Raw genomic sequence first — 69,697 nt, 5'->3', positions numbered from 1 at the left:
CAATTCAGAGCATGCCATCGTATTCGAATTTATCTTCTAGTGCCTCATCTCCAACAATTCTTTGACTCCACCTGGCCCTCTAATTCATCGATCTTACTACCTTTTTATCCTGCTCATAGCTCATTTCCCTCCTCACTCCGCTCAAATGCCGTGACTTCCTCACACACGCCTGTACCAGTCTCCTACTGGTGCTATCACAAATTACCACAGACATAATGGTATTTGTGTACAACACAAACTTATTCTCTTACAGTTCTAGAGGTATGAAATCTGAAGTGGGTCTCATGGGGCTAACGCCAAGCTGTTGGTAGGCCCTAGGGAGCACTCTGTTTCCTTGCCTTTTCTAGCTTCTAGGGGCTTCTAGCCCATATTCTTGGGCTCATTGTCCCTTCTGTCATCTTCAAGTCAGCAATGCTGGGCTGAGTCTTTATACGGCCATTTTTTTAGTTCTTTCTTTTCTGTCTTCCTCTTCCACTTATAAGGACCCCCTGGGATCACATTTGGCCAGTGTGGACTGTACAGGATAATGTTTCCACTTCATGGTCAGCTGATTGCCAATCTTAATTCTATCTGCCACCTCAATATGGGTTTCTTTTTGCCAGGTAATCTAACATATTCAGAGGTTCCAAGGATTAGGATGTGGATATCTTTGGACGGGGGGGGGGGGGGGGGGGGGGGGAGGGGCTTATTCTGCCTCCCACCAGCCCCTCAAGTGCTTTGCCCTTCCCCCAGGTTATGTTACTAACCTGAGCAGAATCCCAAATCTCACTTCATCTGACCGGCCACCTCCTCCGTGTCTGCACCCGTGCCGCTCAGTGTGGCCGGACAAACACAGAAACTGGAGCTCACTCTCCATTCATGACCACTCCTCTCGAGCAAACCTTAGACTGCCAGCCGGTTCTACTATATGTCCCTCGTCCATTCACTCTCCCTCTCTCCGTGATGACTTCACACCTCCTCCTCTCTCTAGACCCCCACGCCTCCTTCCTTGTCCTCACTCTCCGCTGAGGCTCCTTGCTTCCTACTTCCCAAAGAAAATTGGGGCAGTCGGAAGAGAACTTCCTCAGACTCAGCAGCACAGCCACCCACCCACCTGCTCTGTGCTCGCATGCTGGCTTCCCTCTCTCGCTGCTGTGGCGGTGCTGCCTAAATTCAGCCCCCCTGCTGGAGGGAGTGAGCCGACCCCACTCACTTCCTCAGGGTCTTTACTCCCGGAAAGCCCCTGCACTTTCTTCCCAGTGCTCCATTTCCCCCTCTCCTCTCCTTTGGATATTTTTCCATCGGCATGCAAGCATTCTGTCATTTTTCATCTGCTGCAAAACAAAACTAAAATAAAGCCCTCTCTTGATCAGACATCGTCTCTCCATCTTCCCCGCTGTTCTGTGCAGCAAAACTTGAAAACTTGTTTCTTGGGTCCACTTCCTTCCCTCCCACTCTCCGGGATCCGCTCTTATCCGGCCTTGGCTTCCACCACGCTTCTCAAGGTCACCGCTGACTGCCAAGCTGCTAAATCAGTGTCGATTTCCAGTGTTCACCTTACTGAACTCCCGGCTGCATTTGATACATCTGGCCACCGCTTCCTCCGGAACACATGTCTCTACGCCCTCCTTGGTGTCCTGGTCTCTCGACGGCCACTCTCAAGTTGCTTTGCTGAGTCCTCCCCTTCTCCTTGATCTCCGGCGGGGGGTGGTGGTGGTGGAGTGCCTGAATTCCCTGGGTGATCTCATCTGGGCTCTTAGCCCGAAATACCATTTTATAAGCCAGTGACCTCCAAATTCTGTCTGTAGCCTGGACTGCTCTCTGAACTCCAGACTCTTTTCCTATCTTGCATTTGCAGGTCAGATAGATTTCTCAAAATGAAAATGGCCCAAACCAGTGATGGCCAGCCTGCCAGTTGCTCTGGCCAAGAATTTAGCATCAATCTCGACCCCTCTCTTTTCTTCCCGCCTTAAACCAGTCCATCTGCCTCACGTCAGCTCTCCCTCCAAGAACATCTGGGGTCTGACCCCCTCCTCCCTTCCCACCACGCCCATGGCCCCCAATGTGGCCCCGTGTTGTCCCCCCAACACCCCGTTCCTTACTACCCTCTTAACTCTGTCCAGGGTCCTGATCAGTTATTCTCAACACAGGAACCCCTTTAGAAGGTAAATCCAGTCATGTCCCACCCCTACTCAAAGCCCTTTGGGAGTTCCTGTCTCACTTTCTCTGGGTTGCTATAACAAAATGCCACGGACTGGGTGGCTTAGAAACCACAGAAATTTATTTCTCACAGTTCCAGAGGCTGCGAAGTTCAAGATCAAGGCTCGGGAAGATTTAGTGTCTAGTGAGGCCCTGCTTCCTGGTTCACAGAGGACCGCATTCTCATGGTGTCTTCAGTGGTGGAAGAGGAAAGGGAGCTCCCTGGGGTCTCTTTCATGAGGGCACTAATTCCATTCATGAGGGCTCTGGTTTTATGACCTAATCATCTCCCGAAGGCCCCCACCTCCTAACAACATCACACTGGGGATTGAGTTTGAACACGACTTTGGTGGGTAGGGATACAAACATCTAGTCTATAGACTTCCCGTGTTCTACTAAGCCCATGAGCTGCCCCCTCAGCCTGGCTGACCTTACTTCCTATTATTCACTTCTCGATTATTCCCACACTTGCCTCCCTGCTGATCCTCCAGCGGGTCAGGCACACTCCCACCTAGAGGTCTTCCCCCTGGCCATTCCCCTGGCCAGGAATGTTCTTCAGACTCCCCACTCCCTTCATGCTTTCCTCCATGCCTTTGCTCACATGCCACCTTCTCAGAGTGGCTTGTGGACCACCTCATTTGGAACTTCGACCTCCTCCCTTGTACCGGCACTCTCTGCCCTTATTCTCTGCTGTATTTTTCTCCATTGACATGTGTTTCCATCTGTATCAATTTCCTATTGTCACTGTAGCAAGTGGCTACAAACAGGGGTTTAAAACAACACAAATTTATTATCTTATAACTGTGGAGGTCAGACGGCCATGGGGCTGCATTCCTTTTGGAGGCTCTAAGGGATAATCTGTTTCCTTCTCTTTTCCACCTTCTAGAGGCTGCCTAAATCCTGGGCTTGTGACCCCTTCCTCCATCTTCAAAGCCAGCACCACAGCATCTTGTTTACCTTGGGCCCACCTGGATAATCCAGGATAATACCTTCACCTCAAGATTCCTGAATTAATCATATCTGCAAAATCCCTTTTGCCACACAGGGCAAAATATTCACAAATTCACAGGGATGTAGAACATCTTTGGGGCGAGGTGCCTTCGTCAACCTACCCCACCTTCTGATAAACCATATTTTACTTCTGTATTTATCATCTGTCTTCCTGAGGGCAGGATTTAGACCCTTCGAGGAGGGTTTTTGTCTGTATCCTCAGTGCCTAGGACTATCCATGGCTAATCGTAGATGCTCAATAAATATTTCTGTGGCATGAACACTTGCTGTTTTGCCTGTGGCCGTGTTTGCCTGTTCTTGGGATATGTGTCACCAGCAGCAGTGACTGCTGTTTGAAAGCACATGCCACCTGTGGCAGGCAGTGTCCACAGTGCCTCGGGTGGCTTCAAGGAGGGTATTGGGTAGCCCCCCAACCCAGCCAGGTTGATGATGGGAGCTGCATTCCCCTTCCATCAGCCATGTCTTGGCAGGCTGCTTCAGTGCAATTCGATTGAATTCTTTGATGTGTTTTGAGTCCTGAGGTGGAAGGCTCGGTCCCACCCTGCCACACCAGGAGATGTCTAGAAAGAGCCTCTGTCTCCCTCAGATTCAAGCTAGAGAGATTCATCTTCAGTCTTGCACATGGTATTTTGTTACCATGGCAACTGAACTTCTAAAAAAACGGATGTCAAGCAACATGCGGATCTCAGTGCTCATGGCAACCACCGTTCTGCATATTTCAGGGAGAAAATGTGTCCTGCCTTCTTCCTGCCTGTGAGTTGAGGAGGGGGAAGGTGAGCTCAGCAGCACCAGATTTCCTTCCAGAATTGATGAGACACTGAGGTTTTTGGGTTAGAGGCTGGAGCCCTCCCCCAGTGTAAAAGCAGCTCTTTTCTACGAGGTCATATAACCAATGTCTTCCCCTCATCCTTGGAAGGAGCTCTGGCTTCTGTCCCTCCCTTCTTTGATGCTGTTCAAATCCCTGGAGCTTTGCTTGGGTTCTACCAGGGACATACATGGGAACCACTCCCACCCCTATGGGCTGAGGATCTGACAGGTGTAGGCATAACCATTCACCCATTGTTCTATTCATTTGCTCGTTGATTCATTCATGCATTTCCTCAGTAAACATTCCCTAAGACCCTACTATGTGCCAGACTGTGCTGGGGCTGCAGGGGCAAACAGGACACGGTTCAGTGATCTTCATTTTCCAGCCCAGAATCTTACAGAGGAGATAAGTAAACACATAAATTACACAGCAGCTTGAAAGAAAGAGGCGTGCATAAGGCACCAGGAGGAAGGGAGGGCTTAACTCTGGCGTAGATGTAGGTGGGGGTGGAAAGCAAAGAACCCAGCCTTGTGTTAGCTTCTTTTATGGAAAAAATTGGCCAAACCATATTCATTCGAGGAACACTTAAGGAAATACCTCTAACAGCTTTCTCAAAGGCATTTTGGCCACTCCATTATAATGTTTCTGACATCAAGATGTCTTATGATCGATGTATCTATTTAATGAAGTGTTTCTTTCCCTCGTCCCAATAAAATTGACAGTGTGTCTTATAACCAGTAGTGTCTTAGAATCAAGGAAGCACGAGATTTTCACCCTCCCCCCCCTTTTTTTTTGTTTCCAATATTCATTAGTAACCAAGCCTGAGACCTCAGAGAATCTTTCTGGCCTCAGATTCCTGCTCATATTTCCTCCCTGAAGAAATGTAGCCTTTCCCATTAGAAGTAAGGTATGGTTCCGGTTAGAAGGATTTTGAGGGGCTTTCCTGAGTTGGGTGGCAGCTTAGTTAGTGTTTGAGAGCATGGGTTCTGGAGTCAGACTGTGTAAGTTCACGTCACGTCCGGGCTCCATCGCTACCCATCTGGGTGACCCTCTCGAAGCCTCTGCACCCTCATCCGTAAGATCGTTCTATGACATAACTTTATCCTTCTGTTTGCCCAGGCAACACATTTTCATTGAGCGTCCACTATATGTCAGGCACTGCTGAAGAGCTGGGGGTGCAGAAGTGGACAAAACATAAAATCTCTGCCCCTTGTGAGCTTACATTTTGCTGGGACAGACCAATGATAAACATACGCATTATTAAAATATAATTTAGTAGGTGGTGGCAATTATATTTTCCCTGAAGAAAAATAAAGCAGGGAAGTGGGTAGGGACAGCTAATGCCAGGGAGTTAGGATTGGCAGTTGAGATTAGGTTTTGTTGGGAGTAACAAAAAAGCCAAAGCAAAAGTGTCTTAAAAAAGAGAAAAGTTCCCTTCTCTGTGATGCATATAAGAAGTCCAGAGTGGCTTTATAGCCACTGGGGGACCTAGGTCCCACTTGTGTTATTGCTGTGCTGTCCTCAACACCTAGCTTCTCCCTCATGATCCAGTATGGCTGCTGGAGTTCTGGCTCACTTGACTATATTCCAGCCAGCAGGAGCAAAGGAGGGAGTACAGGAGGATGTGCCTCTTTCTAGAATCAGGCTGTGTCTTGTGATCAATGTATATATTTCATGAAGTGTTTCTTTCCCTACTCTTTAAAAAAATTTTTTTTAATGTTTATTAATTTTTTGAGAGAGAGAGAGAGTGAACAGGGGAGGAGCAGTGAGATAGGGGGACAGAATCAGAAGCAGGCTCCAGGCTCTGAGCTATCAGCACAGCACAGAGCCTGACGTGGGGCTTGAACTCACAAGCTGTGAGATCTTGACCTGAGCTGAAGTCGGATGCTCAACCGACTGAGCCACCCAGGCACCCCTCCCTACTGTTGATTAAATTGATGCTGTGTTGTTGAGAACATTCCCTAGAAGTTTGATGTGACACTTCCCTTTCCTCTCCTTTGTCCAGAACTTAGTTGCTTAGATGGTTATACTGCTGCAAGGAGGGCTGGGAAATGTAGTTTTTATATGCCCAGCTAAAACTGAGGGCTTTTATGACAAGGAAAGAAAGGATGGGACAAATATTGGGGTGCAGTTAGCTGTCTCTGCCACACGTTGTCACACAGATTTGATTAGATGATGAATACAAAGGATTTGGCATAGAATAAGCACTCTGTAAATACTAGCTGTATTTCAATACAAAGTTTTCTCAATATATGTGTACCTGGGAGCTATTTGTACATGGTAAACATTGAGTAGAGGGAAAAATGAGTAGAGGTAAAGGGTCAGGTCTCAAGTGACTGACCCATGGCCACAGGACTGAAAGGTGGGCATTGAGTGGGTCTGCCTGGGAAAGAGCAGGGAGTCATATGGGGTAAAGGTGTGTCAGGCATGACTCTCAGGAAGTCCTCTGAGTTCCTGGGGACCATGTGTCCCACAAGATGCCATAGTAGGTGGGCACAGAAGATGTGGCCGGTGAGTGCTGGCCACTGGCTTCTGCGGTCCTCTCCAGCACATGGGCCTTGTTACCTCTTGTCCCGGCCTGAAAGGTGGTGGCCACACAGTTTGGTGGCTTTTCAGAGTGGTTTCTCTCATTCTGACATGCTTCTGCTCTGTCAAAAAGTCCTTGCTATTGACTGATTATAGAGTTCAGACTCCACCAAGCAGTAGGCTTTGATACAAATGTATTAAAGTAATTAATTAAAGGACCTCGCTGATCTGCTCTGATTTATTTTTTCTAGCCTTTTCCCCCACCACCTCTTCCTCCCCGCCCCCCCCCCCCCCCCCCACCGTGGAATCTCTTCTTCTGTAACTCAATCGTTGCATTTTTTGAGAAACCTTGGATTATCAAACTGTTATTTAAAAATAATTGTTTCAATGGAAAAAACAAACAAACAAGAGCTAGAATGTTTCAGACTTTAAATGCTAGGAGTTTGTGGGCTCATCTGATCCTTTTCTGGTCTCAACCTGCATCCCCTGGACCATAGGAATGAATACATGTCCTAGATTAGGCAATCATATTATCCCACCCCTTGGCCACAGTGTTTGGTCCAGGCATGGACATGTGACCCAAGGTAACCAATGTGAGGTCTTCCCTGAGATTTTTCCTGAGTGAAACTATTGGGAAACTCTCCCAGTGCCCCCTCCCATTTTGCTTGCAAGATAAGGGGCTTAACTTGGTGCTGCTTGCAACTATGATGTAATTATAAGGAGAAGGACTAATGGTAGTAGGACAGATGAAACAAAAAGGCAGAGAAAGGCAGAGGAGAGGAGGAAGGAGGAGGTGGAAGAGGGGAAGGGGAGAAGAGAAGAGAATGAATAAATACGGGTGCATTTGATTGAGTCCTAGATCCATGTGCCCTATAGGCGGCCTTCACCACTGTACCTTTCCTAGTTAGAATATTGTTTTGTAAATAATTTTTCCTTTTTGGCTCAAGCTAGTTTGAGTTGAGCCAGAGCTGGGACCAGAGCAAGGCGAGCTTGCTTGTATGAACCTGAGAATGAGTGCCTCCTTAAATTTGTATCCTAGAGTGCTCACTGGCTGCACCTCTGTCTCGGCCCTCAGCTGAGTTTCACTGACTTGTAACTAAGTGAATTTTTGCCCCATATAAACTCTACTTGTATGTTGTAATTGCAGGTTAAAAACGTTATATTAGTTGATCACATTGGCCAAATACGTCTACATATTAATGAGCACATCCTGAAGAACCTCGACGACTGGATCAAAGCCAGCAGGCTTCTAGGCTAAGAAAGCAAACTATAGCCCATTCCACAACCGCCAAGGACTGGCTGGGCTGTAACACAAGCTATTATGCCAAGAATGCAGTTGTGTTGGTTATAACTTGGTCAGCTATCATTTGTAAATTTCTCAGAGCTCTTGTCGCTCTGACTTGTCCTATGGCTGGGAGAGTGGACACTAATTCGTCTCCCCTTCTTTGGGTAACAGTGCCTAGTGCGGTGTTTGTTGCATAGAAGGCACTCAGTAGATATTTCTTGGATGGAACTGAACAGCACTCTGATCTCTGGCCAGTCCTCACGCCACAACACATCTAAGAGTGGCTACGGCATTCCTTCTTCCCTGACCTCAGTGATTAGCTCATGGATGGATGTGTGACCCAGGGAAGTCCACGGGACTTGAATCCCTGGACCTTTGTTGAAACCACTAGGAAAGAGAAGTCCTCTTCCACTGGGACTGCAAAGCTGTGAGGATGTGGGTCTGGGGCAATGAGTGACCATTTTACGACCTGGGGAATGACTGTCTAAGAATAGAACAGAAGAGGGGTGCCTGGGTGGCTCAGTCGGTTAAGCGGCCGGCTTCAGCTCAGGTCATGATCTCGCGGTCCGTGAGTTCGAGCCCCGCGTCGGGCTCTGTGCTGACAGCTCGGAGCCTGGAACCTGCTTCGGATTCTGTGTCTCCCTCTCTCTCTAGCCCTCCCCTGTTTGCACTCCGTCTCTCTCTGTCTTCCAAAAATGAATAAATGTTTAAAAAAATTAAAAACAAAAAGAATGGAACAGAGGAAAGAGAGAAAGGTGAGTCCTGATGACATGACTTGAGTCCTGGATCCAACCAACCCTGAACATTTCAGTTATTTGACCCAATGCATTCTATTTTTTGTGAAAACATGTTAGAGTTGAGCTTCTGCACTTGTCCCTGAAAACGCCCTCATTCCTGTAGTTGTTTTTTTTTTTTTTTTAATCTGTGTATCTGTTAGGATGCTCTTGGTGGTAGTACTTACCAATGGCCAATTCACTGGGATTACACAATAAGCTTTATTATCCCATTGACAAGAAATTCAGGGATGGAACACCTTCAGGCACAGTTTGATCAAAGTTCCGGCTCTGCTTCTCTATGATTTTCTTGGATTTTTCCCTGCTCCACATATTGGTCTTTGTGGCAGCAAGAGGGCTTCAACAGGTGCATCACACCCACATCCGCCCGTCAGAGGCAGAAAAGGGACCAGCTCTTTCAGCTTGTGCTTCTTAAGAGCAACTCTTCTGAGGCCCCTCAACAGACCTTCTCTCCCAGCTCATTGGCTAGGACTGGGTCATGTGCTCCTTCCTAAGCTAATCCCTGGCGAGGGGACCAGGGCCACCGTGATTGGCTGGGGCCAAAGCCAAGGTCCTCCTCTTGCAACACGTGGTTCCACAGAGGGTCCTACATTTATCTCTTCCCCTCCGGTGCTTATGATCTGTTTCCTCTTCAGGGTCTGTCCCTTCTGCTTCACACATAGGCAACTTCCTCCCATCTTGTACTCTTTTTAGCCACCGTAATGTTACTCTGCTTCCCTCCGTTAGAGTTAGGTGTGCTCAGGGGTGGCAGAACTCAAAGGAAGTTTCCGAGGTGTGCAGAGGAGCTCAATGTTCAGCCTCTTCCTCAGGATGGTCACAGCTTCGGGATGGCAGAACCAGGGCCAAGAAGGGGAAGGTGCCAGAGACACAGATGGCTGCCAATAGACTGCCGTGAGGTAGTGAGTTCTCCACCAAAGGAATTATTCAAGTAAAGGCTGGATGACCCTCTCTGAGTCAGTATAGAAGGACTTTTTCTACTGGGAGTGAGCTTGGAATGGGTTTGCTCATTCTTTTATTTATTCAACAAGTATTTATTGAACACCTACTAAATACCAGTTCCTGGGCTAGATGCTGAGAATGCAGCAGGTAACAAGACAGCTACAGCTTCTGGGCTCATTCAGCTTAAAATTTAGCAGGAGAGACGGACCTTAAATGAGTCATTATACATGTATGTATACAATAAAAAAAAATTTAAACGTTTATTCAGTTTTTGAGAGAAAAAGAGAGACAGAGCATGAGCAGGGGAGGGGCAGAGAGAGGGAGACACAGAATCTGAAGCAGGCTCCGGGCTCTGAGCTGTCAGCACAGAGCCCAACACGGGGGTCGAACTCACGAACCATGAGATTATGACCTGAGCTGAAGTTGGATGCTTAACCGACTGAGCCACCCAGGGGCCCCCTATACATGCACATACATAACTGCAGGTATGGTAGGCGGCCCCCAAAGTCCCCCTTTGAATCCAAGGTGGATGACTCTGTGTGCACACTGCTTAGCTGAGTGCCTGGCGCATAGTAGGTATTCAGTGAATGTCACTGCTATTGTTACTGCCTAACCGTAGAAACCCTACGGCAATGTTTTCCTCCTCTGGGCCTCTGTATCATCTGTATCTGTGTGTTACTCATTTGCCATTTGGCCACATTTGATTTTCTTATTAAACTTTTAATGTAAACCGTTTATCTTGTGACCACAGCAAATCTTCCCCCCCAGAAACTGCTTGGGCACTTGGGTGGCTCAGTTGGTTGAGCGTCCGACTCTTGATTTCCACTCGGGTCACGATCCTGTGGTTCCTGAGATTGAGCCCCATGTGGGGCTTTGCGCTGTCAGCGAGGAGCCTGCTTGGGATTCTCCCTCTCTCCTTCTCTCTCTTGCCCCTCCCTCACTTGCGCACACATTCTCTCTCTCTCAAAATCAATATTAAAAAAAGAAACGACAACAGTAACCTAGCAAATGATGACAAACAGATTCAACTAGTTAACAAAACTAGAATTGTTCAAATTTATGAACTCCTTGACTGCATTTGGCAAGCCAAGAACACAAACAGTAATTAAAAGGAGAATGATTCCTAACCTGTCCGTAGCAGTTTCCCACACATCTGCTTATGTGGGCTGACAGCAGTTACCTGCCTTTCTGGCTAAGAAAACACAGGCTCAGAATGGGGAAATGGTTTGTCCTGGGGAGGAGAATGTTTCTTTCTCGAATTTTTAAGTAGCTCGAATAGAATCCCAGCTGGAAGAAAATCTGGGGGATCATCTACTTCTGGGTTCCCATTTTACAGATGAGAAGCAGGTTCAGGAAGGGGCTGGGACTTGCCCTGCTGGTAAATGGCAGAGCCTAGGGCTCAAGCTTGCCTAATCCTCCTTTTCCAATACCCAGGTGCTGGTCCTTCCAACTGGGCAAGGGGTGCCATTAACAACTGAGGCGGCTCCTGAACTTCCCAGGTGAGGCTGGGGGTGAAAGTAACAACAGGTGAGGGTCACAGGACCTGCTGGGAAATAACAAGACTGAGGCATAGTCGAGCGCCTGGATACAGCCCAGCGTGGGGCCACAGTTAGCCTGAGTGCTCCCCTTAAATCTCCAGATCCTCCCTTTTCCTTTTCTCCCCTCCCTACATCCCAGTTCCTTTCATTCTCGAGCTTTTCACCTACTGCTTCTTGTGCTCCTCGCGCCTCCTTGTGGCTAAAAGTATCCACTGCAGCACTGACTGCACCTGTTCCTGGGAAAATGCTGGAAAATCATGGAATGTGGAGGTCGAAGGACGTTTGGATATCGTTTCACAAATAATTTCCATCTTTTTCCGGAGTAATAAAACCAACCTGAGTCAGGATTAGCGCTCAGGAGTCCTGGTTCCTAGACGATTTCCCCAAATGGGCTGTCATTGACTAAATCTTTGAGTGGGAGTAACTTGTGGGATTCAGGGTCGGACATGACCGACCAATCACTAAGTTGTTTTCAGGGCCAACGATATGAATGAAGTGAAAGCCGGTATAGTTTAGTGCTTAAGCACGTAGATCTGGAGAACGATGAAGTTGGATAAACCCTGCCACATCACCTCCCTGAGCCTCAGTGTCCTCATCTGAAAATGGGGAGGAAGATGGTATATAACCACTTTACTAGCATGAGACAGCACACAGAAAGCCCAGCGCCTGGAGCATCATATATGCAGAATAAATTGTAGGCCTACATGTAAACCTGAAAACTATAAAACTCTGGGGAGAAGCCAGGAGAAAATCTTTGTGATCTTAGGTTAGGTAAAGATTTCTTAGATGCGACACAGAAAACATGGTCCGTAGAAGAAAAAAAATTGATACATTGGACTTCATAAAAGTCAGCTGCTACTGCTCCCCAAAAGACAATTTAAGAGAATAAGTCAAGACATGATATTGAAGAAAATATTTATGGGGCACCTGGTTGGCTCAGTCCATGTGACTCTTGATCTCAGGGTTGTGAGTTTGAGCCCCACGATGGGTGTAGAGATTACTTAAAATCATTTTTTTAAAGAAAATATTTACAAATCACATATTTGATAAAGGACTTATATCCAAAATATATAAAGAACTCTCAATAATTAGAAAGTAATACAGCCCAACAGGGGTGCCTGGGTGGCTCAGTTGGTTGGGCGTCTGACTTCAGCTCAGGTCACGATCTCACAGATCATGGGTTCGAGCCCCACGTCAGGCTCTGTGCTGTCAGTGCAGAGCCCGCTTCAGATCCTGTGTGTGTCTCTCTCTCTGCCTCTCTAGCCCTACCCTGCTCGCTCCTGTGCACGCTCCCTCTCTTTCTCTCTCAAAAATAAATTAAAAAGAAAACATTAAAAAGAAAGAAAGCCATACAGCCCAACCAAAAAAAGAAATGGGAGGAAGATTTGAGCAGACACTTCACCCACGAATATAGACACGTGGCATATAAACACATAAAAATCTTCAACATTATTAGTCATTAGAGAAATACAAATTATAACCATGATGAAATGTATTACACACCTATTAGAATGTTTACAATCAAAAGGCTGATCGTTCCAAATGTTGGTGAGGGTGTGGAAGATCTGGAACTCACATACACCGCTGGTGGGAACATAGTGTTTCGAACAAGTGTTTCGAAGTTTCTTAAACAGTTGCATGTTTATTTACCATATGACCTGACATCCCAGTCCCAGAGCGGTGAAAGCTTATGTCCATACAAATGCTTGAGCGTGAATGTTCAAAGCAACCTTATTTGTAATAGTTGAAAACTAGAGACAGCCCAAATGTTATCAACAGGTCAACGGATAAACAAATTGTGGTGTATCTACATAATGGAATACTATCCGGCAAGAAGAAAAGGATGAACTATTATTAATATGTGCAACAACATTGTTGAACCTCAAAATAATGATTCTGAGTGTAGGAAGCCAGAGAAGGGAGAGTATATGCTGCATGAGTCCATTTATATAAGATTTCAGAAAACACAAACTAATTTATAGTGACACAAAGCAGATCAGTGGTTTCCTGGGGATGAAGCAGTGGTGGGGCAGAAGAGAGGGATCGCCAAGAGATATTAGGAAACTTTCTGGGGTGATGGATATGTTTACTCTCTTAATTGTGGTAAGGGTTTCATGGGTCTGTACAGATGTCAAAACTAAGTTTATTGTATGTCAATAAAGCTGTTTAAAAAAAGAAAATTACAGTTCATAACATAGTATGTTGAGGAGTTTCAAAGTGAAGTTGTGACAGATCAGTCCCCATCTAGAGACTGATACTTCTCCTGTGATTTGCGGTGCTGGTGAGGCCAAGCCCTAAGCACTCTATCCTCACAGGCCATTTTGCTTTCCAGAAGATCTCCCATCTTTGTGCTGGAACCTTTGGTCAGTCAATGGTGAGTAGGTGCCCTGGCCCAAAGGAAACTGAGAGAAAGGAAACCCATTGGGCGTCCACTACCCCTCCCACCCCCTACTGTGGGTGCAACCTCTTTTGGGAAATCCTCGAAACCTACATCCTTCCATGAGCTTCTGATGGCAGCATCCTCAGAAATGGACTGCGAACCATCTTGCTGACCTCCAGACAACTTGGTCCCTCCCTCTTCATCAGACTTTTCACGAACTGCCTTGAATTGATCTTTCAGACGCTTGCCCATGTTTTCTTTCCTTTTTCCTTTTTATATTTCAAGTTTTTACTTAAATTCATTAGTTAACATACAGTGTAATATTAGTTTCAGCTATACCATCTAGTGATTCAACACTTCCATACAATACCTGGTCCTCATTGCAACAAATACCCTCCTTAATCCCCATCACCAGTTTATTCATTCCCCCCCCTCCCCACCCCTCTGGTAACCATCAGTTTGTTCTCTATAGTTAAGAGTCTGTTTCTTGGTTTGCCCGCCTCTCCCCCGCCCATGCTTATTTGTTTTGTTTTTTAAATTCCACATACGAGTGAAATCATACGGTATTTCTCTTCCTCTGCTGACTTCTGACCTACTTAGCAAAATACTCTCTAGCTCCATCCATTTTGTTGCGAATGGCAAGATTTCATTCTTTATTTATGGCTGAGTAATATTCCATCGTGTGTGTATATATATATATATACACACATGTATGTATATATGTGTGTGTACATATATGTATATATATGTACGTGTATACACACACTATATCTTCTGTCTTTATCCATTCATCAGTTGATGGACACAGGCTAGTTCCATAGTTTGGCTATTGTAGATAATGCTGCTATAAACATTGGGGTGTCTGTATCCCTTTGAGTTAGGATTTTTGTGGTCTTTGGGTAAATACCTAGTATTGTAATTGCTGGATTGTAGGGTAGTTCTATTTTTAACCTGAAGAAATGTTTAAACCTGAGCATTTTTGCGCTAGGTTTGATGAAGGATGGGCAGTTGTGGAGAAGTGTGATAGGACAAAGGATATGAGGTAAGTGTAGTTAACTGGGGGAAATTTAGCAAGGCTTGTTTGTTATGATTCTTTTCTTTTTAAAAACTTATTAATTAATTTTTTAACTTACATCCAAGTTAGTTAGCATATAGTACAACAATGATTTCAGGAGTAGATTGCTTAATGCCCCTTACCCATTTAGCCCATCCCGCCTCTCACAACCCCTCCAGTAACCCTCAGTTTGTTCTCCATATTCAAGAGTCTCTTACGTTTTGTCCCCCCTCCCTGTTTTTATATACTTTTTGCTTCCCTTCCCTTGTGTTCATCTGTTTTGTATCTTAAATTCCTCATATAAGTGAAGTCATATGATATTGTCTTTCTCTGACTAATTTCGCTTAGCATAATACCCTCTAGTCCCATCCATGTAGTTGCAAATGGCAAGATTTCATTCTTTTTGATTGCTGAGTAATACTCCACAGTGTATATATAATACACACACACACACACACACACACACACACACACGCACACACACAGCACATCTTCTTTATCCATTCATCCATCGATGGACATTTGGGCTCTTTCCATACTTTGGCTATTGTCGATAGTGTTGCTGTAAACATTGGGGTGCATGTGCCCCTTGGAAACAGCATACCTGTATCCCTTGGATAAACACCTAGTAGTGCAATTGCTGGGTCGTAGGGTAGTTCTATTTTTAATTTTTTGAGGAACCTCCATATTGTTTTCCAGAGTGGTTGCACCAATTTGCATTCCTACCAGCAGTGCAAAAGAGATCCTCTTTCTCCATATCCTCGCCAACATCTGTTGTTGCTTAAGTTGTTAATGTTAGCCCTTCTGACAGGTGTGAGGTGGTATCTCATTGTGGTTTTGATTCGTATTTCCCTGATGATGGGTGATGTTGAGCATTTTTTCATGTGTCGATTGGCCATCTGGATGTTTTCTTTGGAGAAGTGTCTATTCATGTCTTTTGCCCATTTCTTCACTGGATTATTTGTTTTTTTGGGTGTTGAGTTTGATAAGTTCTTTATAGATTTTGGATACTAACCCTTTATCTGATATGTCGTTTGCAAATATCTTCTCCCATTCTGTCGGTTGCCTTTTAGTTTTGCTGATTGTTTCCTTCGCTGTGCAGAAGCTTTTTATTTTGATGAGGTCCCAGTAGTTCATTTTTGCTTTTGTTTCCCTTGCCTCCAGAGTCATGTTGAGTAAGAAGTTGCTGCGGCCAAGATCAAAGACGTTTTTGCCTGCTTTCTCCTCGAGGATTTTGATGCCTTCCTGTCTTACGTTTAGGTCTTTCATCCATTTTGAGTTTATTTTTGTGTCTGGTGCAACAAAGTGGTCCAGGTTCATTCTTCTGCATGTCGCTGTCCAGTTTTCCCAGCACCACTTGCTGAAGAGACTGTCTTTATTCCATTGGATATTCTTTCCTGCTTTGTCAAAGATTAGTTGGCCATACGTTTGTGGGTCCATTTCTGGGTTCTCTATTATGTTCCATTGGTCTGAGTGTCTGTTCTTGTGCCAGTACCATACTGTCTTGATGATTACAGCTTTGTAGTATAGCTTGAAGTCCGGGATTTTGATGCCTCCAGTATTTGGTTTTCTTTTTCAAGATTGCTTTAGCTACTCAGGGTCTTGTCTGGTTCCATAGAAATTTTAGGATTGTTTGTCCTAGCTCTGCAAAGAATGCTGGTGTTATTTTGATAGGGATTGCTGCCCCATGCTTTCTACTAGATCAACATATTTCCTTTTTGCCATGGCTGTTGGGAAGCTCACAGTCAAGGATGGTGTCCACTTGTAACGATTAACTCATTCTAGGGGCCTAGTAACAGGTCGTTTCTTGCTTCCTTTAGCTGATTTTTGTTATTGATTGATTGCCTTTTAAAGATTATTTATTTATTTATTTTTGAGACAGAAAAAGAGAGTGAGCGAAGAGGGCAGAGGAAGAGGGAGAATCTCAAGCAGGTTGCGTGCTGTCAGCACAGAGCCCGATGCCGGGCTCGAACCCATGAACTCTGAGATCATGACCTGAGCTAAAACCAAGAGTCAACGCTCAACTGACTGAGCCACCCAGGTGCCCCTAAGTGATTGATTTCTATATTTGTTTTTTATATAACTGTTCTTTGGTATGTTCTATCTTAGGAAGTCATCTCAGATTATTTACCCCAACAGGTGTAGTTTCAATCATCGTGAAAAGAAGAAAAAGTCTCCTGTACTCTGCGAGAGGTTAGGGGGCATGCCCTGTACATTATCCTCGTGACCCACCGTATCTGGGAGAGTACATACATGCGGAAAATGCTCATTAAAAATATGCTAAATACATTATATAATTCCTAATACTTATGATGTTCGTGGCTCTCCCCATGGAAAGTTCTGTAAGGAGACTGAATGACAATGGGATGTGAATCTTTTCTATTTCCTGTCTCCTGTGGCACCTGTCTGGTAACATCAGTGCAGCGGCTAATATGCCAGTTTTCCTTTTATTTGGTGCCTGGACTCTGCTAAATGCCTCACTGGACGGACAGCCTAAGAGGCTCACAGAGAACTGTTGCTCCTCTAAGAGGAAATCAATGACAGAAGTCTGGTGCTCACTGTTTCCAGTGGTGGCAGTGTCCTTGGTAACCCATCTCTCTCAGGTTTGCCCCCCAACTCCCACCTCCCAGAGTCTCCGCCTGGTGCGTTATGAACTTAACTCACTCTCTTGAAATCAGAGGCTCATCTTTACGTCGTGATTCAATGAGGACAGCCATTCTGAGCTGGGAATGGCTCCCTAGGGACATCTGGCTGCAGCCGAAACTGCCCATCTCTCAATCGTTCCTAACAAGATCCACATCATGCACATTTCAAAATGGCCCAATAGGACTGTGCTCAGCATGGCTAATGAAGGATTTTAGCCTTTGGCAAAGAAATGGCAGGGTTGGTTAAGATCAAACTGTTTCATTTAAGACTGATGGTCTTTTAACAAGCTCCCAAGGAACCCATGAAAGGGTCTGTAGAATAAAGCAAATAATCAGAACCCATAAACAAGGACCCTTTAGTGGAGGCGCCACACCTGTTTGCGTTTTTACATTCCCTTTTTTGTTCTTCCCCCTGCTGTGTGCTAAGGGTATAGGGATTTTGATGATGAAAAAGAAAAAAAAACCCAAAACCAGATTAGATCATGTGCTGCTGGTTCTCAGCCAGCTTTACTAGATTGCATCTCCCAAATGAAGAAGTTGAAATTTTTGTTTTGACATTTAGGAGCTTACAGGACCTGACTGCCACCTTCCTTTTTAATTACTTGCTCCCCGTTCTCTGTCATCACGTGTCCTGGGCTCGGGCTGTCCCAGCCAGCTCTTGGTAGCTTTGCACTTTTTGCTTATTTTCCTTCCTCTGCATGAAGGCTTTCCTACTCCCACCTCCCCACTCCACCCTCCGTCATGTTTACAGAACTCAAATTCCTTCCCTAGTGAGGAGAGGAAGCTGCACCTCCCTATGCGGGCGGAGTTTTGCTTGCCCTAATTCCATTGGGCCCGGATAGCAGATAACTGTCCATTTCTGCTTCTCCCCAAGACCCTACACTGCCAGAGGGCAGAGCCTGGGTATATACGGTTGTATCTTCTAGTGCCCAGCCAGAGCCTCGGATGCAGGAGGCTCTCATAATCATGGGTTGTGGAGCGGCGTGTTCTTCTTGTTCTTTTTAAAATCAAGTTTTATTAGTTCAAAACATGCCATACGTTCATGCTCAAAAGGTACAAAAGAGTCAAAAGTCACCCTTTTCTCTAGCCACCAGATTCCTTTCTATGTAAACAACCAATATCATCAGCTTTTTATGAATGTTTCTAGATATATGTAAACATATATATTTCCCCCTCCTTTTTAAAAAAGTTTATTTGAGAGAGAGAGAGAGCACGTGCGCGAGTGGGGGAGGAACAGAGAGAGAGAGAATCCTAAGCAGGCTTCATGCTATCAGTGCAGAGCCCAACATGGGGCTTGAACCCACAAACTGTGAGATCATGACCGAGCTGAGATGAAGAGTAGGATGCTTAACTGACTGAGTCACCCGGGCGCTCCCTCCCTCCTTTTTGAAATAAATGGGATCATACTTAAACAGGTTTGCACTTTGCGTTTTCACATTACTATGCTCATATACACCTACTTAAAAAAATTTTTTTAATGTTTATTTTTTAGAGAGACAGAGACAGAGCATGAGCGGGGCAGGTGCAGAATGAGAGAGGGTGGGACAGAATCCGAAGCAGGCTCCAGGCTCTGAGCTGTCAGCACAGAGCCTGACGCGGGGCTCGAACTCACAAGCTGTGAGATCATGACCTGAGTCGAAGTCGGACACTCCGCTGACTGAGCCACCCAGGTGCCCCCCCGTATACACCTATTTTTAAAACTTACTTAACCAATTAACTATTGATAATGTTGACATTGTTTTTATTCTTATTAAAAACAATGCTGCAATGAATAATCGTGTATATTTGTCATGTTCAGATGTGTAAGAATTTATGTAGGGAGAATTTCTGGAGGTGGAATTTCTAGGCCAATGGGTGTGGGCACTTTTACTCTTGATCATCATTGCCTAATTGTTAATTATAAGGAATGTGCAGTTTCACACCCATCAGCAATATATGACAGCCTCTGTCCCTGCACCTTTGCCAACACAATGTGTTATTAACTTTTGGGCAAGTTCCATTAAAAAAATTAAAGTTAGACTTCATTTTAAGTGTACATGCATGTGACAAATTCACGATCACCTCTTGGATTGAAAATCATCAAAAGTATCTGGGGATGTTAACAATCTGGAGATTCTAACCCCATGTTCTTGGTTAGACTCCAAGTAATTCTTGGTTGACTCCAAGGATAATTAAGGAATGTGGTCGAAAATGTCGTGGATAGCCAATTTCTTTAGTAAAGAGGTTTTATTTTTGTGGCGAAATTTACAGATTTTAGATGCATTTTACATATTAATTTTGACCCGTGGGTACCTTCCTACATTTTCAAGAATTTAAAGCATAACCTGTAGGAGCTAGCTTGATGAACACACGGATGTTTTGGGTAAGATTTTGTGTATCTTCTGATTATTTTATTTTTTTTTAAATTTTTTTTTTCAACGTTTATTTATTTTTGGGACAGAGAGAGACAGAGCATGAACGGGGGAGGGGCAGAGAGAGAGGGAGACACAGAATCGGAAACAGGCTCCAGGCTCTGAGCCATCAGCCCAGAGCCCGACGCGGGGCTCGAACTCACTGGACCGCGAGATCGTGACCTGGCTGAAGTCGGACGCTTAACCGACTGCGCCACCCAGGCGCCCCTCTTCTGATTATTTTAGTTAAGAGATCACTAAAGAGGTCAGAAGATAGTCTGGAAGCTGTTCTATAGTCGTCTTGTGAGGATTAAATGGCATGTCCGTAATACTTCTGTCACAGTACCCGACACATAACAGGCACTCAACAAAATAGCTGTAACTATTAGTTAACAAATATGTTGTTGTAGGAGTGATGCCAGATTAAAGGGCTACTTTGGTGGTATAATCTGCCCTCTTGGAGGTTAAGGGCTCTGGAGTGTGATGAATTCCTCTCTAGCACTCATTAGCAGTGTGACTTTGTGCATATTCCCTAACTTCCCCGGCCTCAGTTTTCGCGTCTGTAAAGTGGAAGAATAAAATCCAAGGCTCAAGGTTTGCCATAAGCTTAAATGTGCAATACTCCTAAGTGCCTGCTAACACTCGTCCTCTTCTTTCTTCTCAATCTACTGACTGGAGCCATCCAAGAACCCATCAAACAACCCAGTAAGCCCAGGAAACCAGAGGGATCGAGACCAGGGCGCCGCGAGCACGTCAACTGTGGCCGGTGCGCCGCGCGTCCAAGCGGAAGAAGGGTCAGGAGCGACAAGCCGTCGCCGAGCTCCCCCAAACCATCCCGCTCCTCCCCTCCGCGAAGTAGACCCCGCCGCCGTGCAGGCTGCCGTGCAGGCCGCCGCAGCCGGACGATCACCCCGGCGACGCCGCCTTCCGGTCTGCTTGGCCCCGCCCACTTCCGGTGCCGGCGCCGCGCGTCATCGCCTGGGGACCGAGAGCCGGTCTCGCGAAGGGCGGTGCGGGGGCGCGGTCCCGGTGGAGGGCGGCGGAGCTCCGGGGGCGCGCGGCCTGACCTCGGCGTCGCCACCGGCACGCGGCCATGGAGAGCGGAGGGCGGCCCTCGCTGGGCCAGTTCATCCTCCTGGGCGCCAGCTCTGTCGTCACCGCCGTCCTGTACTCCGTGTACCGGCAGAAGGCCCAGGTCGCCCAAGAGCTCAAGGTCAGTGCTGGAGCCAGCCTGGCCTCAGCCGGGTCACCCCTGCCCCCGGTCCTGGTGAGCCCACGGTTCGCCTTGGGCCGCTCCAGCGTCGGAAACTTGGCCAGAGGGGAAACCGGCCCTGACAGGTGTCGCTCCGCCAGTCCCTGGAAGGGCTAGGACCGGAATTCGGGTTTCGTAATAACCGTTTCACTGCCCCCTTTCCTCCGAAGCCCCTCTCATTACTCGGAATCTCGATTTCATGACTTTATTCGACAACTATTTGTTGACCACCGACTCTGCTCCAGGCCCTCGGGGACCAAAGTCCCTACCCTCACGGAGATCGCCTTCTGGTACAAGCAGACAGACAGTAACAAGTACATCAGATGGCATGACAGATGGGGAGAAAAATACTACAAAATAATGTGGTGAAGAGAGGAAATGCAGTGCTGGAGAAAGGGAGGTTTGCTATTTTAAATAAGGTGACATTTAGCAGAGCCCAGGAGGAGGTGAGGGAGACCGTGCAGGTGTCTAGGGGAAGAACAATTCAGATGGAGGCGATAGCAAGTGCAGAAACCCTAGACTTTGCCCATTTATGTAACTACTCAGTTCCTTGCATCTACAGACTCTTCCTTTTTAATATTTTAGTTATTTTAAAAATAACTCTTCCTTGGGCTGCCCTTTACAGCTTAGCACCTTCTCATCTTTTTTTTTTTTTTTTTTTTTTCTTCACGATAATTTTTTGAGGTAGAGAAAATGACAGTTCCCTCCAGATTGCAAAGCAGGAAATTGAGAGTCAGAGGAAAGGTCTTACAGCTGGTCTGGTTGGAACTTAACGTGAGGTCTTTTGATTCCAAGTGTGGGATTTTTTTTTTTTTTTTTTCTGATTGACCACATTGCTTTATTGTGAATGTCTGGCCCATGAGAGATGGACCTCTTTAGGTCGGAGGCAGGGTCTCATTTGTGCTTTGTCTTTCTTTCCTTCTAGGTTCTAACTCCGTGCTTGACGAGTGATAGATGCTCAGTAGATGTTTGTCGATTCCTTTTGGCTGAAATGTCCCAATATCGCAGTTAGGGCTTAACTTGACATTTATCTGAAGAAGGCTTCCTAAACCAGACTCAGCTCATTATCATCATATCGTTTTCAGTGGAATCCCTGCTATCGAGGGGAGTGTTGGAATCCATCTGAAATGAACTGGGTTACCACGCAGTTGGATTTGTGGTGCATATGGCCTCCTCGTGAGATTCCAGCTGCCCAGTTGTTTTTCTGATTATAAATAAGTCACTCCTGAAGTGATTGGCTAGGAGTGTAACTGATAACTTCACTTGCTGCCTCTCAAAGTCAGAAATCAGGTTGGCATCAGGCTGGCTGAATGTGGGAGCTTTGAAACCGTGAACTCTCCAGGATCCGTTTTCGAAAAGTCTTGCCAGTTAGTTCCCAAATGAGGATGAAAAAGCCCCTTCCTGGAAAGAGTCGGGATTCCTAACATTTTAGAGTCTGTTCTCTTGATCATACTGCAAAACTTCCAGAGTAGGTTTGAGTCTTATCCTTGTGGATCTCTCATGGCGATGGGAATACATACTGCATGCCTGCTATGTGCCCGTCCCTGGGCTAGGCTCTCCTACACCTTAAGCTTCATTTAGTACACCTAAAACTCCGGTGAGATTTTTCTCCCCAGGTTTTTAAAAAGTCTTTTAATGTTTACTTATATTTTGAGAGAGAGAGAGGGAGACGGAGGGGCAGAGAGATAGAAACAGAGTCTGAAGCAGGCCCCAGGCTCTGAGCTGTCAGCACAGAGCCTGATGCGGGGCTCGAACTCACGAGCTGTGAGACCATGACCTGAGCTGAAGTCGGGCGCTTAACCGGTGGAGCCATCCAGGCGCCCCATTTTCTCTCCAGTTTTTTGAAAGTTTTGGAAAGGGACACTCAGGTAAATTAGGTTGCTCACAAAGTCATAGTAGATACACTGGAGCTTGATTAAACCCCAGGTCTTTCTGACCCTATTCCCACTCATCTTTAAAAAAAATGCTAGGGGCGCCCGGGTGGCTCAGTGGGTTAAGCATCCGACTTCGGTTCAGGTCATGATCTCGCGGTCCGTGAGTTCCAGCCCCGCATCGGGCTCTGTGCTGACAGCTCAGGGCCTGGAGCCGGCTTCGGATTCTGTGTCTCCCTCTTTCTCTCTCCTCCCCCACTCACGCTCGGTCTCTCTCTTCTCAAAAATAAATAAACGTTAACAAAAAAATAAAAAAAAGTCGAACTGGCCATTCTGTGGTGGATACTTTCCCAGTTGTGTGACTTCAAGCAAATCACTTCACCTCTCTGAGCCTCCGTTTCCTTGTCTGTAGTTGGGGATAATAATGTCTACTGTATAGGGATGGTAGGAGCATCACATGAACTTACGCACTTAAAGTGTCTAGCTTAGTGCCTGGTGTATACAGCTGACCTTGGAACAACATGGGTTTGAACTGTCTGGGTCCACTTATCCGCAGGTTTTTTCTGATAAATACAGGACGGCAAATGTATTTTCTCTTAACGATTTTTAAAAAAAATACTTTTTTTTTCCCTCTAGCTTGCTTTAGTACAGGAATAGAGTGTAAAACACGTATACAAAATATGTATTGGTTGATTGCTTATGTTATCAGTAAGGCTTCTCATCAAAGTAGGCTATGAATAGTTAAATTATATACAGATTTTCAAGTGTGGGGGGGCGTCGGTACTGCTAACCCCTGCATTGTTCAAGGGTCAACTGTAGTGGGTCTGAGTGGTTATTCTCTAATGTATTCATCAGACACCTATTGGGCGCCTGCTATGGGTCAAGCACTGTTCTCGCCACTGGGGGGGGGGGGACAGCAGTGAACAAGACAAGCAAGGTCCCATCATCTCCCACAGTTGAATAGTCCGGGGGAGGGAGACAGATAACAAGTCAATAGACTGTAAGCGTGAGTTGCTAGGCTGCTATTTGCATTATCCTCACAGGATAGGTGGTTAATAAGTTTGTATTGACGTGGCTCCTGTCGTTTACTGTATAGCACTAGCCTCACCTCACAGTGACCTCAGGGTGCCAAGTCCCCCCTCACTCCCAGAGGCTTTACTTGCCTGGCATCTTCAGATTTGTTGACGGCGATATGCCGCAAGTAGGGAGTGTCCTTCATCCCTGAATGCCCAGCGCCCAGCACAGTGCCTGGCGCATGGATGCTCAGGACACGGTCATTGATTTTATTAATTTTGTCTTGTTTGTGATGCAGCGGGCGCCAGGCGTGGTGGGTCCCCACGCGCGGTAGGTCGGAGGCTGAATGGAGGGAGGGGTGGCAGGAGTAGGGAGGTGGCAGCGGTGGTCACCGTGCTCGCCTGCTTGTCCAGGGGTAGGACGGCGAATGGGAAAGCGGGAGAATAGCGCCAGCAAACAGAGCCTCACCCTGCAAAGTGAAGGCATCCCTTTCCTGCCATGCGTGATGGGGAGCACGGATGGAGACATGCTCAGAGACCCCGCTGCCTGGGCCACTGCCACGCGTCTGGCACCCGTTTAGGTGCTTTACACGTAAGGCCTTTGGATGCGCAGTTCGGTGTCGTCAGGAAGAGATTAAATCATGGTCAGTCTATGGTATGAAAACTGATAAGTACCTTTGCTGTTTTCACCAAAAGAAGTTAAAACGCAAAGGAGGGTATGTTTCCAATAACAGGAGAAAGAATGTGCACGGCACCCTGGTCTCTAGATGGTACACGCCTGGTTATGTGGTACAACTTCCGGGACACAGCTTGGGGACGTGGTTCTCCACACTCTCCTTCCTGCCTGATTTCCTCATTCTCCCGACGTGAGACAAGCAAACAGTCATTTTCTTGTTTGGCCTTTAGGTTTGATAGAACGCGCAGTACTCATCAGTCAGCGTAATATGTTGTTTGCATTTAGGGAGCGAAAAGAATCCACTTGGGTGAAGACTTGAAGAGCATTCTTTCAGAAGCTCCAGGAAAATGTGTGCCTTATGCAGTTATTGAAGGTATGTTTATTTATTGGTAAAATTAAAAACTTCCTCTTCTAAAAGTTTGATAAAAATCTTGGCTGACATCGAGGGCCTTTTGTAGCCTTGGGGCAGTGGTCCAGAACTTGGGCTTCAGGGTCAGAAAGACCTGGGTTTTTGCTGTGTGATCCTGGGGGCAACCACCGAACCTTTCTGAACCTCCCTTGCCCCATCTGTAAAGGAATTCCTCCCTTACAGGGCTGTCGTAAAGCTGAAATGAGGGATCCTTGTAAAGTGCTTAGCAGAGCGCCCGCAAAACATAACCTGCCGTGATAATCATTTTCATCATTTTGATTAATTAAGCTCAAACCAGACAAAATGTAAATCACCGTAAAAGGAGAGGGCGGAAGAATTCTTCAGAAGGCGAATAATTTGTTTCCGTTTAGGAGCTGTCCGATCGGTTAAAGAAACGCTTAACAGCCAGTTCGTGGAGAATTGCAAGGGAGTGATTCAGCGGCTGACCCTGCAGGAGCACAAGATGGTGTGGAATCGAACCACCCACCTCTGGTACGCATCCCCTCTCGCCTCACCACCCCTCACGGTTGGTCGGCTCGGACGCTGGTGTCGCGCACAGACCAGTTTCTTCATGCTGACAGCGTGCTTGCGTATGGCCTGAGGACCTCTTCCATCAGAGTCCCCGAGGCATCTTGTTCAAATGCAGGTTCCTGGGCTGCGTTCCAGACCTCCCGAGCCAGCATTCGCACCGTGGGGGGTGTGGAACCTGTTGGTATGCCCACTGAGTTTGAGAACCACCGATTTATGGCATGGGTTTGTGAATTCAGCATCTATTGCAACAGTTTTGTGCCATCACACAGACAACCGTTTTTCCAACTGACCTAGTTTTTTGTGTGGTGTTGTTTTGTTCTGTATTTTGTTTTTTATCGTGGTAAGAGCGCGTAACGTGAGACCTACCCTTCTGGCACGTTTGGGAGCGTGGCAGGCAGTGCTGTTACTTCCAGCACATCTCCAGACTTTCTTCGCCTCGTATAACTGAAACTTTATACCCATTGTACAACAACTCCTGTTTTCTTCTTCCCCAGCCCCCGGTGACCACAGTCTGCTGTCTGTTTCTATGAGCGTGACCTTTTCAGATCGTCGTGTACGCGTTTGTCTTTCTGCTGAGTGGCCCAGTTCGCTCAGCACGCCGTGCTCCAGGCTCATCCCTGTTGTCGTCACAGACGGCAGAGTGTCCGTCTTTTCTGTGGCCGAGTGATGTCCCACTGTGTGCGTGTCACGTTTTCTTTAACCACTCAGCCGCTGACGGGCACCCAGGTTTCCGTGTCTTGGCTCCCATGACCAATGCTGCAGGGAACAGGGGAGTGCAGCTACCTCTTTGAGATCCTGATTCCAGTTCTTTGGGATGTAACCCCAGAGGATTGGGATTGCCGGATCATATGGTAGTTTTTGTTTGTTTGTTTGTTTGTTTTTTTAAATTTTTTTTTCAACGTTTTTATTTATTTTTGGGACAGAGAGAGACAGAGCATGAACGGGGGAGGGGCAGAGAGAGAGGGAGACACAGAATCGGAAACAGGCTCCAGGCTCCGAGCCATCAGCCCAGAGCCCGACGCGGGGCTCGAACTCACGGACCGCGAGATCGTGACCTGGCTGAAGTCGGACGCTTAACCGACTGCGCCACCCAGGCGCCCCTGTTTGTTTGTATTTTAATGTTTATTTATCTCGTGAGAGAGAGAGAGAGAGAGAGAGAGTGCATGCAAGCGGGGGAGGGGCAGAGAAGGGGCGACAGAGGATCCCAAGCGGACTCTGTGCTGACAGCAGAGAGCCCGACTCAGGGCTGGAACTCATGAGCCGTGAGATCATAACCTGAGTCAAAGTCAGATGCTTAGCCGACTGAGCCACCTGGGCACCTTTGTCGTAGTTCTGTTTTTAATGTTTTTAAAGAAATCGGATGTTTGTTTGAATGTGGCAAAGAGAAATAAATGGCAGAAGTGACCTGTGACAGTGTTTATTGCCCACTGGTATTGCCCGAGAACCTAAAAAATTGAGCTTCCCTATTGAGGCACTCGGATAGTAGCGATTTGTGTGTATTCTTCTAGGTATTTCAAACTTTATCCTGTCCTGGCATTTCGGCCATCCCGTCTCTGCCTGGGCATGAAGTGTTTGCTGTCCTTCATTTTATCTTGGGCTCTCTTGCTGTCTTAGGAATGACTGCTCAAAGATCATTCACCAGAGGACCAATACGGTGCCCTTTGACCTGGTACCCCACGAGGACAGCGTGGACATGGCCGTGCGAGTGCTGAAGCCCCTGGACTCCCAGGATCTGGGCCTGGAGACTGTGTACGAGAAGTTCCACCCCTCCATCCAGTCCTTCACTGATGTCATCGGCCACTATATCAGCGGCGAGCGGCCCAAAGGCATCCAGGAGACCGAGGAGATGCTGAAGGTTGGGGCCACACTCACGGGGGTCGGCGAGCTGGTCCTGGACAACAACTCCGTCCGCCTGCAGCCCCCCAAGCAGGGCATGCAGTACTATCTAAGCAGCCAGGACTTTGACAGCCTGCTGCAGAGGCAGGAGTCGAGCGTCAGGCTCTGGAAGGTCCTGACGCTGGTCTTTGGCTTTGCCACATGCGCGGCCCTCTTCTTTGTCCTCCGAAAGCACTATCTGCAGCGGCAGGAGCGGCTGCGCCTCAGGCAGATGGAGAAGGAGTTCCAGGAGCACGAGGCCCAGCTGCTGAGCCGCGCCAAGCCTGAGGACAGGGAGAGTCTGAAGAGCGCCTGCGTCGTGTGTCTGAGCAACTTCAAGTCCTGCGTCTTTCTGGAGTGTGGGCACGTTTGTTCCTGTGCCGAGTGCTACCGCGCCTTGCCGGAGCCCAAGAAGTGCCCCATCTGCAGACAGGAGATCACCCGGGTGATTCCCTTGTTCAACAGCTAACAGTCTGGAAGCCCCACAGGTAGACGTGAAGGGACCCCCCCCCCCCCAAACCTTCTCAGGAATTTTCGTCTTGAGGCCTTTAGCAGAGCAGTGATGGGGGCAGCTGTTATCCTAGGTACGACCGAGGGAGGGGACTGGGGGAGTCAGATCTCACGCCTCTAGCACTAGATGATGCCTTTCCACCCTGAGGGGGACCCTTCCAGCACTGCCTCAGAATCCCAGCCCCACCCTGGCTGGGTGTGGTGGCCTTGCATTCCTTCCTGGAACCTGAGGAGTGTGCGTGTGACTGACAACACCTCATCGCTCAAGGGCCCGAGCCAGTGACCTCTAGCTCTTCTGTTCTGGTGTCTTCTGGTCCTTTCTGGGGAATTGCTCGTTCCCGTGGACTTCAGCCTTGAGTGACTCAGCCAGCAGGGAGGCAGAAGTCGGGCTCTGGGTGCGGTGTGTGTCTGGAGGAGCTGCCTCTGAAGAGACTCTCAGTCTTGCTTGTACCCCAGGAGGAAGCCAGGCTGGCCGTGTCACTCGTGTCCCTTTCCCTCACCGGCTTACCTCGTAAATGTGTGCACATGTGTGTCAGGACGGAAGAGAGTGAAGTCTGGCATTTGCCTTCTACCTAAAAGACGGGAACTGCTCGGCAAGCTGAAGAGCGGTCACTTGAAGGGACAGTTGCGCTATCTTGCGGTCCCTGGTGGTGAAGACGGCAGCTTGGCCGCGGCCCTTCCAGTGATCTAAAGGCAGGGCTGTCAGAGCGCTCCTCCGGCCCTGGTTGGGACCTCCCGAGACCTGAGGGGGCCGAGGGCTGGCTCCAGCTCTCCCGGCCTGAGATCAGCTGGAAAGGCATCGCCACCTGAAGGAAGCGGTAAGGCCTCTGCAGCCCCGGCCTCCCGGCCATCTCCGCTTCCCTCCAAGGCTGTCACCGAGGACAAGCAGCCAGCCAGCACCCCGAGCACAGAGCCTTTTCCAGGGTCCCGCCTCCTCACGTGGGAAAGTTAACATCCCGTGGGTGTAGTCACATCGCCCCCTCTGGATTGCCGTTCACCCCCTCACCTGCCAGACGAGGAGGGGAACCTCTCACCCCCTCCGGGGAGTCACAGTCTTATACACAGCTCTTCTCTCCCTTCCCTGGCTCTGAACATCCATCCCCATCCTCCTCTGTGTGGGGGCGGTGGGGGTGCTCTCAGGGGGCTGACTCCAGTTCTATGCAGCGTCCAGTGTGGACAGCACAAATTAAACACGTTACCACCAAGTGTTAGCCTGTTGCTTTGTCAACAAAAGTTCGATGGTTAGGCTGAGGCTTGCCCGAGATGGAATGGAATCCCGCCGCGGTGGGATGATCTAGGGACCTCAAGGCCTCTGTGTATATCTTCTTTCTCTGTAGAGAGGTGGTTGGGGGCTCCCCCAACCACAGGTGGTGTGCAGCTTGGGGAGGCGGAGGCCTGGGGGAGGGCGTTCCGGAGGCCAGCCTGTAGGTGGCGCTGGCCTCACTGAGACAGCCATCTTTGAAGAAGTCCTGACCAGAGGGGCACCGAGACCGTGGGACAGCCGTGGGGGGCTGGAGGATAGCGGGGAGGAAACTGATGTGTAGAGTGTTGTACTCTGTGCTCTTTCAAGCTTTAATTTCAAGGCAGGTTAATCCTCACAAAACCTGCAGGCTCTCATGGCATCTCTCACAGTCAAGGAACTAGCCCAAGAGGGGAAGTTCACTGGGCTAGGGGCTTGCAGCTGATACGTGCTGGCTCTACATTTAAACTCCCAAGATGTTTTCAAAGCCCCCTCCTGCTGTGGCAGTGGGGCTGGCTAATTTCCTCCGTGTGCGGGACTATCCCACAAGGTATCGCTCCCATGTTAGCGGAGGGGCCAGCTGTGCAGGAACAGGCAGACGCGAGAACCCTTGTGCCTGTACCGAGTCCTGTCCGGTGAGGTGGGAAGAGTTTGGGTTTCCATGGAGCTGCCTTGGGGGTCGGGCAGGGTGAGGGGGTGGCCGAGCGTCCTGAAAGCACCTGCCCCCTTTGTCCTGTCCTTCAGGCCTTTGGCAGAGGGTGAATGAGCTGCCTGTGGTGGGTGTGTGTGGCAGTCTACCGAGAGTTCAGCCCTCGGCACAGATTTCATGCGAAAAATCAGACCAGAGTGATCGAAGAGGGAAGGCAACCTGCTCTACCCCAGCTCCTCTCAGATCTGGGCAGATCGCATCTGCCCCAAGTGTTTTTCCAAGCGGAGCTGGGGGAGACCCACAGCAGCACACTGTCCCTGCCCTAGGAAGTGACAGCTGGTTGGGAACATGGGCACACATATCCTCAGGTTCTGGATTTGAGGTCCCTGCTAGGTCCTAGCCCAGCTGGGGCTGGGACTGTCACAGTCTCGTTCACCTGTGGCAGTTCCCACATTCCATCCCGGGAGCCTCGTCTCCAAGAAGGTTGAACAGGACCTATGCTGGACGGAGATGGGCCCAGGCTGGGAGCAGGGCATGACAGGGGGGTGAGGACATAGCGGTTAGTTCTGGACTGGCCTTGGGATAGTTGAGAGTTTTCAATTCTTTGCTGATTCAACCCTTATGCTCACCACTTTAATCCTAGGCAAACAGCTTTAGAAGTCATCTTGAATAACCACGCCTGGCTTTGAACGTGTGCTAGGCACTTCATATGTGTTAATGCGTGTGGTCTACAAAGTGGATATTGTCATCCCCAGTTTACAAGTGAGAAAAGGGAGCGTTATGTTTGTGCTTACAGCCACACATCCTCAGGAGCCAGCCAGTGTTAGCTTCCTTACAGGCCTTGTTTCTTAGACTTAGGGCAAGCAATCAGGGGAGACTGAATCACCCCTTTTTACAGGTTATGTGATGTGCTGAAGGCTACCAAGGTCTGACTATAATGCCTAATGTGATAAAAGGCAGTTCGTCTTTTATCACATGAAGCCTGAGAGGCTAAGAAGGGAAGTTGTCCAACAGACAACCGAGTATTACAGACACATAGTGTTTTCCAAGCCAGTCAGCACATTAACAATCACGAGTCACACCCTGGTTTTACATACCACAGGGTAAGGCTTTGAGGTTCCCTAGCTTATCTTGATGAAACAGGAGCTGGAAGGCAGGTCTTTGGAATCCTAACCCATTCAGAATTATGATAGAATATTCTAGAAGCAACAATATGTGGAACAACTAAACAACAGCACAACAAACTTGGCCAATCTGACACCCTTTATCACCCTGGTCTTAGGCCATGAAACCCCCAATTGGGTGATGGATCCAGTGCTGATCCCACAGGGCCTCTGGAATGCTCAGAGAAAGAGTTTGGTATCATTGACGAGCACTTACTCATCTAACAAACACTTGCTAAATGTATATTCTGTGTCTGGAGATGCAAAAATGAATAAAACAGCCTCTGCCCTCAAAGGGCTCAGAGTTGTCTTAATAAACCCCAACTGTCTGAAAGGCAAGTAAACCCTATTGGACGGGTGTGGTGACTCTCAGTTGTTGGGAATATATGTGGTCCACACAATAGCGTAGCTAGGATGGGCCTTTGAAATTGGCCTGGTTAGAGCAGATTCCCTGACCATTTAAAATAAACCATCCAAGGGCACCACATCATTGCTGAAGGGGAGCCAAGCAGAGAAGATCTACCCCACAGAGCCCAGAATGACCTACTTAAAACACCAAGTTGATCGTGTCCCTTCTCTGCTTAAAGCCCTTCCCCAGGCTCCCTGTCATCTCCAGGCCCAAGCCCTGACTCATCCATGGCGTCTGCAGGCCTGTGTGACCCAGCCCCTGGCCACCTCTCCAAGCCTCTCTGCAGCTCTCTTTCTCACACCTGTGGCTCCGGCAGCAAAGGCACTGAGGTTCCTGAAATGTGCCATGCTGAGTCCTGCCTCTGGAACCCCAGATCTTTCTTCACCTTGCTAACATCTACTCACCCTTGAAAACTCAGCTTTAGGTGGTGTCTCCTCCCTTCCTAGATGCCTAGGCAGAGTTAGAGCCCCCTTCCCCTGAGATTCCCTAATAGAGTCTTCCCTTTCCTGCCCTTAACCGAATTGCCCACGTCTTGGGCAGTTTCCGTATCTTAGTTCTTGCCAGGCACGATGTTTTGGTCGTCACTGTGCGCTAATTAGAGCTAACTTCGGGCTTGCTCTTCGCTAGGTACTCACTAAATGCTGCACGTGACTGATGCCATTTAACCCGCATCGTGAGTTACGTGTTTGCATCATTCTTCCTTTAAAGAAAAGGAAACCAAGGCCCAGAGAGGTCAGGGATCTTGCCAAGCTCACAAGAGAGACAAGATTTAAGCCCAGGTGGTCTGACTCCAAGCCCAAGAGCTTAAGCAATGAGTGTATGTGGAGTGAGTGAGTTGACTAGTGAGGGAAATAGGTGTGGGGAACACGGTTCTGGAAGGCTGCCTGGGGCGGGGGGTGGTTATTGGACCAGAGATCTGGGCCATGACTTGGTTGTAAGGAGTGAGGGAAGAACCCCTCTTAGGGCCTCGAGCCAACGTGGATAAATTGTGTCAGAGAAACATCACGTCCAGCAAGCTGACCAGAACCTTGAGGACTCCACACAAAGTTGGGACAACGTTCCTGTGTGGTGGGAAATAGTCTGGACTGGCAGCACGAAGGCTGGCCTGCTCTCAGGTCCTGGCTGTGTTGCTGTGTGATCTTAACAGAGTGATCTAACCTCTCTGGGCCTCAGCTCTATCTAGAAAAGGAGCAAGTCAGATTACAAGCTTCCAAGTCTCCATCCAGCTCTGACAATTGGCGTCTCAGAGATGGGAATGCATGAGGGAGTGAGGAGGGCGGTTTTGAGGCTCTCTTTGGGGCTGCTGCTCTGACAGATGAGATGTGGGCCCTCTTCAGGCTTAGCTGCCTGCAAACAGCCTCAGGACCACGTTCCCATGAAGCTGGGGAGATCAGCACATTTTCTCTCTAATTAGATAGTGGTAACTTATCAATTTTGAATGGGAGAAGTTTCGATGTATGATGTCCTGAATTGCTCCCTGGAGTGCTCATTAGTCACTTCCCCTGCAGCTGCCTTATTGTTTTCCAGATGCCAGCCGAGGGACCTGGCATTTCCCTTTCCCAAGAGTAGGGCACACGAGGCTGAGCTAGTGACACTGGCTTTGGGCAGAGGGGCTGACTGGGCCTGGGTGAGGGTCTGCCTGGTGAAACTACAAGGCCTTCATTGCTTACCCTTTATCCTCTGTCCCTTCCGGAGCGGCCTCCCATTACGTTCCTCAAATTCAGATCCCTCCAGGGTTGGGCCGTGACTCTGGAGAGCCACAACTGAACTCAATAAGCATTCATTAGGCACCTCGTGTGCCAGGCACCCTGGATCCGTAAACCTGAATGCTCTCTAGGCCGCGGGGAGGGAGTTACAAATGAGGTCATATTAATCTTCATGTCCAAGTCGCCACAATTGCAGGCCTCCCATCCCCTCATCATCTTTCCTAGTATTTAAGGTGCTTCATAGGGTGGAGCTTCATAAATGCTTGCAATAAGTTTGTCCATAGTCTTTATTTCTTCCTACCCTTCCTGACTCAGGACTCTGCCGGCCATCTGTCCTAGTGCTGCAGTGTCTACCATGACCTCCAGGTGGCGCTGTGTCCCCACGGTTGAGGACGGCTCGAGGACTCGGGTGTAAACCAAGGCCGCGTTTCCAAAGGTCAATTTTCTCTTCCGCTCCGGGTGGGGAACAGGCCTCAGAGGCCTGAGAGCCCAGTCAGAGGAGGATCCTGGGCTGCTGATCCCAGGGCCAGCGGGCCACAGCCCGGAAAGGGGGACAATCAGGGATTTTCTCTTGGGTTCCTTCCTATCTCTGCCCGAAGGAAGCTGGGTACAGATGTGAAAGTTTTGAGAAGCCCAGAAAATTCTGGGGGGGGGGGGGGGGGGGGGAAACAATCCCACATTTCTCCCCCGATAATTTTCCAGGCATTCACATCTTTAAATATACTAACCCAGGCTTCTTTCAACAAAAATGAGATATGCATAATGCATCACATGTTCTTAAAATACCCAGATGACTTCATACTGGTAAAGGATGCTGAAAAAAAATTGTATGGCATAGATTCTGATTCTCCCCTCCACCGGAAGCCTTTTTTTCCGCGGAGAAATCCTGCTTCTCTCAGCCTGGCCTGCCGTCCTTGCTCTTGTCTCTTCTGTGCTGTCTTTGCCTTTGGCCCCTCGTCCATGTACCCAGCTCCTCTGGCCCCTTCTCGGCTGCTTGTATGAGACACAGCTGTCAACTGCTTTCCTTGGCGGTCCTGCCTCTTGTCTGCCCTGTTTGCCTCTTGCTTTCCAGTGTGTGTTAGAGTGTCTTCCTCTGCGTGTGGATCTGTCTTCCTCCTCGAGGCTTCCTTTAGGCTCTCTGCTTCTGTGGGTGTATTTCTCACCCATGCCTGGCACCTGCCCTCGCAGACGGGATTTCCTTCTTCCGCAGCCCCTGCTCAGCTCCGGGTCTGGCAGGGCAGGATGGGGAGGGCCTCTGTGACCGTGCGGTGACCGCTTCTCAATTCCACTCTCCCTATTACATAGGAAGTTCCTTTCCTCAGAAGAAAGGGCCCTTCTGTCCACTCCTGGCAGGCTTTGGGTGGTAAGACTCCCAGCATGGAGCTGTCCCCTGCTCTTATCTGAGTGACCCAACAGCCCCTCATCCAATCCACACAATCTCCCTTTGAGGCTGGTCTGGTTACCCCCCCCCCCCCCCCATTTTATAGCTGAGAGGAATTCTGGCTCAGAGAGGGAAGTGACTGCCTCAAAGTCACACAGGTAGGAAGGGGTGTAGCTGGGAGTGACCCCAGGTCTTCTGATTTACTCTCTTTCACTTGCTCTTCACCGGGTCCAGTAGATAGATCTCTGTGCTGGGAGGCCTGGGGTCTTGGTCAGGGCTCTCTCTCCAGCCAGGCAGTTCACCTTCCTTGTTTGGGACTGACTTTTCCCTACCGTATGGTGGAAAGTGTCTCTCCTCTGCCCTGCCAACCTTACCGGTCCTCATGGACATTAAATGGCGTTGCATCCATGGGATGGGAAAGTGCTTGAGTAACAGTCCATGGAGGCAGAAGGGTCCAGAGCCTTGCACAGCCCCCCAGTGGGCTCAGAAGTCAATGGCCACTTTCCTCTGCACAGGCTTGAGCTGCCACAGGTCTGACCCCAGGTTTGGCGGAGGGTCAGGGGTGAGGGCCTCTGGGCTTAAGATGTTAAAAGCCTTTTTATTGTCACAGGAGACTGGTGGGGAATGTCCTTTATAGGACCAGTCCTGCATTCTTCATCTAAGGGGCCGTAAGGGTTCAGAGATCCCCTGGAAACTGGGTCCACAATTTTCTGCTACTGGGAAAGAGAAGCTATCTCTTTTATCAGATTTCCAAGGAGTCCTCAGCCTGCAAGAGGTTTGGACTCTTTAAAATTTTTTATTTTTATTTTTACACTTATTTATTTTTGATAGAGAGAGAGCACAATTGGGGGAGGGGCAGAGAGAGGAGACACAGAATCCGAAGCAGGCTCCAGGCTCTGAGCTGTCAGCACAGAGCCCGATGAGGGGCTGGAACTCACCAGCCTTGAGATCATAACCTGAGCCAAAGTCGGATGCCTAACCGACTGAGCCACCCAGGTGCCCCAGGTTTGGACTCTTTAATCTACAGCGCCTCCATATCTGTGGGTAGTAGTAGGCCTGAGGTGCAGAGACCAGAAGAGGCTTGTCCTGGTTTCTTGATTCTTAGATGTCCTCAGGGAGGCAGTGTTGCCCAACAGTTGGGAACTCAGCCTTGAGTCAGACCTGTTGCCTCTCCTGCGCTGTGCAGCTTTGGGCCTGCTGCTCAACTTTTCTGGCCTCAGGCCCTTACTGATGGTATAAGATAGATGACAGTCACTCCCCAACGTAATCAGGAGCGTAGAGACGTCTGCAGCCATTGGCATGATCCCAGAGCAGGGTAAGCTCTTAGTAGCGATCGGGTAGTAGGAGTTTGGGATCGGGAGGTGGTGGTGACCCTTCCTGAACTTGCTGGAGTCAGCTCCTTCTTAGTCCCCTTTAGCTCAGCTCATTGCTCTGGTGAAGTCAGGGGCTCTTTGGTCAGCAGACTCTGGGGCTCTTGGGAGCTCTGGACAGGAGAAGCCCAGTGGGTGAGGAAATTATTCAGAGCGCAGCCAGACCACAGTTCCCAGCCTCCTGAGCCTCCCCCATTTGTCCACAAGGCTAAAGTTGTACCTGCCCTTGTCTGCTCCCAGGGTCGTGCGTACATGCAAAAGCACTGTGGCACCAGGCCTGTTTGCCGCCCTCTCCTCCTTTCCCAGCTGGAGAGGGACTATTGTTTTCCAGGGTGGCACAGAGCCCCAGCGTCCCCACCCGCTCCTTCTGGGCTGGGGATGGTAGGCAGAGCCTGCTGTCTTAGAGTTCAGGACCCCTCCCTCCATCCCCCATGTGAGGCTGTGGAGTGATGAGGGGAGGGGAGAGCACAGTCAGGACACCGGTCATCCCCTTTCATGTTCTGGTGACATCTGTTTCCTAAACTCCTCCCACCTGTCCTCACTGCTCCTGAAGGGCCCGTGGGACTCTTACTTTGTGGGTTGTTGGTACGATAAAAACTAAATAGGTTACCCTCTGATCCTTTTATTTATTTTATCTTAAAGAAACACAGCAAACTTCCTTGTTGAGAAAGCCCTTTTATTTTCTGACTAGTTGTGCTCGGTGCAGCTCCCCTCCCCCATGCAATCCGGGGTGTGCCGGGTGATGCAGCGAGAAGAGCCAGAGTCCCGGGTTTCAGCAAGCCCCGTGTGGGCCCCAGTCTCCCCGTCCATAATGGGAGGAGGTTGGAAGAGGTGAACTCCAGGAGTGGCTTCACATTGAGCTGTCTAGGGCTCTGGGCATTCTTTGGAGACCCTTTAGGGAGTATGGGGGGGCACCCACAGTGTGGGTCTTGAGCCCCTAGTAACTTGCCTGTTACCTATTTTCTCCTAAGATTTTTCTTTTTTTTTAAAGAAAGGGTCTTGGTGATTAAACAAGTAAAGAAAAGATGCTAAGAGTCTTTTGAGTTGTACCCGGGGAAGGAAGGTAACTGTCGCAAAAGTCCCCAACACACATTTGCTGACCCAGTGGAAGATGAATGAATCCTTGTCTTTGGTTCTAGGCCTACACCATCTCCAGTCAGTTCACATGCTTCTCCCTCACTGCGTGTGTCTGTGCTGTGTGCATGAAAGTGGGGAGGTGCGGGCAGAGGCCATGCCTATCAAGGCCAGTGGGGAACCGGGGGCACTCAGGTTCTGGTGGATGAGTTGAGGGGCTGAGGGCGTGGGGGTGACATGTGATCACATCCAGCCTTGGCTCAGAGTGGTGGTCCCCTGCTGGGAGGCCACTTAGCCTCTCCGGAGGTGACCAGCTGGCCACTGGCATAGCACAGCATCCTGGCCTTCCCTGCTGACCGAAGGCTAGGGTGGGAGCCAGCCCTGGCAAGGCCATGGGACCCTGGGCCTGTGCTGTGGGCAGATGCAAGGCACCTGGGGCCAGGATATCCAACAGCCCCACGCTTCTCCAAGTTTTGCCATCGCTCTCTGATGTGGCCGCTTGTGCCTCAGTTTCCCCATCTGGGTAGGAGAGTGGGGAAGGGAACAAAGGGAACCAACATGTGCCAAGCATCTATTTTGCACCAGGTACTGCTGGGGCTGACTTTCCTTTTCTCTATACCCCAACACTGGGGTAGGGCTCCGTGCTCAACAGGGACTTGTGAAGACCTATTACTTTAACCCTAGAATGTCTGGGCCGAAGGGGCCATGGAGATGGTCCAGTCCTGTGGTCCTCAGTTCTACAGAGTCTTAGAGTCCAGTGAAGGAGCTTTCAGATGAAGTTAGAGCGAGGAGCCCCCCACCTTTGCCTCAAGCAGTTTTTGTCTGTTTTAGATTTGGGAGAACCGGCTGATTTTGCAGCTGGAAAAAAAAAAAAAGCTGTGATTTTCTTCAAGTTTCTCATTTTGTGATGTGGGGGTCAGAGGTGTAGAGGAGAGAATGAGTTTAGTCAAGGCCACAAAGAGTCAATAGCTAAAAATGGTAACTACATTTCTCCAGGACTTACTGTGTACCAGGCATATGACGCATGTATGATTTCCTTCCCTAGAACAAGCCCGACCAAATAGGAAGAATTTTTATTATCCCCATTTGACAGATGAGGAAACTGAGGCACAATGAGGTGAAATAATCAAGGAGTTAGGAAATGCCGGAGCAGAGATTTGAACATGGCGGCCCCAGTGAAGGCTGCCCCCTTCACCCTGGGCTACTGCACTGGACTGTGTATTGCCATTCTTCCTTGCTGGGTAGCAGGGAGGGCAGCTTCCACTCTTACATGGTCCATTCCTCCATCTGGACCTGGCAAACTCAACACAGCCCTGGGCATCTGGCTCAGAGCCAGCCCCTCAGCTTTGGAGGGGAAATGGAATCCCAGGACATGTCTGTATCCCGGTCTACTGCTTTGGGATAAAGGGATGCCCCTCTGAAGAAGGCTGGACAAAAGAGAGGATGGAGTGTGGACTTTGTAAGGGAGACAGTTGGGAAAGGGTAGAGGTGGAGAATGTCCATGCAGTGTGGATTTGGAGACGCGGGTCAACCTTCAGGTCCCTTATCAGCGAAATGGGCTGGTCTGTCCCAGTCCTGCAGCTTCTAAAGGCCAAGGGGAGGCTCTAAGAAGGTTAATAGTCATGGAAATGCTTTTATAACTGTCAAGTGCCTCATGCCTGGGGTGTGTGTGGGGGGGAGGGTGAGGGGGGCGGAGTGTGTAGTTCAGGAAGGGGGTGGGTACTGAATTGGGAAGGTGCAATGTGGCCACCTTTAACCTTATTTGGAACAAGGCAAGGAAAACATAAAAACAGATGGGGTATAAAAGCCGGCTTATCTTCTTACTCTCACTTGCCGGGTGTGCAGGGATTCATCTGCCCTCCCTGTGCAGTTCTGCTTACCTCTGACTGGGGGCGGGGGGCACTGTGGCAGGTGCTCAGTGTGTAAACTGCTTCGGAACACAGCAGCAAGAAAGGAAGCAGGTGAGTGCAAGAGCAGAGTAGTCCCAGCCCTGCATGCTAGCACCGCGGAGTATCCCTTCGAGGACCTGGAACCACAGCTGGAAGAGTGGCTTCTCCTGGCTCCATCACTAGTCTGCGACCTTGGCAAGTCACTTACCTCTTTCTGGAAACATCAGTTAGACAGGGATGCAGCGGGCTCTTCTTTCTACCTCAGAAGGTATTTATTTCGAGAAGCAAGGTCAGTAATGGATGTGAAATGCTTTGGGGGAAAAATAGAAAGCAGGGTACAAACGGTAAGAGCTTCTTGTCGTAACCTAATCATCCTGCTTGTTATGCTTTTGTTTTCTCTTCCAGCAATTGGCCTGGTGCTAACCTCAAAGGGGACACTGTGTAAAGCCTTCATGAATGGAGCCTGGGGACTGTGGAGGGAAGCAAAGGGAAAGCTGACAAGCCGTGGGATTTGGGGACAAGCCCCTGAGCCAGTTTCAGTTTCCCCCTCTGTAAATGAGGGGGTTGAACTACATCATCCCTAAGGATCCTCCCAGCTCTGACAGCTCGGAAGCGGGAATGAATGCAGTAGTGGTGTTCTTTCTCACTCAGGAAGCACCAGGAGCCCGATTTCATTTTGTCTTCCTGACAGTCCTTGAGGCACAAAGGCAGCTGGCCAGCCGCGCGCCCCATTTTACCGCGGAGACTATGGAAGTTCAGAGAGAGGAGGTGGCTTGTCCAAAGTCACACAGCTAGCAAATGACGGGACTGGGATTCAAACCCAGGCCTGAATCTCATTCCACACCATTCGATCTGCCCCACTGTCTCTTTCCCATCGCTCAGCCCTCTTCCTCCCCTCTCTGCAAGGTGCCTGCCTCTGGGGCCCTTCTGCACCGTTGGAGGAGGGGGGCTGGGCTAGCTCCCCTCAGGTAGTCTTTCTATCACATGTTGTGTCGCTAAAAAAAAGCACACCCCTTTCCCTCCAACCTGTCCCCCACCCAGAGTTCTAGAATTAAGGGGAGAGTGTACCTGAGGGTGCTCTTGCACTAAGGATGGGACCAGGTGCAGGGAAGCAAGTTGAGCCAGTTGAGACCTCACGGCAGGGGTGGGAGGAGAACCTAGATGCGTTCCCTAGCCCTGCCTGCAGCAGGTTGCACGACCTTGAGATGGTTGCCCCTCTCGGCGGGCAGGCCGGCTCTGCTGAGTGAAGGCGGTCTCCAGGGGGAGAGCAGGTGCTGTTGGCTCTGGGCGAGGATAAGGAGCCCTCCTCATGCACCTTGCCCCCTCGGAGTTACCATCTGCTTGGCAGCTGCGCCTCCCAGTCCTCTGGGGCTGCCCCAGTCTCCCTCTCGGGACGGGTCCCGGGAGCCCGCTCCTCGGCCCAGAAGCCAGTCTCTCCCCGGGGCTCAAGGCTGTTGCTGGCAGGGAGGTCCCCCCAGGCAGAGGGCTGCAAGGCCCTGGGCGTCCCCGGAGGAGGCAGCGGACGCCGAGAGCCCGGCATCCCGGGCGAGCCCAGCATAATGAGGCGCTCCACTCTCCTCCGGGAGGCGGGGCTGCCCCCTCCCTTCCCCCTCCCCCCTCCGCCTCCACCCCCAGGCCCCGCGGGAGCCCGAGTCCTGAGCCGCGGCCCGGGAGCAGGGCCTTCCAGGACGATCGGGGGTGGGAGGGACGGGAGGGAGAGGGAGGGAGGGAGGGAGGGTGAGAGACCCAAAGCGCCGCGCCCGGAGCGTGTGAAGCGGGGCGCAAACGTGGTGGGGGGAGGGGGCTCCCTGGTTTGAGGCCGGCGGTGGGGAGGCGGGGGGCGGCGTCCTCGCGTCGCCCTGGCGCCCTGCGCCCTTTCGCCCCAGCGTCCGGCCTCCGGGGAGACGGGCGTCCGTCAGTCCTTCCGGGCGTGAGGTCTCGGGTCCGCTCCCCCTCCCGTCGCCGAACCCCCGCCCCCCACCCCTCGGGAGGCCGAGCGGGCGGCGGGTCCGGCGCGCACCCGCTCGGGGCCGGGTAAACACCCCGCGGGAGGGGCGCGGGGGGGGGGGGGCGGGGAGGAGGCGCCCGGAGGCCGCCGGGCCGGGGCGGGGCTCGCGGGGGGCCCCAGGGCGCGGGCGGGCCGGCGGGGGCCGGGGGCGGGGGCAGGAAGCGAGCCGCGGCCCGGGCCGGCCCGCGCGGCCCCGTGACGTCGCGCGGCTTCCAGGGATCTCTCCTCGCGGCCCCGGGTCCCCTCGTCCCCGCCCTCCTCCCGCCCTCCTCCCCGCGCCTCGCCTCCGCGCCGCGGCCGGCATTTCTCGCTCGCAGCTCGCTCGCGGGCTGGCTCCTGCGTCCCAGCCGCCTCCTCCGCGCGCTCCCACTCTCCGCCTTCCCTCTCCGACCCTCTTTCTCTCCCCGCCGGCCCGGTCCCCTCTCCTCTCCGCTCCTCCCTCGGCCGCTGCGAGCCGGACCCATCGCCGCCCCCCTTTCTTCTCTCCCGCTCTCCCTCCCCTCGTCCGCTCCCCTCCGTCTCTCCCTCCCGGTCCCCCGGCCTCCCTCTCTCTTTCTTCTCTGTTTTTCTCGCCGTCTCCCTCCCGGTTTCTCTCTCCCCTCCCTCCCTCCGGGCATCCTCTCCCCTCCACCCCCGTGCCCTCCCTCCTCCCTCGCTCCCCTCCCCCTCCGCCCCTCGCCGCCCCGCCGCTCGCCGCTCCCCAGTCAGCCTCCCCGAAGCCGCGCCGCCGCCGCCGCCGCCCGCACTCGCCGCAGGACCGGCCCGCCCGGCTCCCCGGGGTGCGCCCTCCTCGGCCCCGCGCCCCGCGGGCTCGCCGGGACACCCTCCCCTCCGGCTCGCGGCCCCGCCCGGCCCCCGCCCAGCGCCCGAGCGCGCCGAGGATGTGAGTCCTGCTCGCCTTTGCCGGAGCAGCAGCCACTCGCGCGCCGAGCCGGAGCGCAGCGCAGCGCCGGGCGCTCGCCGGGTCGCTCGGGCGGGCGGCGCGCTCTCGCCCAGCGGTGCCCCCCGGCCGCTCGCCGGCGCCACCGCCGCCGCCGCCGCCGCAGCCCGCGGGCCGTCCCCGGCCGGCCGCCCCCGGCCCCAGCGCCGCTGACCCTGTCCGCCGCGGGCGGGGACGCGGGCGGAGGAGGCGCCGCCGCGGAGCCCCCGGACGCGACCATGTCGGAGGTGCTGCCCTACGGCGACGAGAAGCTGAACCCCTACGGCGACGGCGGCGACGTGGGCCAGATCTTCTCCTGCCGCCTGCAGGACACCAACAACTTCTTTGGCGCCGGGCAGAACAAGCGGCCGCCCAAGCTGGGCCAGATCGGCCGGAGCAAGCGGGGTGAGTTCGCTGCCCCCGCCCCGGACGCCCCCTTTCTCGGGCGCCGAGGCCTGGCCCAGGTTTGTGGGGGCTCTTCCGCACCTGGGAGCCGGTTCCGACCGAATGGAATCCCGTCGCGCGGAACTGGGGGGGATCCCGCACTGCAGGTCGGGCACCGGCTGGCCGCGGAAACCCCTCCCCCTCAGCCTGATTCCCGCTGGGGTCACCTAGGGGGCGTGGCGGCTTCTAGCGGCCGCAGGGGCTGGAAGGTTATTCCCGGGTCCCCACCCGCGCCAAAGTTTGCTTTGCGATTTCCACCCCCTCCCCTTTTGCGCAGTGTAGTCGCAGCTGCACTCGCTCTGCAACCCGGGGCGGGGGGTCCCAGGGCTCCCCAAGGGACGGCGTGGAGAACTGCGGGGCGGGACCCCACTCCCGCCGGGGAAGGCGAGGGGCTTTCGGAGCGCCCGGGCTTCTCATTGTTACTTAGCAGGGGGGGGAGGGGTGGCTGAGCCGGGGCGCTCGGCGCGGGAGCTGGAAAAGCCCCGGGGGGACTGGGACGCAGAGAGGCTGGGAGAGGAGCTCCGGAGGCGCGGGAACGAGGAGGGGGACCGACAGCTGCCGGGAGAGACTGAGACGCATAGATGGGGGTGGGGAGGCGGGTGGTGGCTTGGGGGGGGGGAGACCGAGAGGGGCAGAGACCGAGACAAAGCTCCGGAGAGGGAGCCAGAGCGGGAGAGACCGCGAGCAGGGGACGCCAGTCTGGGGAGGACAGGAAAGCAGCTGAAACAATGAGGGCGACCGACACCCCAGATGGAGAGAGACTCAGAGACCCCGACAGGTGACGGCCACGCCGAGAGACTGATGGCGGGACTGAGGAAGGCGAGGCTAGGTAGAGATGGTGAGCGAGGCGGCGGGGCCGGCGGGAGGCCGGCCTCGCGGGGAGGCTCCGACCTCCGCGGAGGGGGCGCGCAGGAGGGGCCGCCCGCCCTGGCGAGGCCAGACCCCTGACCCGCCGCGCGCTGTGGTCCCCGGAGTCCTCCCTTGCACCCCGCACCCAGAACCTTGGCCGCCCGCGCCGCGCTCGGGGCACTCCCGAGGGTCCTTGAGCCGGAGACCTGGGCTCCTCCTCCCCACCCTCTCCAGCCCCGGAGCCTTTTTTTTCTAAATAAACGCGCCCGGGGAGAGGTGAGGTGGGGTGAGGACGCGCGGCCAGAGCGCGTTTCGGCCGCGGCCCGGCCTGCGGGATTTGCGCCCTCTCTGCTGCCTTTCCTCAGAACGCTGCCGGGACGCAGCGAGCGGCTGGGGGGAGTGGTTCGGAGGGAAGCAGCACAGGGTCCCCGGGCCCAGGCCGAGGAGGATGGGGCTGTGTTAGCGCTGGAGGAGCGCCCCCTCCTTCGCCCTCCCGCATTTCCCCGTCCCCAGGAGCCATGGGAAACGTCGGAGACCACCCCCGCCCCCCATCCCCACCCCCGCCCCCCGCGAGGCCCAAGCGCGCTCACGTCTCCTTTTCTCCCCTTTTTTTGCAGTTGTTATTGAAGATGATAGGATTGATGACGTGCTGAAAAATATGACAGACAAGGCACCTCCTGGTGTCTAACCCCCCCCCCCCCCAAAGACAATGAGTTAAAGGGAGAGAATAAGAACGGCGGTAACAGTCATTGGCAAAACGCATGAAAAGAGAAAGCACTTTGAAATTTATTACTAGCTTGCTACCCACGATGAAATCAGCAACCTGTATCTCGCGTCAGGCCGGGAGACAGATGAGGCGGGAGAAGGAGGAGGAGAAGGCTCTGGGCTCCTCAGCAAAAACAAAAATTAAAAAAAAAAATTAAAAATTTAAAAATCACTCTATACACACATATAAAGAAATAAAAAAGACGTCTCAGTTGCAGCTACTTGTCAAAAGTAATATCTATTTCTTTTTATATACAGTGAATATTGCACAATTATAGATCTGGATTTTGAGCCACTTAAATAATGAAGCGGCAACACCGGGTGTTTTGAATGTTGGCATTGTTCGCTGATTTGGCTGTTCCCAATGTTTACATTATTTAATCTTGCAAAAATGGTTCTGTGCACTTGGATGTGAAATGCTGTCCAGTTTTCTTTTTTTATGTTGTTCTCCTTGGATGTACAAGAAAAAAAAATCAGCAAATGATCTCTATAGATATTGTTTTATTTTTGGTCATCTTTTGAAGTTACCAGGAATGTGTTTAAAACAAGAAGAGAACTTTTCTAAGGAATGATACCTAGACTGAATCCTTGTCTTACTTTAAAATGACTTGTAAAGCTTGTGTTTCTCTGTTGCTGCAAGCTATTTGCCCAAGTTAATGCAAATGGACACATTTTATATGTCAGGAAAAAAAAAAACACACAAAAACAAAGAAAAAAAAATGCTTGAGCTTTTTCTAACCTCTTCCTGCAGTCTGTTGTGTGAGCAGCCTGTTTTTTCTCTCTAATATTGTGTCAGTTTATTCTCTTCGATGGGCTGTAAAAAAAAATGTAATCACAAGAGTGCCAAATATCTTGAAATGCCAAAAGGCATTTTGGTTTCTTTCTTTTTCCCTGTGCTCTGAGTCCACGTTAAGGAATGCTTGGAGAGTCTTTTCTGTTATTTATAGGGGTTCTCTTAAGGCACACCAGCTGCCTGTTTTGCATGGTATTTGCAAAAACGCCTCTTGCGTGAGGAAATCTTTTACCACTTTTTGTTTGCAACTTTGGACCTCAAGAGGTTTCTTCCCTGCCCTGTTCCCTCTTTTCTTAACTCGATATTCTGGATGTTGCACCTTTAACCAGCACACAGGGCTATTTCTCCAATGTACAATAAAAGAACTGTTCCTGTGTCTCACTCCTCTCTTGTCTCTGCTTTGGTCGGGAGGGGTGGGGGAGATTTGCTTTCTGTCTGCCGGCTGCAGACAAGGAGGGAAGGGTAGCTTTGGTCGGCGAGGCGGTGTGGAGGACAGTGTGGGTTGGGCGCAGATGGCAGGAAAGACAGTGCACTGGCAGGGCCGTCCCCCAAGGGAGAGCTTATTCCATTTGGATTTGCATTGGTCTCCCTGCTTCCTGAGGTTTCTGCCATCCCTTGTGGGGTGTGCAGAGAACGAGGTCTTGTGAGTTGGGAGGCCGTCAGTCTTGTTTAAAAGCAATGTTTAGAGGCTGGTGGGCTTGGATTAAAATCCCAATTCCTTCACTTCCCAGCTGTATGGACTTGAGCAAGTCTCCTCGCTTCCTGAAGCCTCAGTTTCCAAGTCTGTGGGGTGGGGATAATGCAGGGCCTGCTTCATAAGGTTGTGGGAGGGACGTTGGTAGCACTCCGGGTCGGGCCACTGTGTGCCCATATAATGCTTCACCAAAGGGCCACTTGTCCTCAGAAGCTGGGTTGAGGAGGGACTACATACCTTTGACTTCACTGCAGAGTTCACAGGTCACCATATGAGGGATGAGCCCCAACTTCAGAGGCCCACAGCCTGGTAGGTCTCCGGCTTCCCCGAGTCACCACTTGAGAAAAAGCTCATGATGAAAAAAAAAATCTCAATCCCTTGTCGGGCTCTGGAGCAGTTAATGGTGGTAGAGGGGGGCCATGTGGGAGGAAGGGTTGGGAGAAGGATTTTGGCTGAAGAAAGGCCTGGAGAGGTTTTTCTCCTGGGCTGTTCTGCATCCAGGAGCCTCAGTGCCGGGAGCTTTTAATGTGTTTGTTGTAAAACTGTCAGCCAGGGAGTCACAACACAGCTCACAGTGACAGGAGCCTGATTGTGACTCAGACATCAGGTAAGACAGGCCCCAGGGTGGTGGCGGTGGGGGGAAAGGGGGGCTCTGGAGGGCCTGTGGGGGAGGGAGTGAGGTCTCATCCCCCTTCCCAGGCAGTGTGGGCCTTGAGCCTCAGGAGGGCCCAACAGAGCTGGACAGCCCATCAGTCACTGGTAGGAACAGTGGGCGAGCCGGGGCTGGTGGCACCAGCAGGATGATCAGGGGCGCTAGCTTGATTTTCCCAGGCGCACAACCCTGGTCCTGAACGTGGCTCTCCCTGTTGCCAACCCCGGAGAGTCCCCGCGTTTTGGAGCTGATGGGCCTTTAGGTACCACAGAGCCCGCCTCTCTTTTCCCCTGTGCTTTTCCCATCAGAAGGTCGAGTGGCGCAGCATCAGGAGTTAGGGGCAGGGCCCACTTTTTCCGTTCTGCCTCCATCTGCCAGGAGGGGCAGGGGCCCTATGAAAAGATTCATCCCGAAGGCACGTCTCTGTCCATACCAGGAGTAAACTGCTGCTTCCCTGATCAAAGCACTGGGCAATTACATTGCTTCCCTTCTATTCTGTCACGGAATCAGCCCAGAAACCCTGGAAACCCACAGCGATGAACTCTCTGGTAGGTGAAGAAATCGATGGCCCAGAGGGCCTAAAAGGACCACAGAACAACTACATTCATTGAGCTTTTACTGCATGCCAGGCTCACAATAGCCCTAGGAAGCAGGTGTTAATCTCACCTTGACTGTACAGGAGAAAAGGGGGCTCAGAGATGTTCACTACCTTGCACAGGGTCACTCAGCTAGTAAGTAGGCTAGGCAGGAGTAGAACCCAGAGCTCATACACTCCGGGACGGGGATGCACAATGGTCTGGCCCCAGACCCAGGCTCCGTCCCAGCTGCAGCCGTGGTCCTTCAGCCTTAAGGATCCTTGTGTTGGTTCACTGTTTTGAGGTTATGTTCTCTGCTATTCTGCACAACAGACGACTGCGGAAGGGGTCAGAAGGGAGGAAGGGCTTGGATGTGTCAGCAAAGGCCTGGAGCTGCCCTCTTCTGGGAAGGGGTGGGGGGAGCCCGGGAGTCCTCGGCCAAGGCTCTGGGTCCATTGTAATAAGTGATGTATTAAAATGTTCTTGCTGGAGGCCACCCCGTCAGCCAAGGCAGGATCCTCTGCCCGGGGAAGACAGAGTCTGTCTTTCCCGAGGACTCCATTCAGTAAAAGGGAATATAAATCTTTTAAATATACTCTAACATGGGGGTAAACATTTGTTGAGAAGGCACTTTGGGGACTGGGCAGCTATCAAACTATACCAAGTGCAGAATATGTTTGAAGTATCCGGTTAGGTGGCAAGAAATACAGAAAAGGCCATTGCAAGTCCAAGGTGGGGAAGGTGTCTCTAAGCCTCCATGCATCGATCCAGCAGCCAGGACTGCATTATTCAAACTTCACTAATTGAATGCTTGTAATAAGTGTCCATCTCCCTGGATTCTGCTTCCGTGGCCAGTCCAGGCTGAGGGCCCAGAGGAATGCCAAAAAGTACCTCTAAGGGGGAAATTGGCAAATTGAGTTTTAAAAAAAAAGAGACTCGAACACTGCTGCCGTCTGGAGGACACAGATGAAGGAATGAGCACAGGGGGCCTCTTCGGACAGCAGGGAGCAGATCCTGGGCCCAGTGGAAGGGGCCAGGTATTATTAAGGTGGCTGGTGTTAGAGCAAAGGGCAAGGATTTGGGTCTTGCCTGGCTTGGATTTGAAACCTCTCCCCTATACTTCCTAGTTGTCATGTGGGGCCAGTTTGTCAAGCTTTTCTGTGAAATGGGGGTGATGGTAATGCCTACCAACAGAGGATTAAATGGGAACCCCTCCCTCTCCCCCACATAGAGCCTGGTGCATAATAAATAGTAGTCGTCAATACGAATGCATATGAAGTGCCTACTGTGTGCCAGGTAACGGACTTTCAAAACCTAGCAAACAGATCTTGTTGCATGAAGTGTCTTTGTAGAAGTGCCCTTTGGGGGTACCGAGGGGGCAGTGGAGGCACCACTGTGGGGTTGGGGAGCGGCGGGATGGGGAGCAGTTTGGAAGAGTCTGCCTGCCTATTATCTATCAGCTCCTCAAAACCCCCAATAAATGCAATCGTAAGTAAATCTAAATGCTTGTTCTCCAAAGGCCGTGTTAAGAGATGTCTCTTACCCACTTCTAACCAGATTGCCTGAAGCCATTCTCGGGATGGGAGCTAGCAGGTGCTGACTTCTTGCCCTGGGAAGGGAAGAACATGGCTCTCTGCTTGGATCTTCTCCTCCGATGAGTCCTCAAGTTTCATTCATTTGACAGATATGAACTGGCACCCGCTATGGACCGGACACTGAGAACACAATAGTGAGGAAATGGGAGTTATCCATGGGCTTGAAAATGACAGCTCCAAGGAAATGAGGTTGGGCCCGGGTACCATCAAAGTCAGCAGCTCAGACCCTTTGTACAGGCAAAAAGAGGGAGCCAAGGAGAACTGGGTCTTGGGGGTTGCCTGAAACCCAAACATGGGGCCCCCTTTTTAAAAAAATAAACTTTAAAAAAATTTTTTTAATCTTTATTTATTTTTGAGAGAGAGACAGCATGTGAGCAGGGGAGGAGCAGAGAGAGAGAGGGAGACACAGAATCGGAAGCAGGCTCCAGGCTCTGAGCTGTCAGCACGGAGCCTGACGTGGGGCTCAAACTCACGAACTGTGAGATCATGACCTGAGCTGAAGTCGGTTGCTTAACCGACTGAGCCACCGAGGTGCCCCTGAAAAATAAACTTTTACTTGAGAATAGTTTTAGATTCACAGAAAAGTGGTGAACATAGCACAGAGTTGTCAATACCCCTGACCCACTTTCTCCTATTGTTAATATCTGACATTACTGTGCTACATTTCTGGAAGCTAAGGAACCAACACTGGTATTTTACTATTAATTAAACTCCATAATTCATTCAGATTTCATTGACTGTGTACCTAACATCCCTTTTGTTTTGCAGGACCCCATCCAGGCCATTACATTTAGTCTTCGTGTCCCCTTAAACTCCGTGATAATTTCTCAGACTCTCCTTGTTTTTGATAGAGTACTGGTTAGGTATTTTGTAGACTGCCCCTCAACTGGGGGTTTTGTCAGATGTTTTTCTCATGGTTCAGCTGGGGTTATGGGGTTGGGGAGGAAGACCTTGGAGATAAAGTGCCCTTCTCATTACATCATATTAAGAGTACATGCTATCAACATGACTTAATCACCGTTGATATTGACCTTGATCACTTGACTGAGCTGGCATTTGTTAGGTTTCTCCACTGCAAAGTTACTCTCCCACCTCCTTTCCATACTGTCCTCTCTGGAAGGAAATCATCATGTGTAGCCCACTCAAGGTGTGGGGAGTAATTTGGTATGGGAGTATCTCCATAAATTACTTGGGATCCTTCTGCCCAGGTCATGTGAATGACCCACTTTTCAGCCGTTCAACGTTGCCCCTGTGTTGGGCAAGCGCACTGTGGTTTAGATGTAATCATGAATTCCAGGCAAACCGGGGAAAAACAAAAATGCCCACAAGGCCCAAGGTGCTGCCTGATGACCGATAGATGGAGCCTTACCAAAAAAACAGATTTAAAAAAAAAAAAAAAAACCCAACAATCTTAATAAAAGCAACTTCCTGTGGAGGGGAACTGTCACCCTGGTTAGAAACTGTGCAGAATTTTCTCTTGGAAGCCTCAGGCAGCTGCTCTGGTTTATAGAATCTGCCTATTGGAGGGAAGCAGAAGGGGAAAAAAATGTTGTCATTATTCCAGCAACAGAGATTCTCTCAAACCATATGCAAAAATAAATCCGAGGACCGGGCTGTATCCGGGGAAACCTGGCAGCTGGGCTGGAGCTTGTGGGGTGGCCCCTAGGGACAGAGAGACTGTGTCTATGGGCCCCAGCCTGTTCTCCAGCAGAACCCAAAGTCCCAGAGAGATAGCCCCACCTCGGTCCCCCCCCACCCCCCACCCCACCATTCTGTGAGGAGGATTTGGTTTTTCTTGTTACCTCTCACATTGGAGGGTTTGTCCTTAACCCGGGGCTGTGCACACCCAGGGGCCTGGAGGAAGGTCCTTGACCCAGAAACAGCTGTTTGAGGACAAAGGGTCACCAGAGGGAAAGGGAGGTCGGGGAGGACGGGCTGAAGGGAGGAGAAGGATCTGGGAAGTGTGCCATGGGAAATCCTAACAGAGTGGCAATGGGGGCTGGGCAGATGGGGGACAGACAGGGATGGCAGGAAGTTGTCAGGGCAAGGGGAGTTCCATAAGGCAGACAGCTGAATGGCTAAGGTCATAAGGGGCTTGGTCTGGGAGGGTGTTTGGGCAGTGGAAATGAACTAATTAATGAACTAAATCTGCATTCGTTTAAGGACTCCTCTGCTAGGGATGGGGGTGGGGTGGGATGGGTACCGTGCTTGGCACGGGGGAGACAGAGCTGGCCAACGTGAGGCTTCCTGTCGCCTTCTGGGACCTCACTCTCTGGCCAACAACCCTTTGATAATAGTGTAGCTTCAGGATGTTGGGAAAGGGGGGGTGGTCCCACAGGAAACTTAGGAAACTCTTGGGGAACCCCAAAAGTATGCTGCCAGCATCGGCGGTAGGTGTCTTAGAAAGGACTGACAATATCATTCCAATCCTGAATGTGCCAATACCGTGCTGGCATGTGTGACCCTGACCCCTGACCGTTCACAGGTATTTTGCTCCTCTGGGGCTCCATTTCCCAATGTGGAAATACTATTTATGAGGCGCTCACCGGTAACTGTTCTACACTCTTTGCATTTATATCGCTTAATTTTCACAACCCAAGGAGGTAGTCACTATTATCCCCATTTTACAGCTAAGGGAAACCGAGGCACAGAGCTGGGAATCTTCTGCCTGTGGTAGCCCAGCTGGAAAGTCTTGAAGCTGCGACTGAAACCTCCAGGCGACAGGTGGACGCTGACCCCCAGAGTCCCTGGTTTCGCCTCCTCCAGAATGAGAAGGGGGTCGGACTAGGCTACTTGCAGCCCTCTGTGGCCCAACCCAGGGCACAGCCCCAACCGCCCATGCTCCCGTGGGGGAGGGGAGGCTGAGGATCCGGTTGGCCGTGAACCCTGGACCAGGCCAGCGGTTGCCATGGGGACGACCCGCGGAGGCGGCGGGGGCTGGGTGCCCCGTGGGGCAGTTCCGGGGAGCCCCAGCCGGTGGCAGGGAGTGGACGGAGCTGGCACCTGGGGCCGCGTTTTCCGCCCCCCCCCCCCCCCCCCCCCGGCAGACGGAGCCACATTGGTGCTCCCCTCTCAGCCGGGGAGACCACAGGTCCCCTGCAGCCGTCTGCGCCTCCTCTGACCTGAACTCAATCCCCCGCGAAGCCGCTCTTATCTCCAGTTCATCTGTGTGAATTATTTACTGTGACTGGCGGCCTCCCCAGCGGCCTCCCGCCTGCCTCCGCCCTCCTGATCCTTGTGGCTTTTTCACATCCTGGTTTGCAGCCGGGCCCTGTCTTCCATATCCAAGAAGTTCCAATGTCAGGCCCCCACGGGAGCTCAGGGCAGGGGCTTCCCACCTTCCCCCACCTTACCCTGGGAATCCTTGTCCTGGAACCAAAGAGAGCACTGGAGGAGGAGTCAGGAGCCCTGAGTTCTCACCGAGATCCTATCAATCAGGGTCACTGTAAATTATCCCCATTTCACCTATGAAGAAAGCGACGCCTCGAGGGTTGGAGTAACCTGTGCTCAGTCAGTCCTCAGAAGCTTACTGACTCCTAAGTGGGATGCCACGTTGTCTCCCTAGGCTGAAGGCCTTTTACCAGCCCCAGGAGTTTGTTTGGGCACCAGTCACATCTGTGACACACCATGTACACAGAGCAGTGAGCCAGCCTGGTGGGCCTGGCCCGGGGCTGGGTGCTGGGGACACGGATGAGTAAGGCACAGCCCCCCCTGCCCTCAAGGTGCTTCTGTCTGGAGTTGAGGGTGGGGGGCGGGGCCAGGAAGCAGGCAGGGCCAGTCCCGGTCATGACTAGTTATAGTTCCAGGCAGAGAGCTGGGCAGGAAATAGTGAGTTCTGGGCTGGGGAGGGGGCATTCAGGGAGCAGGTGGGCTTTGGCAGGGCCTGGGAGATGGGGCTGGGGACGGAAAAGGCAGTCTTGGTGTAGGGAAGACGCAGCAGGATGGGGACTGGCAAGCTGGGGATCTGCTTGAGAAAGGTCCTCTGGGTATTGGTGGAGCGAGGCATTTCTGGTGGTGCCAGGGTTGGAGGAGGGGGCTTTGGGTCAGATCCTGAAAGTCCTCGAATGAGCCCAAGGGTTGATTTAGAAAAGCTTCTCAACGGGGGCAACTCTGCCTTCCAGGCGACATTTGGCTGTGTCTGGAGACGTTTCTGGTTGTCAACACGCAGCGGGGAGGGTATCGCTACTGGCATCTGCTGGGTGGGGGCCAGGGATGCTGGTGAACATCCTCCAAGGCACAGGCCAGCCCCCACGACACAGAACTCCCCAGCCCCAAGTGTGCTGGGGTCGAGAAATCCCGAATTGGCGTGTGTTTAAGACCCCTTTCCGCTAACCAGAATAAAACTGTGGGCAAGCCACCGAGCTCCTCCTGTTTCCGTTCCCTCCTCCGTGGCATGGGCTGGTGATATTGGCTTCCATTTGAGGAAATAGCTGGTATTTTCACACTTGCTGCAAGGCCAGCCTCACCCTAAGTGCTTTACTTATACTATCTCATCTAATCCTTGTGACCTGGTGACAGGTGCCACTGCTACTAATAATCCTGAGTGTTTGTGGGGCACTTGGCAAGCGCCAGGCCCCATACTAAGCTCTTTACATATATGAACTTATTTTATTTTTTAAAGATGTTTATGTTTGAGAGAGAGAGAGGCAGAGACAGAGACAGAGCGTGAGTAGGGGAAGGGGAGAGAGAGAGAGGGAGACACAGCATCCAAAGCAGGCTCCAGGCTCTGAGCTGTCAGCGCAAGTGGGGCTCGAGCCCACGTTACCGTGAGATCATGACCTGAAGTCGGATGCTCAACCGACTGAGCCACCCAGGCGCCCCGCAGATATGAATTTATCTAATCCTTGCAACAACTCCGTGAAGTGGGGACTGTCATCATCTCCGTTTCACAGGGAAGCAGGATAAGAGAGGGTGGAAGCCTCCTGAGGGTAGTGTCTTGTTTTCTGCTGTCTTGCTGGCATCTAGAACAGTGTCAAAATATTTATTGAGAAGGAAACATATAAACCCTCCATGACCTTCGCGACTCCCGAGCCTCCTGCAACTGCGAAGACGTGGGGGCCCCGAAAGGTTGAGGGTCTCGTTTGGAGACACACAGCAGGACCTTCACCCTTTTGCTTTCCGGCTGAGGCCGCAGCAAAGCCCCTGGGTGGTTTCTCTGGGCCACCGGAGCCTCACTAGGTTCCTACCACCTTCAGAAAGGGACCCCGGGACTTTTCTGAGATGTTCTGAGGGCCATGGGTCTCCCTGGAGTGCTGCCTGAGCTGGAAAGGACTGGCATCTTGGACAGTGACCAAACCTGGAAGTCACTTAGCACAAGAGTGTGTCTGGTGCCTGGGATTGGACTTACGTACTCCTCTGATGAATGCGAAACGATTTCAAATTCAATCCGATCCTAGTGGGTGCCTGCGGGACATGTGGGAGCATCAGACGCAGCGTTAGGGAACCAGCACAGCTGCTGTGCAATCTACGCACCACATGCTTTAGGAACACATCTCAGCCAGGCCTCACGGCAGCCCGCAGAGGTAGTGGCACTATCGTCACTGTAGGGACAGGTGTGAAATCGGGATTTAAAGAAGTGGTAATTTGTCCAAGCGTGCCAACGGGGAGGCTGCAGCCCAGCTATTCAAACCTAGCCTCTCCGATGCCTACGTTCCCCCGAACCCCAAGCTCACAGTCCACGAGTGGCTTGGGCCTACGTCACCACTTCTCTGACCCTCATCTGTGAGATGGGACCGTGAATCCAGGCTTCAGAGGATCGCCGGAAAGACCTAAAGGCGATACCCAGCACCTGATCGGTTCTTTCCCTGAGCTTCCTGGGTCTCCATCGAGTCTGAGCTTTGGGGTAGCCCCGGTGAGAGGAAGCTGGGGGAAGCAGGGGCAAGAGTGGGCAAAGGCTTGGTGGGGAGGCCTTTAAAGACTGCCCTGTGCGGGTCTACGGAGCACCCCTCGCCCCCCCCCCCCAAGCCACCATTCCCATGGGGCCCTTCCCATGATGCTGTGCTGCTCTCAGGCTGCAAAGTGGGTGCTGCTGCTCTTAAGCGTGCCTGGTGAGGTTGCCTTGCTGGGGAGTGGGTGTGCAGCACCCTCCCCATTCCCTAACCAGTTATGGGATCCTTGGCAGTTAAAAGAGCAAGGGGGGGGGTGTCTACACTGCAAGCCTCCCCTCCTTCCACTTCTCTATAAATCTGCTATGCCCTGGTCATGCTTTCTTTTCAGAATATCATGCTTTTTTTATGCCTTTTGCATATGCTGTCCTCTCGGTCTCCCAGCCCTTTGTTCTAGCCAAATCCTGCTGGTCCTCCAGGTTTCAGCTGAGATGCCGCCTCTTCCAGGAAGCCTTCCCTGAGTCTCCTCCACCTGAATTAGGTCCCTTGCTGAGGCTCCTGCAGGGCCCATGCTGCCCTTTGTTCAATGGCTTGTCCTACTGTGTGTCATTGCTGGTCTGTCTTCCTCCATCAGACCGTGTTTCCCTCTCCGGTGGCACTGGGGCTCTCTGGCTGGTCTCGGTTTCCCCAGGGCTTCGCACAAATGCCTGGCATGTAGCAGCTCCTCAGGGGATGTTGCTGCATTAATGTTATAATAATAACAACCTCTTGCATATGCAGAGCTCTTTCCCGGGGTTCAAAAGCCTTTTTATGGCAATTTTGTCATCTGATCGTCACAGAGCACTTGTCATTCGAGGTAAGCAGGGATGGTTTGCCATTTTATAAGGAAGAAAGAAAGGCTGGTTGTGATGAGGTGCGTTCCCCAGGTGGCCGGGGGAACAGGTGCACAGCCCACACTGTCTGGCAGGTGTGGGTGTATTTGTGATATATTTGGTCCGGGGGGTGGGGTGGGGGGGCCTCCTCGGAGTTCCGGGGATCCCAGGCTTGCCGTCTGGGGGGCTGGGGTGGGGAGTGGGGGTGGGTGGGTGGGGAATCGGGGGCTAGGAGTCGCCTCTATAGGGTCCTAGCGCGGACTCGGGGCCAGCCTTGTGTGGTGGCCATGGGGCGGGTGCGTGTGAGCCCATGCTGTGGTGAGGAGGCAGCGGCTTTCTTCTGCGAAAGTTCGTTCACCATGGTGCTGCTGATGCCGTAGAACATTCAGGAACATTCAGGAAAAAGACTTCCAAAATAGAAGAATGACTAAGTGAACTGTAGTCCCTCTACTTGGAATATTTTTTTTTTTTTTTAAACGTTTATTTATTTTTGGGACAGAGAGAGACAGAGCATGAACGGGGGAGGGGCACAGAGAGAGGGAGACACAGAATCGGAAGCAGGCTCCAGGCTCTGAGCCATCAGCCCAGAGCCTGACGCGGGGCTCGAACTCCCGGACCGCGAGATCGTGACCTGGCTGAAGTCAGACGCTTAACCGACTGCGCCACCCAGGCGCCCCTCTACTTGGAATATTTAGCAACCATTACAAATGACGTTTCTGCAGTTTGTGCCCTGATGGGGGAAAGCGCCAATGTCATAATGCTCAAGGCCAAAAGGAGGCCGTCAGGTGGGCCCATGATAGAAGGCGTCGCTGAATGGTTTGAACCCAGCTCTGCCCCTTAGTGGCTGTGACCTCAGACAAGCTAGCCTCTCAGTGCCTCAATTTCCTCATCTGCAAATCAGACAGAGAGTGCTACCTCAGAGGGCTGTTAGGAGGATTAAATGAGCTAATACATGTGAGGCACTTAGAACAATGCCTGCCAGATATTAAGATATACTTATTCTCATTAATTATGATCATCTCAGCCATTGTCAACGTATATAAGAAGAAATAAAAAGATGGAAGAAAAGATCAGTGCTGTTTTCCTTATGAGGGTTAACGGATGAGTTTTACTTCCTTTTCCCCCACTTCCCTGAATTCTCTAAATATTTTACAGTGAGGGTACATTGCTTTTATTATCTCGAGAGGATAAGCTATTTCCCCCCAAACCACGGTAGTAGGGAGGCAGACTCAGGAGCACTTTCCTTGTGGACTCAAGAGGGGTGACCGCAGGGGAGTCGCCTCCATAGTTAACACCTGGGATGCCTTGAGAACCCACTCGTGGCTGGTTTTCCTCTGCTGGGGTCAGCAGCTTCCAGTAATCTTTCCCCAAACAGATCAGGCTGTCCCTCTCATCTCGCATCTGCTTGGTTCATAATTTTATATGAGGCCTATCGAAACAAATAGCCGAGCTCTTCGAATACCCACAACCATAAACTGTCACCACTGATGACAATGAGAATTCCCCAGGCAGGGCGCCTCAGAGATGAAACTAAATCATTCTGACCACCCCTGTCATCATCACACTCTCCCTCTATCCAGGGAGACAAGGGCATTTACAGTGAGGGAAACACCAACTGCTGTGTAAGCGGATACGGGCTCTGTGAGTCGGCTGGCCAAGCCCAGGCCGGCAACCGGCCAGAGGGAGGAAGCCAGCCAGCCGGCCAGCTGGTCAGCAGAAGACTGTGCCCAGCACACAGTAGGTGTTCAAGAAATATTCCTTATCATATTCAGTTGGAATTTTGTGGGGTCTGGCCGGTGTACATGACTCTATCCTGGACACTGTCCTGTGTCCTTTGCTAATCGATGGTCTTCACCTTTAGGGAGCAAAGGCCCGTAGATACTTGCAGGCCCTTCCGCTGAGGATGGCATGAGTTCTAGGCTTCGGGGATGGTGGTTGGTCCCTGACCTAGGGGTCTATGCTGAACCTTTATTTAATTTTCTCCTAATCCCTCGTGGGATATGATTTTAAATGATCAGGACAGCCGTCACTGCAACATCTTACCACCTCGCACCTCCCCATCCTCCTAATTTTGTATCCATTCATCCGTCCGTGATCCATCCATCCATCCATGATCTATCCATCCGTCCAACCACCTAAGCGTCCATTCATCCAACCATCCACTGTGAAGCAGTATGATGGTGGATAAGTCATTGGACCTTTAGGGTCAGACTGCCTGGCTTTAAATCCCTTTGTGTCTGGGATGCAGACAGGTAACCAAACCCTGAGGTGGCAGCGTGAGTTCAGGGGTGAGACAGAGAGGAGGGGTTTGACACCCAATTGGAGCCCCAGGGGGGGCTGCACGCTGGGTACCACCGTTGCCATCACCATCACCACTGGGATTCCTTGGACCAGTAATGGGGCCTCAGTGAAATGGGAGTCACTGGCTTGGAAACCTTGGCCTGGTCCCTGGCATGCCTCGTCTTCCCCAGCATCCCGCCCCCCGCCCCCCCGACCCCTATTTCTACTCTGCTGCCTTTCCTAGCTTTGTTCCCCATTCTTCCCTGACTCTTCCAGCCCTACTCCCTACCTGTCAAATCCATCTGTTTCCAGAGCCCTGCTTCTTGCTGGATGACAACTAATTGGGTTGATAATCCAGCTCATGTAAATGGGCCGACGGGTGTTGACATGTCCGTGTGATACCCCCCCTTCCCCATGCCGGTAACATTTGTCATCACCAGCAGGCATCTGATAAGTGCATTCGCTGTGCAGTATTGACTGCATTATTCAACACCAATTGTGTGCAGATGTCATGGGTTTGGAGCGCCGGATGTGTGCATCGACTGTAATATCTTTCATCTCATGTGCACCTTTAGTGCTGAAGATAGAATGCTGGGAAGGGTGAAGTTCCAGTCAGACAGGCCCGGGTTCAGGTATCACCAAACCTCTTATTAGCTCTTGGGCAAGTCACTTCACCTCTCTGAGCCTCAGTTTCCTTATCTGTTCAGTGGAGAGAGTCGTACCTACCTGGATGATGTACATGAGGTCTTTGTAAGCTCTCAAAGACCACGTTAGTGTGAGAGTCATTCCAGGACCTTTATGGCTCTGCAGATGCTCCCCCTGCAAAGGCGGAGGCACAGGTGGCTGGAGATACAGGGAACATTCGGAGTGGGCCGGCCAAGACGTGGTGTCACGGTGGCCTGAGACTGGTTGGTCTCTGATTGTCCTCCCCTGGGTCTCATTACACAGGGCCACACAGAGAGTCTTAACAAGCTGATTTCACCCACACAGATGTCCCCCAGAGTCTCAGCCACCATTGCTGGGTGGCCCCCCCTCCCAGATTCATGTCATCTACCCGTGTATCTCTGTGTTCCTTGCCTGAAGGGGTGCTTTGGCCTCCCACCAAGCAGTCCGACCCCCTTCCTTGCGTTTTGAATGAGGACTTACCCCCCCCACGCCAATCCATTCGTGCACTAATTCAGCACATGTTTGTTCAGGCCTCCGGCACGCTGGGGCCGGCTCGTGGAGCAGCGGGCTGTGGATGACCTGTGCTGAGTGGGGGTGCATCTGGGGAATGGCTTAGTGCCCGCCCTCCCAGGGTCTGTTCACGTGCCTCAGTGGGCTCAGTGTCAGTGAGGTGGGCCGGGACCGGTACTTGATAATAAAAAGCACACACACACTTACAATTGACCACACCCACTTTTATGTTTCTGGGTCCAGACACTGTCAGTTTGCCTCAGCCATCGGACACGGGGGCATCAGGACACTCGTGGAATTGGGACACGTCAGAAGGAGAAGAGAAAGGAGACAAGGCTGAGGACAGAATCCGGGCAACAGCCGATGGGAAGACAGGGCGTGCTCTGAGAGGTGGGAGCAGAACTGGCAGGGATCAGAGCTTAAGGAAAGGGCGATCGATGGTCAATAGTGTCAGAGGAGATGGCCTGGCGGTCCCTGGAACTGGTGATGGGTATGGGCCACCTCTGTGAGCACGAGGCAGGAACCAGAACGTAGGGAGTTGGGCGTCAGAGGAGTTGGGTTGCCTCGGCCATTCTTTGGAGCAGGTGGGCAGTAAGGCGGAGGGGTGCTTCTGGGGTGGGGGACAGCTTTGGGCGGGATGCGGTTTGAGGCGGAAGGCAAGGGTCTCCCCGGTGCTGTGCATACGCCAGGCCAGTGTTTGTTGGCCTGTCATCCTTTTATGTCTACAGCACCTTTTTCTTACTCCCCAAGCCCTGCCCGCTAATGGTGGTAGCTCGTTCACCCCTCAGTGACCACTGAGCACCTGCTACGTGCCAGCTTCTGTTCCAGGCATCGCGGATGCAGCTGTGAAAAGACAGACTGGAGACTAGCCTACGAAGATCTTTCCAGGTAGCCTGGTGGGAAAGAAATGAGCATATTAGAACTCAACTTTCGGGGCGCCTGGGTGGCGCAGTCGGTTAAGCCTCCGACTTCAGCCAGGTCACGATCTCACGGTCCGTGAGTTCGAGCCCCGCGTCGGGCTCTGGGCTGATGGCTCAGAGCCTGGAGCCTGTTTCCGATTCTGTGTCTCCCTCTCTCTCTGCCCCTCCCCCGTTCATGCTCTGTCTCTCTCTGTCCCAAAAATAAAATAAACGTTGAAAAAAAAAATTAAAAAAAAAAAAAAAAGAACTCAACTTTCAGCACCGACAAGGGCTAACATGGAGAGACTATCCTTGGGGTATCCATCAGAGAAGCAGCGTCATTACAGATGGTACAGAACACGGCTTTATCATTGGGGTTACACCTCACGCGAGTTCGAGAGCTCGTGGGGCGGTCTGCGTGCGCTGCCGTCCCTGCATCTGGGGTGGGCCTGAGACGCTGTAGGGGACCTCCCCTCGCCAACACGGTGGGGGGCAGATTGGCGATCGGGGTGGACCCTGGCCCCTGAACTTCAGAGCATAATAAACACATAGCTGTTGCCGATTCACTCCTGGCTTCCAGCTCTGACGCAAGATGTCTCTTCCCCCCAGCACCTGCCAGGGGAGGGAATCTGTGGAGAAGTCATTTCGGTTGACTCGTACCTTGTTAGTGCCACCGACACAGTGGCGAGCCCGGAGGTGACGGGGGATAATGAGGTCGGAGTGACAGGGTGGGGTTGTCGCTCTGGCTCGGGCAGGTGGAGAGAGCCCCTCGGAGGAAATGGCATTTGTGATGAGGCCCGCGGAAGACAGCTGCCATGTTCCAGGGACAGGGAGAGGGGTGGGGTGACCGGGGCCTGGAGGTGAGGACAGAGGCCGAGAGGGGTCTGAGAGGACACAGGAGCCACAGCAGACCGTGGATGGGGTTTGACTCGGGTCTCAGTGGGAAAGGAGCAGGAGGCAGTGATGTGGCCCAGCTTGCGCTGGATGGAAAAGGGAATGTTGGGTGTTGGGAGGGGGGTGGTGTTCGGGAAAGACTGGAAGCAGGGAGAGCGGGGCGGGCATGGGAGGGTGGAGGGGCTACCACAGTGGTCTAAAGAGGAGACATCAGCCAGAGAACTGAGGTGTCAGCTGTGACAGGAGAGAAGGGTGGTGGGATTGTGGGTCCATCTGGGGGTGGAGACAGGACAGAGGTGGGCTTGGGATGAAGGATGGAGAGGAATTAAGGTCCCCAAAGAAGAACACTTTTGGTCCTTGCTTCTGGGAAAGGCTGTCCTCTTCTCCAGTGCCTTCCTTGCCGGTGGCCCCTGCCTTCACTGGCTGGGAGAATCCATCCCGTGTCCCCACCTGTCTCGTGGTGGCACCTCCATGCCCCCCCTTGGCGGTTCCCTGCCTCTGGGCTTCGGTCAGCTGTCGGCATCCCGGGTCCTGTGCCTTTAAGGCCGGGTGAGAAGGGCCAGATGAAATCTGTCTCCTCAAAGTCCTGCGGGTAATGAGAAGCAGAGAGAGAGAAGATAATAAAAGCGAGAACCAGCCTGGGGGTGGGGAAAAAAAGAAAAGATTTTTACCCTCCCAACCGGCAAGTTCCCCTCTGGCTCTGAGAAGCCTCAGAAGATTTCGCTCCGAACATATGAGTAATACCCAGCAAAAACGCTGTCCTCCGAGCAGAGGGAGAAGACGGAATGATTCTGTCTTTGATTAGAATTTATTTCCAACCTGCAGCCTCCCTGCTGCCAACCTCCCACGTTCCTGCCCCTGCAGAGCTGGGCGGCCAGGGAGGCAAGGGGGGTGGGGGAAGGGAGAGGGGAAGAAGGGACCCATGGGCTCCGGAGAACATCCAAGTGTCCTGTTGGCCGCAGGGACAGGGAGAAGACAGGCATCCTCCACTCGCTGCCCCCCCCAGAGAGAGGGTCCAATGGGGCTGCAGCTGTGGGAAAGAGCCGACTGGATTTACTGAGGCCGAGGCGGGGATGGGTGGCTGGAGCCACGGGTCGGGCTGGGCTACCAGCTGGCCGTGTGGGGGGCTTATGTAGCCTCTCTGGGCCTCAGTTTCCTCATCTGGCCTCGACAAGTTTTTAAGGACCATAGTGGCTATGATTTTCAGGACAAATGCAACCTGCCTGTCCGGGAGCCAGTCTGGTTTTCACTGTGTTGGGTTGGGGAAGGTTCTGGAGTAATGTAGGGCAGAAGGGCAGGCTAAGACTGGAGTATTGTGGGGGGCACCTGGGTGGCTCAGTCAATTAATTACGTGTCTGACTTCGGCTCAGGTCATGGTGTCACTGCTCGTGGATTTGAGCCCCAGGTCGGGCTCTGTGCTGACAGCTCAGAGCCTGGAGCCTGCTTCGGATTCTGTCTCCGTTTCTCTGCCCTTCCCCTGCTCGCACCCTCTCTCTCTCTCTCAAATATAAAATAAAACATAAAAAAATTTTTTTTAAAATAAAAAGACTGGAGTATTGTGACTTGGGGTAAGGGCTTTCTCCTTTATTGGGTCGTGTCTAGGGGATGGGGTAAATCATACCAAGTGACTCTCCTTCCTCCATCACCTCATTCATTCATTCATTCATTCACTCACTATTTATTCATCACAGGCCACATGCCCAGTGCTGTGCTGGGTGCAGTGAACAAGATATGGTTCCTGACCATATAAGGCTCCCAGTGTGGTATGGGGTGGGGGAGGGGCAAACACAGGGTGCTGGGGACACTGAGGTGAGGCCTCCAACGTGGGTTTTGGAGGTCAGAGTCTTCCGGGGGAGGCTGACACCAAAGGGTGAATAGGGGGAAGCCAGGGGAGGAGGTGAGGAAGGGGGGCACCAGAGAGGAAGGGGATGCAGGTGGGAACAAGCAGGGTGTGTGTGTGGGGGGATTGAAACACTCCAGCGTGATGGGAAGGAGGCCTAAAGCGGGAGGGGGTGACTCAGGGGTGGGTTCAGATTTCACGGTGGGGCCACGGGGGCCATGGGGGGCTGTGAGCGGTGACTCTCCTGGAAGGCATCGGGCCAAGAGCATTTCAGGGTCGTGGGTGTCTTTCTAAGACTCAGGTCTTGTAAGGCTCCACCTCCGGGGCTCCCTTCTCTCACCCTGGAAGTGCAAAGTTATGGTTGAAATATGTGTGGTGGGAGCTAGGCTATTTTAGGATCTAGCGCTCAGATGGGTAAAAGCTTTGTAGAGACAGACTTTGGCCCCATCACGGAGTCTCAGTGCTGGATCTGGGTGCCCTGGTAGGAGTCGACTCCTGTTCACGGACACCCTGGGTGGCCATCTGTCCAGCTCTGCAAGGAAGGGTGATTGGGATGGGCAGACCTTCATCTTAGAGTGGAGAGGCATGAACGCTCATCACGGATAGATCTGGTTTCCCGGTATTGGCTCTGTCATGCATAAGCTGTGCATCTTTGGGTAAGTCAATTGGCCTCTCTGAGTCCCAGTTTCCCTAAGGTGTAAAATAATATTAATATAGCCACTTCCCAGGGTGGTTTTGAGAGTTAAACAAGGTGATGATGATGATGATCTTAAGAGCCAATATTTATTGAGTCCTAAACTCTTTTTTTTTTTTTTACATGTATTTATTTTTGATAGAGAGAGCTCAAGTAGGGGAGGGGCAGAGAGAGAAGGAGACACAGAATCCGAAGCAGGCTCCAGGTTCCGGGCTGTCAGCACAGAGCCCGACTCGGGGCTCGAATTCACAAACCAAGGGATCGTGACCTGAGCCGGACGCTCAACCGACTGAGCCACCCAGGCGCCCCCCCCCCCTTTTTTTTTAGTCTTAAACTCTTTTAAGCAGAGGACACAGTGCACTGCTGAGGTCCCCCTTCAGGACCAAGGCACTCATTCCCAGTTTCCAGGAGTGTTGCCAGCTAAAAGCTCACTGCCGAGTGCCTCCTTGGAAGTGCCCTCAGCCCAAGCCCAACTTCCCCGGGTGCAGCAATCTGATTTCAGTGTGGGAGAGCTGGAGGGGCGATCCCTGTCCTGGAGCTGCAGAGCAGATCTACACTCTGTCCAGTCCTGCCTCCCGCACCCTTCACGGGGGCTTTCCCCAGAGCCCTCCCTGACTCACTCCCGTGTGCAAATCTTCATCTTAGAGGCTGTTCCTTGGAGCCCGATGTACGACAGCCCTTTCCCTCCCACCTCATGTAATCCTCCCCACAGCCCTTTGAAGGAGGAGAGACCCCACGATGAAACCATTTTGACACACAAGGTAACTGTGGCGTAAAGAGATCAGATCTCTGCAGCCACACAGGTAGGAAGGAAGTGGCAGGACTTGGTTTGCACACTGGGCACCGGGCTCCACAACCTGGCTTGTAACTACCCTCTGGAGCCTGGCTCTGTGCCCCCAGAGCATGGCTGAGGGTGACTGGACCACTGCCATTTGCTGGGAGACCGCACACCCGCTCCCCAGCTGCCCATGTCACACCATCGTTACCAATGCAAGGGTGGGTGTCCTCACCTGTGCAAGCTTCACGCCCCAAGCCCTGTGGTAGGTGCGGCCCGGGAAGCTGCTGGAAGAAGAGATTTGGAATCTGCTCTTACGTTGCCCCCAGGAGACCCGAGACCCTGCAGGACCAAGGCTCTGGCCAGGCCCGCACTCGTGATGAGCAGCGTCCTGGTCACGAGGAGAGCCGGCTCTAGTCCCAGGAGGGGTCCCTGTTCTTCTCTGGGCGTCAGCTCCCCACCCAGAGGTGTGCAACAGACATCTAAGGCCCTTCAGAGCTCGTGTGACACAGTTCACCTCCACGTGGAAGCCCCGTGTGACTTTTGCTTCTTCCAGGCTCACACCTCTGAATGTCCAGAAAGCCCTCTTCCCGTTCACCGGTGCAGAACTTTACAGTTTGTCAACACCTGCACAGACACGGTCCGGTTTGGACCCCGCAGCACCGCTGGGAGCCTGCACGATCACGTCCTTGTGTCAGATGCTAAGTAGAGGGGGCCCCAAACTTGCCCCTTTTGAAAACCCTTGAACCGCCCTCATTTGTAACCTGCAAATAAAAATATATATGTTGCTGGATAGTAGAACTGAGAGCTCAGAAATCATTGTGTTGGGATCCTTTTGTTTGACAGATGGGGACCTGAGAACACCTCCCCTCCCACCCCGTTTGCACAGTGACCAGCGGCAGAGCCGGGACCAGGGCTGAGTCTAGGGCTCGTTCAATTACTCTTGGCCAGGTACTTTACACATTTCATGCCATGAATTATTTCCCGTTTAAGACTAAAACCTGAAGCACTAATGAGAAAACAAGCTTGTGGTCCTTTGATCCCTGTGTCTGATCGCCCCATTGGGGGAGGGGCGCAGAGCTCTCCAGGCTGAGGATTGATCTGTTTCCCCTCCTAACACACTGAGGCAGGCAGGCGGGCTGGGTGCAGAGGGCTTTGGGTATTTATTTTCCTATCAGAGTAGCGCAGGCGGTCCAGAGAGGAGGTGAGGGCTGAGCAGCAGGGACAAAGAAATGTGTGTGTTCTGGGAAATTTGGGGAATTAACTCTGAGGTTGTTCCAAGGAGAAAATGATGTTTTGAATCAGGATTTATTGTACATCTGAGCTCACTGCCTTTTAAAGTACACCTTGTTTACTTAACTGTTCTGTATACAGATTTATCTACACCTGGCTCTGTTTCAAAAGGAATCTGAAGTGGCTAATTATTTAATTAGATTGTGAGTTCCTTGAGGGCAGGAACTGCCCTCTTCTTGTGACAGGCTAATTCCTGGTTGCCCCGACCCCCTGCACACCCTTGGCTGGGTTTTCTGCCTCTCTATTGTAATAATCTGTTTCTGTCTCTTTGTTTTCCACGGAACTGTGAGCTTAGTGAGGACAAGGACTACATATTACACATTTCAGTTATCTCATCCAACCACTTATCTATCCATCTGACAAGTAAACATCCATCTAACCCACCATCCATCCTTCCATCCATCCATCACCTGCCTATCCGTCCAACACCCATCCATCCATACAACCATCAAACATTCATCCAACCATACATGATCCACCCATCCATCTATCCATCCATCCATCCATCCACCCATCATCCACTTATCCATTCAACATCTATCCATCCATCCATCCATCCATCATCCAATTATCCATTCAACACCTATCCATTCATCCATCCATCCATCTATCCATCCATCCATCCATCATCCACCTATCCATTCAACACCTATCCATTCATCCATCCAACCACCAAACACCTATGCAACCATTCATGATCTATCTATCCATCCACCATCCACCATCCATCCATCCATCCACCCATCTATCCATTCATGCAACCATCCATCCATTTTTTCAAAATCAAGAAAGTTGCACAAATAAAACCAAACAGGATGAACTACAAGTAGTTGTCCTTTCCCCAGTGTTTATTTTTTTCCAAGGACTGTGCTAAGTGTGGCACGTACATTGAGGAAATGAAACTGAAATCTCTCAAGACTCCATGAGGTAGGATTATCACCACATTTCAGATGAGGAAAGGAAGATGGACAGAGTTTTAGTAACTTTCCCAAGGTCACATGATTGGTAAATGTCAGTGAGATTTACTGCCGGGGGTCTGACTTCAGAGCCTGTATCTTTTGCTTCACTGTGGTGGGAAATATCTCTGAGGGAATGATTTAAGCTGACCTGTACGTCTTTCCCCCAACAACCTAACCATTCTCATCCCCAACCCTCATCTTCTCTAGCTCTGACCACCTCCCTTTCCTGGTCCCCATTTCATTCTAATAAGGACAATGGCTCCTGATAGTAACTCCTGGGGAGGGGAAGAGAATGAGAAAAGTCCTGAAAGGCATTCCATCTGGGCTAGGTCTGAGGTGAGGAAGAAGACAACACTTCACAGGCAGCCCAGAGCCCTCTTCTCACCTCCCCTCCTCTGGGGAGGATCAGATCAGCATGAGGTGTTCAGCTCTGTTGTGAGTGGGTGGTGGTGAGTCAGTGAGTCCAGGAGGGCCAGGGAGGGCCAATCGATGCTAAAAGCATTAGGCCTCACGCTTGCCCCCGGCGCTTTGGGGAGAGGAAGTTTGGCTGTTCCAAGTTCACAGGAAGCCAAATGGGCTTCCCAGAGAGGACCCCTTCTGAGTCTGATGCCCTCCTGGCAGGTTACAAGGCTTTAAAGATGTGAGTCCTGAGCTCTTTGCAGTTGGATAGAGAAGGACAGCAAGACAGCAGGAGGAAGAGGGTGTCCTAAAGCTGCCTGAGGCCAGGTTACAATTGCTCCTGAAGTCAGCTCTACTTCTGGCTTCCTCTTGGTTTGTTTTCAGGGCAGAGGTGACCGCGTGGGTAATACATTTGCTCTTTTCTCATATGATGTTTCTGTCACTTGCAATCAGAGAATCCTGGTGATCGTATCGTGCAAACCAGCAACGCAAGTGTCTTCCTTGGTTCAGCACCCCCTTTTCCTTCTCATCCAATCAAAACCAAATTTCTCTTTTTTTTTTTATTTTTATTTATTTTTGAAGGAGAGAGAGAGACAGAGCGTGAGTAGGGGAGGGGCGGAGAGAGAGGGAGACACAGAATCCGAAGCAGGCTCCAGGTTCTGAGCTGTCAGCACAGAACCCGATGCGGGGCTCGAACTCACAAGCTGTGAGATCATGAGCTGAGCTGAAGTCGGATGCCCAACCGACTGAGCCACCCAGGCGCCCCTCAAAACCAAATTTCTTAAAGTCCACATTCTGATAAACTCTCAGCTCTGCTCACTTCTCTCCAACCATACACAGCCTCCTGGATTATTGGTGAGTCTATGAGTCCAGGCTTAGCCCCCTCCAATCTCTCCCTTTAGCCAGAACACTCGTATCTGTTATTCCATGGCTATAAACCTTCCAGTGGCTCCCCCATCACTCCTAAGATAAAGTCCTAGCCTTCTCGGATAAAACCTTTTTATTTTGAAACAATTTTTGATTTGTGGAAGAGTGGTGTTCCCATATATCCTATACTCAGCTTCCCCTAATGTTAGTGTCACATAACCACCCTATGTTTGTCAAAACCAAGTAATTAGCATTGTATGTATCCATTAGCTAAATTACAGACTTCATTCTGATTTCACCAGTTTTTCCAGTATTGTTCTTTTTTCTGCTCTGGCCTCCAATCCAGAATACTAAAGTCCTAGCTTTTACATAGGGCATTGAAAGCCTTTTATGGTCTGATTTCTGTTTACCTTCAAGCCCATCTCTAGCCCCTCATCCTACCCCTTTGTGCTCAAGCCACCCCGGACCACCTGCAGTTCCTCAAAGAGCCAGGCCTTTTCTTCCTCCAGGGCCTTTGCACATGCTGTTTCCTCTGTCTGAGGGGTCCCTATTCCCTTTCTTGGCCTCATACTCATTCATGTTTCAAAACTCTGTTCAGACATCTCTCCTTCTTGGATGCCTTCTCGACCAAACCCAGCCAACCCTTGGGCTTCTCCAGCACCACCCCCCCAACCCCAGCCCTCACTCTCTCCATCCCTGAGCTCAGAATCTGATGACCCATTTCCACCTCCTTCCCATTGGGCCGGAGAGCCTTGGGGCCAGTGCCCTGCTTTGCCGTTCTCAGTGGGAACTCAGTGCATGCTTGTAAAAGCATGAAGCTGGGAAAAAGTCAATGTCCACAAGAGTGTTGGCAATAACTCAGAGGGAGAAATCAGCTGGCCAGGGGAGGCTTCTTGACTTGAACAGAGGAGGATGGAGTAATAAACTAACATTTACTGAGGCACCTGGGGGGCTCAGTCGGTGAAGCGTCCGACTTTGGCTCAGGTCACGATCTCATGGTTCATGAGTTCGAGCCCCGTGTCGGGCTCTGTGCTGACAGATCAGAACCTGGAGCCTGCTTCCATTCTGTGTCTCCCTCTCTCTCTGCCCCTCCCCCACTCATGCTCTGTCTCTCTCTCTTAAAAAAATGAATAAAAATAAAAAAAAATAAACTAACATTTACTGAGTGCAGACTATGTGCCAGACACCCTTCTAAACAACTGACACATTCTAATTGAATCCTCGCAGAAACTCTATGAGGTAGGTACTCATACCCATCTTACAGATGAAGGAATAGCAGTGGAGCAACCTACCAAGACGTGCAGTTATTAGAGGGAGAGCTGGGGTACACCCTGAGCCGCTTCTGCTTTGCTAGACTTTGGGGTGTGTCTGCAGCCTATGGACAGGATAGGGAGCAGCATTCCAGGCTGGGCAACTGGTAAACCAAAAGCATTTTTGCAGGTAAGCCTGGGTGATCCAGATTCTTGAAGAGATTCTGTCCAAAGGGATGTGTTGTGACCCCTAAGGGTGACAGGCAAGGGGACAGCTGTTTGGAGATGGGGACCTGGAGGAGGGGAGTTGGCCTCATCCTGGTGGCAAAGGCCACTGATGCTTTCTGGAGAGTAAGTTGGCCAGGGGCTAATTAATTAGCACCGAGATCTAGGAGCAACCCAAGGGGAGAACGTCTCAAGAAAAGAAGAACATAGAGGCCCAGAGAAATTGGAGCCCCCAGGCCCAGGGTGGGCATGGAGTCCGGAAGAGCTGCTACAGTGACAGCTTCGTACCAAATTCCTGCAAGCTGGATGATGTGAATCCTCTGGGCACCTAGGAACACCACCAGGTTTGTCATTTACAGCCTGAGCTTTCCTCAGGCTGCATGTGTAAAGCTTTGTGCCCTAAATGGCCAAGGCTCTGGGACCTAGTAGATGACCCACAAATGAGTATTAAATGAAACTTTCTGAAATCTAGATCTGCTCTTGACTCTCTGGTATCCCCAAACTCATCAATGGATGTTCATTTCCTTCAGAAGTGCAGGGTAAGCTCTTTAGCCTGGCATTTGAAACCTCTTGTCATCTAACCCCAGAATCACCACCTCCCAGTACTCCCCGTAGCCCTCAGACCTGGGTGACTGGGGACCCTGCCCTGGGCCTGAGCTTTAGAAGGTCGGGATCTGGCCTTCCCTCTGGCCAGGCCTATCTCTATGGGCGCAAGCAGTCTGTAAGTCCAAGGGAACGTATCCACCTAGAAGCCATACCCCCTCTCCTGGACTATGCTTTGGGATCTAGGCCCCCAAGCCCCTGCCGAAATGGCCCCATGTTTGCTTCCAGGGCCCACCTGAACCTCTTCCCTGGGTCATCTTCCGGCAGTTGGACGACACTTTTGGTGTGCTTGTCCCTAAGTCCAAGGGATGGCCAAGGGGTGGCCACTTGTCAGACCTGTGGATGGTGTTTGGCCATATTCATGTGAGGCCCCACCTGTGCACCTGAGGCCACTTGCAGAGTGTGATGGAACCAGTGTTGGGAAGAGAGGGGATGGGGGCGATGCTCCTGACACAGACCTCCATTTGTCTGCTTGCCCTGGGCTGCCCAGCAAATGTTAGAGGTGAGTCCAGAGCCCCCATCTTTCTCACTGCCCTGCAGGAAAGAGGGTGCTCAAGTGTGGGGGCAGGGAAGTGTGAGTGTGGCTTTGGAGGCCTCTGTGTTAGCGACTCCTCTGTTCTCTGGGTCCTACCTGCTGGTGCTGCCTCTGGGCAGGGATGGGCTGCTCTGTCCACGGGGAGGAAGCATTCCGACTCTGGGGACAAGGTGGCCATGAGTGATGTCAGGAGGTTCTGAGGAGGCTCTCTCCAGCCTGGGGTGGGACTGTAATGCCACCTGTAGCTCCGCTCCAATTTTTGGCCTTGCCCAGGAGCTGGTGAGGGAGGGCCACTGCAGAAAGGGAGAGCAGACACAGTGGGAGCCCCAAACCCCGTCCAGTGACGTCCAGGGCCAGGGTGTGCTGCGTGTTGTTGGGTGGGCCTCCAGGAGCGGCCCTAACGAGGGGCTCGGCCAGCTCACATCTGCTCCCAGCTGGGCTTTACCCACCA

The 69,697-nt window shown here is 51.5% G+C and overlaps 2 protein-coding genes and 2 long non-coding RNA genes across 4 annotated transcripts; 3 read left to right on the top strand and 1 right to left on the bottom strand.

The window, feature by feature from the left end:
- The first annotated feature begins 20,513 nt into the window (after window positions 1–20,513).
- On the top strand, window positions 20,514–28,890 carry MUL1 (mitochondrial E3 ubiquitin protein ligase 1). Its single transcript, XM_025912530.2, has 4 exons — window positions 20,514–20,761; window positions 24,646–24,733; window positions 25,141–25,261; window positions 26,915–28,890. The coding sequence occupies exons 1-4, from the start codon at window positions 20,642–20,644 to the stop codon at window positions 27,642–27,644; spliced, it is 1,059 nt and encodes a 352-aa protein (XP_025768315.1). The 5' UTR covers window positions 20,514–20,641; the 3' UTR covers window positions 27,645–28,890.
- LOC147577823 (uncharacterized) lies at window positions 25,274–26,711 on the top strand. Its single transcript, XR_015254519.1, has 2 exons — window positions 25,274–26,168; window positions 26,395–26,711. It is a non-coding gene; the product is annotated as an uncharacterized LOC147577823 (long non-coding RNA).
- Window positions 28,891–36,262: 7,372 nt separating the features above from the next.
- LOC147577822 (uncharacterized) lies at window positions 36,263–40,159 on the bottom strand. Its single transcript, XR_015254518.1, has 2 exons — window positions 39,635–40,159; window positions 36,263–38,876 (listed from the first exon to the last, which is right to left on the bottom strand). It is a non-coding gene; the product is annotated as an uncharacterized LOC147577822 (long non-coding RNA).
- A 1,482-nt stretch (window positions 40,160–41,641) lies between these two features.
- On the top strand, window positions 41,642–44,725 carry CAMK2N1 (calcium/calmodulin dependent protein kinase II inhibitor 1). The gene is made up of 2 exons (XM_086715870.1): window positions 41,642–41,898; window positions 43,404–44,725. Exons 1-2 carry the CDS (start codon window positions 41,733–41,735, stop codon window positions 43,472–43,474), a joined length of 237 nt encoding a protein of 78 aa, XP_086571996.1. The 5' UTR covers window positions 41,642–41,732; the 3' UTR covers window positions 43,475–44,725.
- Window positions 44,726–69,697: the final 24,972 nt, after the last annotated feature.

This window comes from Puma concolor, chromosome C1 (assembly GCF_028749965.1).
Source record: "Puma concolor isolate L17-30 chromosome C1, mPumCon1.1.hap2, whole genome shotgun sequence".
Lineage (NCBI taxonomy): Eukaryota > Metazoa > Chordata > Mammalia > Carnivora > Felidae > Puma > Puma concolor.
This window is presented reverse-complemented; position numbering and strand designations above follow the sequence as displayed.

Excerpts from the sequence above, each read along its gene's own strand:
- CAMK2N1 (XM_086715870.1), top strand. The coding sequence starts at position 41,733 with ATGTCGGAGGTGCTGCCCTACGGCGACGAGAAGCTGAACCCCTACGGC. Across the intron at positions 41,899-43,403 it reads GATCGGCCGGAGCAAGCGGG|TTGTTATTGAAGATGATAGG; the intron begins GTGAGTTCGCTG and ends CTTTTTTTGCAG.
- MUL1 (XM_025912530.2), top strand. The coding sequence starts at position 20,642 with ATGGAGAGCGGAGGGCGGCCCTCGCTGGGCCAGTTCATCCTCCTGGGC. Across the intron at positions 20,762-24,645 it reads AGGTCGCCCAAGAGCTCAAG|GGAGCGAAAAGAATCCACTT; the intron begins GTCAGTGCTGGA and ends GTTTGCATTTAG. Across the intron at positions 25,262-26,914 it reads AATCGAACCACCCACCTCTG|GAATGACTGCTCAAAGATCA; the intron begins GTACGCATCCCC and ends TTGCTGTCTTAG.